Here is a 52,915-nt window from a genome sequence, read left to right on the forward strand (position 1 = left end):
GTTGTTATGTAGAGTAGAGACCTGGAGGCTGCGAATATTATCTGTTACAAGAGAAATAGAATGGCTGGAAGAAACGATGCTGCGGTGGCTGCTGCATTGGAAGCTGTGGCCCAAGCTATAGGACAACAACAGAATGCTGGTGCTGGTGTTAATGCTGATGTAAGAATGTTGGAGGCCTTTCTGAGGAATCATCCTCCTACTTTCAAAGGAAGGTACGACCCTGACGGAGCACAGACATGGCTCAAAGAAGTTGAAAGAGTTTTCAGGGTTATGCAATGTACTGATGACCAGAAGGTGCGTTTTGGTACGCACATGCTAGCTGAGGAAGCTGATGATTGGTGGGTGAGTCTCTTACCTGAATTAGAGCAAGGTGATGCAGTTGTGACTTGGGCTGTGTTTAGGAGGGAGTTCCTAAACAGATATTTCCCTGAGGATGTTCGCGGAAGGAAAGAGATTGAGTTCCTTGAGTTGAAGCAAGGAAACATGTCAGTGACAGAGTATGCAGCCAAGTTTGTGGAGTTGGCTCAGTTCTATCCACACTATACTGGAGACAATGCTGAATTTTCTAAGTGCATAAAGTTTGAGAATGGTTTGCGTGCTGATATTAAGCGAGCCATTGGTTACCAGCAGATCCGTGACTTTTCTGCTTTGGTGAGCAGATGCAGAATCTATGAAGATGATACCAAAGCTCACTACAAGGTGATGAGTGACCGTAGGGGTAAGGGACAGCAGAGTCGTCCGAAGCCTTACAGTGCCCCAGCTGACAAGGGCAAACAGAGGATGCCTGAGGAAAGGAGACCCAAGGGAAGAGATGTTCAAGCTGAGATAGTTTGTTACAAGTGTGGTGAGAAAGGCCACAAGAGTAATGCATGTACTCAACGGGATGAGAAGAAGTGTCATCGTTGTGGCAAGAAAGGGCATATCATGGCTGAGTGCAAGCGTGGTGACATGGTTTGCTTCAATTGTGATGAAGAGGGTCATCTTAGTTCTCAGTGCAAGAAGCCTAAGAAGACTCAGACTAGTGGGAAGGTGTTTGCATTGGCCGGTACACAAACGGCTAATGAAGATCGACTTATCAGAGGTACTTGTTTCTTTAATGGTACTCCTTTAATTGCTATTATTGATACTGGTGCTACACATTGTTTCATTGCTGTTGATTGTGCAAATAAGTTGGGTTTAGTTATGTCAAGTATGCCTGTGGAAATGGTTGTTGAAACTCCAGCTAAGGGTTCAGTAACCACATCGTTTGTTTGTCAGAGTTGCCCTATATCCATGTATGGTAGAGATTTTGAAGTTGATCTTGTATGTTTGCCATTGACGGGTATGGATGTGATCCTTGGTATGAACTGGTTGGAATACAACCATGTGCATATTAATTGTTTTAGAAAGACGGTGTACTTTTCTTCTGCTGAAGAAGAGAGTGGAGCAGAATTTTTATCTACCAAGCAGCTGAAGCGGTTAGAGCATGATGGAAACTTAATGTTTTCCTTGATGGCGTATTTGTCTGTAGAGAGTCAGTCGATAATTGATAGATTGCCCGTGGTGAATGAATTTCCTGAAGTTTTTCCTGATGAGATTCCAGATGTACCACCAGAGAGGGAGGTTGAATTTTTGATCGATCTTGTGCCGGGTACGAAGCCTGTGTCGATGGCTCCTTACCGTATGTCAGCCTCCGAGTTGGCAGAATTGAAGAAGCAGTTGGAAGAATTGCTTGATAAGAAGTTTATAAGACCAAGTGTGTCACCTTGGGGAGCACCTGTGTTGCTAGTTAAGAAGAAGGATGGTAGCATGAGATTGTGCATAGATTACCGTCAGCTGAATAAAGTGACGATAAAGAATAGGTATCCACTTCCGAGAATTGACGACTTGATGGATCAATTAGTGGGTGCTCGCGTGTTTAGTAAAATTGATTTGAGGTCAGGTTACCATCAGATTAAGGTGAAGGATGAAGATATGCAGAAAACGGCCTTTAGGACACGGTATGGACACTATGAATATAAAGTGATGCCTTTCGGTGTTACTAACGCGCCTGGTGTGTTCATGGAGTATATGAACAGAATTTTTCATGCTTTTCTGGATAAGTTTGTTGTTGTATTTATTGATGATATCTTGATTTATTCTAAGACTGAAGAAGAGCATGCAGAACATTTGAAGATTGTGTTGCAGGTGCTGAAAGAAAAGAAATTGTATGCAAAGTTGTCAAAGTGCGAGTTCTGGTTAAGGGAAGTAAGTTTCCTTGGCCATATTATTTCTGGTAGTGGTATTGCAGTGGACCCATCGAAGGTTGAAGCGGTATCACAGTGGGAGGCTCCTAAGTCAGTTACAGAGATTAGAAGTTTTCTTGGTTTGGCTGGTTATTACAGAAGATTTATCGAAGGATTTTCGAAGTTGGCACTTCCATTGACTCAGTTGACCTGTAAAGGTAAAGCTTTTGTGTGGGATGCTCAGTGTGAGAATAATTTCAATGAGTTGAAGCGAAGATTGACAACGGCTCCAATTTTAATTTTACCAGAGCCGGATAAACCTTTTGTGGTATATTGTGATGCGTCCAAGTTGGGCTTAGGTGGTGTGCTTATGCAAGATGGCAAGGTAGTAGCTTATGCTTCGAGACAATTGAGAATACATGAGAAAAATTATCCTACACATGATTTAGAGTTGGCTGCTGTGGTTTTTGTGTTGAAAATTTGGAGGCATTATTTGTACGGTTCTAGATTTGAAGTTTTTAGTGATCATAAGAGTCTGAAATATTTATTTGATCAAAAAGAGTTGAACATGAGGCAGAGAAGGTGGCTAGAGTTGTTGAAAGATTATGATTTTGGCTTAAATTACCATTCGGGTAAAGCTAATGTGGTTGCAGATGCCTTGAGTAGGAAAACGTTGCACATGTCGGCTATGATGGTGAAAGAATTTGAATTGCTGGAACAGTTTAGAGACTTAAGTCTTGTTTGTGAATTGGCACCTCAGAGTGTGCAGTTGGGTATGTTGAAAATTAATAATGATTTCTTGAAGAGTATCAAAGAAGCCCAGGAGGTTGATGTGAAATTTGTAGACTTGATGGCTGCTAGTAATCAGAATGCAGATGGTGATTTTCAGGTTGATGATCAAGGAGTGTTGAGATTCCGAGGTAGGATTTGTATTCCTGATAATAATGAATTGAAAAAGTTGATTTTAGAAGAAAGTCACAGAAGCAACTTGAGTATCCATCCGGGAGCTACAAAGATGCACCACGACTTGAAGAAACTGTTTTGGTGGTCTGGGTTGAAGCGAGATGTCGCACAATTTGTATATGCTTGTTTGACTTGTCAGAAATCGAAAGTTGAACATCAGAAGCCTGCTGGTTTGTTGACACCTTTAGATGTGCCGGAATGGAAATGGGATAGCATCTCCATGGACTTTGTGACGAGTTTACCAAACACTCAAAGAGGGCATGATGCCATTTGGGTTGTTGTCGATAGATTGACGAAGTCGGCACACTTTATTCCAATTAATATCACTTATTCGGTAGCTCAGTTGGCGGAGATCTATATTCATAATATTGTGAAGTTGCATGGTGTCCCGTCGAGTATTGTGTCGGATAGAGATCCGAGGTTCGCTTCGAGATTTTGGAAGAGCTTGCAAGAAGCTTTGGGCTCTCAGCTGAAGTTGAGTTCAGCTTATCATCCGCAAACAGATGGTCAGTCGGAAAGGACGATTCAATCATTAGAAGATTTGTTGAGGGTGTGTGTACTTGAGCAAGGTGGAGCTTGGGACAGTCACCTACCATTGATAGAGTTCACGTACAACAATAGTTACCATTCGAGTATTGGTATGGCACCTTTCGAAGCTTTATATGGTCGAAGGTGTAGAACTCCTTTATGTTGGTTTGAGTCGGGTGAAAGTGTTGTGTTGGGACCTGAAATAGTTCAGCAGACCACGGAGAAGGTCAAGATGATAAGAGAGCATATGAAAGCATCGCAGAGTCGACAGAAGAGTTATCATGACAAGCGTAGGAAGGACCTTGAATTTCAAGAGGGTGACCATGTGTTCTTGAGAGTCAACCCTATGACCGGTGTGGGTCGTGCATTGAAGTCCAAGAAGTTGACTCCAAAGTTTATTGGTCCTTATCAGATATCTGAGAGAATTGGCACGATGGCTTATAGAGTTGGTTTGCCACCACATCTTTCGAACTTGCATGATGTGTTTCATGTGTCGCAACTTCGGAAGTATGTAGCGGATCCTTCACATGTTATTCCTAGAGATGATGTGCAAGTTAGAGACAACCTTACGGTGGAGACTTTACCTTTGAGGATTGATGATCGCAAGGTGAAGACGTTGAGAGGCAAGGAGATACCTCTAGTGAGGGTTGTTTGGGGAGGAGCAACTGGTGAAAATCTTACTTGAGAGTTGGAAAGTAAGATGCAGGAGTCATATCCTGAGTTGTTTGCTTGAGGTAATATTTCGAGGACGAAATTCTATAAGTTGGGGAGAGTTGTAATGCCCCATTTTTATTCTATTATTTTTAGTGGATGTTTGAGTGTTTTATATAATTTTATATGATTTATTTGGTATTTGATGTGTTGTATATTATTTAAATGAATATGGCTTTATTATTTGTGGAAATATTAGGAGAAATAAAAATAGGAGTAAAATATTAATATTTTGGTTAATGGGAGTTAATTAGTAATTATGAGAGTTTAGTGGGAGTTAAATGAAAAGAAAGAAGTTATATTTTTGGGAGAAAAAGAAAGAGAAGCAGAGATAAACAGTTTCACGTACAAACAATAGAAAAACTGGTTTTTGGAGAAAAAAAGGAGAAGAACCAAGAGAAAGCTAGGAGAAGAGCTAGGAAGAGAGAATCCAATCGTTTTTGCTGTAGAATTTGCTGAGATAAGGTAAGGGTGGGATTCCTTTCAATAATCATGGTATGTAATTTGAAAATTGATGAATTTGTTGTTCTTGTTTTTTTTAGGGTTTGAGAAGTTATGTTAGATGATGAATTATGATGAAACTTGTTGTTGAATTGCATGATTATATGTTGTTTTATCCCCTATGTTGTCTAATAAACCTGTAAACATGTTTCTAAAACAATTTGGGTGATTATGGGATCAAATTTGGGGTTTGGGTTGATGAAATTGGGGTTTTTGGGGTGAAAACTGGTCTGTTTCCGTAGAACTGTCCATGTTCCATCGTAGTACGATGCTGGGAAATCGTACTACGATTTTTCCAGCAGCAAACAAGACTTTTTCAGTGTATCCCATCGTAGTACGATGCATTCCATCGTAGTACGATGTAATAGTGACAGCATTCCCCTGTTTCGTGTTCTTGCGTCTTTTTCACCCGTTTCTGTTTTGAACTGGCCTTAGGTGTAAACATGAAAGTTGTAGATAATTAAGTTAGCTTTAAAATGGCCTTGGTTTGGAGTGGAAAAGATTTGTAGATTTTGAGTTATGATAAAAATAGTCCAAGTGGATCTTCAGAAAACTTTAAGAAAACTTAGCATAATTAATCCCAAGTTAGTCCAAAAACATATGGTTGGTTTCCCAACTTCAAACTTAAGTGTTAGGGACTTAGTTGAGGTGTTTTATGGGTATTTGGCTTATGTCCTATTGATCAAAACTTAATTGCTTTTGAAGGATGTTCTAGACTTAGAGATGAATGTAATTGATTTATATATATGCTATGTTGTTTGATTTCCGTTGTTGATGTCGTTGTATCATCTGATGTCGAAGTTGGGGAGTGTGTCATAATTGTTGTAGGCACATATGTTGTTGTTGTAGTCGTTGTTGAAGTTGTATGTTGATATACACAAGTCGAGTCCATATGCATACTCATGTTCTGTTAGGGGCTTATGCCCTGGAATGTTTATCATTCAAATTGTTGGGGGCTTATGCCCTGGAATGTTTATCATTCAAATTGTTGGGGGCTTATGCCCTGGAATGTTTATCATTCACCTGTTGGGGGCTTATGCCCTGGGATGCTTTAACCATCCAAATCGTTGGGGGCTTATGCCCTGGAATGCTTAGCATTCAACGCGCGTAGATTGGTACCACCTGCATGATGCATTAGTTGTTGTTGTCGTAGCATTGTTGGGTTGTTGTTGTCGTTGTAGCATTGTTGAGTTGTTGTCGTTGTCGCATTGTCGAGTTATCGGTGTCGTTGTGGATAACGTTGTTGTTGTTGTTGTTGTTGTACCTTGTTGCTGAAGATAATTATGTCGTTGCCTGTGTTTATTTAAATACATTATTAATGATGCCTGTTGTGATATGCTTTGTTGTTTTCATTAATTTGATGAATTATATATTATTATTATTGGATAAGTTTCTCACCCCTTCTGCGTATATGTTGCCTCGACCGTGGGTAATGTGCAGGTACTGATGACTTGTAGGTTTGGTCGGCTCAAGTGTCTAGGGCTCTGATACATACTAGGATGGGGAAATCGTTGCGAATGTCTTCTCATTTCTTTTATGTATCACATATTTTGGAAAAGACTTGCTATTAGAGTTTATCGTTGTTGAAAATAAAGTTGATTTATGTTGGGGCCTATGTGCCAAGATTTTCATTGATGTTGAATTTTGGTTGAAATTATATTTTTACAGAATTATTCCGCTGCGGTTTATTAAGATTCTTTATGTTGGTCTTAAATAAATAGATATTTTCTATTTATGAATTTTTGAAAAGTAGTGTGACACTCCGTTGTGTGATTACTCTGATTATAATAATTAATATTACGTTGTTGGGAGAACGGGGTGTTACAGTGCTCACCGGAAACTTTTTGCTGGGGCCGGTTGTGTGTGTTGGAGGGGCTGAGGTAGCGGTGTTAAGGGGTGGCGGTTTTGTGGTGGTGTGGAGGAGGTTTTTATGGTGGTGATGGGGTTTTATGAGTTTTGGTGTGGTATTGGATCCATTTGGAGGTTTTAGGTGAGGTGGTGGTGGTGGTTTACGCGGTGGCAGGTGAGGCGTTATCTTTTTCATCTACGATTAATCCTCCTTCAACAAACTCCCGGATCGTTTGTCGTCGTAAGGATCGTGGTGGTTGTGATGCTTCGCGCTAGTGGCCGTTTAGCTTTAGATTTTTCTTGATTTGGTGGCAGACCCCCTCCGAGGTCACTGTTGGTCTGTTGTTAATGTTGTTGGATGGGTGGTCGTGGCTGTTTGGGACTTGGTTTTGGTGTCGGAACGGTTTTGCGGACGGGAGCTATTTAAGGGGGTGGCTGGTGCAGTTTAGGTGAGCAGGAGGGTGTTTGTTGGGGTGATTTCCTTCGGAGGCAGTCTCTGGTACACGGGTCCACGTTTGTCGTCACTAGCTTTTGTTGGTGTTTTTGGGTTGTTTAAGGTGTATACGGAGTTTTGGAGGGTGCTTGTTGGTGTTTTTGGGTTGTTTAAGGTGTTTATGGAGTTTAGGAGGGTGCGAGCCCGTTGAGATAAGCCTCTTCCTTTTGATGTGTTCGTCGTTTGCACCACCGCTTATCATGTCGTTTGTCTTGCTTATTGTGTGTTGGTTTCTGGTGGGCCGGTTACTTTTGCTTCGAGACCGGGAGTCGGTGACTAGCTGCAATCTTGTTTGACTTGATATGGTGTTCTCTGATGTACCAGGGGCGAGGGGTGCCCTGCTGATTTTGTTCTAAAGTCTGGTGGGCCGGTCACTTTTGATTCGAGATCGGGAGTCAGCTCTTTGGCTCAAGTTGGTTTTTGGGCTTTTGTTTTTGTGCTCTTTCGGTGGATCGGAGGTCGAGAGGTGGTGGAAGCTGCATGTTCATTCGGTTAGGAGCTTTTCGATAGTGGCTCAGCTTGGGCGTTGAAGTCTGGCTGTTTTATTTTGAGGGGTGGTCTTTAGGGGTGAGTAGTGACGATGGGTAGTGGTGGATGTTGTGTTTACTGTGTTTGTTTCTGTTAAGGTGTCCGTCTTAGGTGGTGATGTGTTTTGGTGGGTTACCTTCAGGGGCTTGTAGGGTGGTTATGGTGTACCGTCTATATGCGGCCCCATTTGTATCTTGTTTCGCCCATACCTCGCGTCTTGCGGGGATGGCGTTTAATAATATTTGCTGATTCAAAAAAAAAAAAAGAATTCAAACAAAATATAGATTTAATTGGGTCACCGGAACAGATCATATCGCATACCCTGACCTGCATATTTTGTGTGATAGGGTGACTTTTTGCAACTCATCTTTTGTGAGTGGATCCAAAAATGCTGCCATCATAAATTAATTTCAATCTTTCAATGCTTTGGGGGTTTATTTGTTCTTTTTGACCTACGACCACCGTTGGATAAACTCTTATATTTTACATGTATAAAAAAGAAAAATCCAATGAAATAATATTCTTTATCCTTTTGATTAAGTCATTGGTTTACACTTCTTTCATTTTATAATAGGAAAATATTTCATGGACCCCTACATCCAACTAACATCATGTGAGAGAACGAAATAAAGAGAATGATATAGTAAATATTATATGTTGTGATGTGAAGAGTGCGAGAGATAGCAAGAAAGTAATATGTTGAATGAGGATTCACTTCTTTAAAGTAATTGTTATCTTTGGTTTTTACATAAAGATAAAAAAAAATTACAAAATAGATTACATAATGTAGCAATTCTTCAAAATTATTTTTATTGTTTGACGGTTGTTTGTCATCGTCAAAAATATACAGGGGAATACAATGACTCAAAAGTTATGATAACAATATTGATTTACGATTTTACTTATATACACCAATAATAAAAAGAGTTTTGCACAGTGATCAATCAAATATAACGGTCGGATTGTTAGAAATATTGGACTTGCATTTTAACCACATCTAAATTCATCCACGTACCTAATTGTGATGTGCCGACAATGTAAAATATTTTACCCTCACACGGCATGAAAATCAAACTCGCTCTGGTTTAAAAGGAAATAAAAAAGAGTAATGCTAACAACACTCTCTTTTGAACACTCTCTCTAATACTCACTTTTTTATTGGTTTAAATCATTGTGAGTCTACACTTTGAAAATTGAACCTACACAAAATGGTGGGACATACATTGATTTCATCCAATAAAATACTGAGTGCTAGAGAGAGTGTTGAAAAGTGAGTGTTACTAGCATTCCTCAATAAAAAAAATTACATCAACAATGTTTGACCGTGATTTTTTAAAATATCAAGGATAACAATGAAACTAAACACAATATAAAATACTCCCTCCGTTTCAAAATACATGTCCAAGTCAACCACTTCGCATATGCCAATGCACAATTTTGACCGTTAATATCTTTAATTATCTAAAGTAAAAAATTATAAAAATTTAATATTTTGAAAATATTTGTCGAGACAAATCAAACAAGATCTTACATGCTAATATTTGTATTTATACATTAGTTAAAAAATGTGGTCAAAGTAAGTCAAGTAAATAGTGCACATTGCAAAAATTGGACATGTATTTTGAAACGGAGGGAGTAGGAGAATGTTAACCAGTGCCCCCGGGCACTAGTTAAGGCCTTTAAAAGGTAACTTATCATAAATATACGTGTAATCGGTGCATCGGAAATCGAAATGTTTGACCTTTTTATAAAATAATTTCTTCTTTTGGGATCCTTAAAGAGTGCCCCGGGGACACTCGTTAACAAGACCCTATAAAATATTGTCTACAATATCTTGGCCTTTTGCTCTAAAAGATTATTATTCAGGAGAATATATTGAAAAAAAATATTTACAAAAGCATTTGAATAAACGATCCATATATTACTCTTTTTTTTTTCAAGGACGATCCATATATTACATAAAGGAGGACAAACTTGCAAGACACAACTTGCACAATATAATAACATAAAATAATAAAAACTCCAACATCATATCCAACCAAATTCAAAACAGAAAAGAAGGAAAAAGAAAAAGTTACGAATAAAAAGCCACATATTATGGTGATATACTAAAGATTCCAGCTTAATTTGTCCATGCATGCATGACACCTATGCTTCAAAGTCTCACTAATATAAACCCAAACGAAGCTCCAAATCAACTTCTCCATCACCAGCAGAAGCACTAGGCGGAGTCATGGAAGTGCTTGCTTCATAGTTGTTGGTATTCTTGCTGCTGCTAGCTTCTCCATAATATGGAGCAGATGATGAGTTCCTGTTTCTCTTGGAAGCAGAGTTGTTGGGATTTGCAATTAGTTTCCTTTTCCTAAAACCATGCACAAATGTGGCTGGTAGGTACATGAAGAAGCTTAAACCATAGCTTTTAACTTGTTGTGGTGTCTTGCTAGATACATAGTTCTTAGCAATTTTGCTCCATTTCCCTTTTCCATACTCAATCAGCCCCATCAGAAATAAGCTAAAATAAATAAAAAATTAATTCTAATAAAAATCAAGAGTAAAATTTAACGGGAGAAAAATAAAATCAATGCTTGCACATTACTTTATAATCTATGAAAGAGTAATTGGTGTAAAAGTGATTTTAAGAAAATCGATACAAAAATTGAAATCACGACAGATATTAGAGATGAAAAAATAAAATTAGTCATTAAATTTGGCGTCTAAAAATTTAATATAGAATTAGAGACATAAAAATTTCGTATTTTTCTTTCTCCAAATTTTTGTGGCTATTTCAACGTTTTATAATAGTGAAACGAAAGTAAGAAATGCACTATAAGAGAAAGTTGAAATAACTGCGGATTTAGTGAGGTAAAAACGACAGTTAGAAAAACATTGTCAAAAAAATAATAACTGCGGAAATAAGAAGCAAAAAATTATAACAAAAATTAATCACTAAAAATGGTGCCTCTAAATTTTTATCGCAATTTCAACTTTTTCCCAGTAGTAAAGTGAGATCCTTACATACAAACTTAATTAGATTTAAGTTTGAAAGATGTACTTACTCATGCTCTAATTGACTCCAAGGAACCCTGAGCCTCGCTCCATTTGAGAATTGGGATGTCTTTGGTTCAGGTAACGGTTTAAGAACCGTTGCAATATGGCTGTGATACATGCCAGGTTGGGGCCAACCGGTAGCGATTTGTGGGGTCTCAAATCCTGGAGGTGGTGGTACAAACAAGGTAGTTTGGTGTTGGTGGTGATGGATTTGGTGGTGAAGATTAGGGTTGGTAGAAACGGGAACAAAATTAAGGATCGTTGGTACATTAGATAAAGATACAGGTGTTGATGGAGGTGAGTCAGGGAAATTTGTAAGATCAATGATCTCAATAGGCATTTTTTGAGGATCTTAAGGATAGATTACTCTAATTGTGCTTTGGAGTGAGTTGAGAGTTGAACTGCTTGAGTCTGAATTTATAGAACTACTAGGTTATTGCTTTGTTTGAATTTACTAAAATGTCCATGCAATTCTCACTAATTATTTTTTTTGTTTAAATTAACGATCTCACGTCCATAAATATAAATTTATTTACACTTTTGCCATTTGTTTCAATAGATTACATACAACTTTGGAGTCAGTGATATAGTGATGAAAGCATGTGTGTCTGACGCTCCATAACGTAGATTCGATCTTATCGCCTACGCGCATAAGATGGCACAAAAAATGTATCTTTTCATACACACGTGAATGACGTCACTTATATGTGAAGGAGATACTATACTCATGGTTGCATTTAACCTCAAAATCATCTATATATATATATATATATATATATATATATATATAGTTTGTCTTCACAAATTAGTAAATCAGCAATGTTAAATGCTACTAAAATAGAACAATATTACAAGACAATTTGTAAGGCTGTAAAAAAAATTAACTTCTTTACAAAGTGAAAATTAATCTGTGAATCTAATAAAATAAAGATACAATATAAAAAGAAAAAAATGGTCTTTTTTTAAGGTCCAATTCTCTGAAGAAAAAAAAAAGATGTAAAATATTGCATTTGACTTGGCTATTTTCTTGATAAAAAGAAAATTTTAGCTATTTTAGTTACACATAGAAAAAATTATAAGCCACAAAAATGGTTGATTAAGTAGTCTTGCCATTATAATTTTACAAGGCTAAAAGTAGAAGTTCCTTTTATTTTTGATGCATAATAATAGCAATATTAATTGAACCCATAATCTCGTTATGTTTACGACACTACAAGAAAATGGTGTTTTAGAGTCAGCAGAAAAATGGATGCTAAAGGGCAAATTGTGGATGCTAACAACCTTTTAACGTCAGTATAGAGTCCAAAAAATTGACGACAGTAAAATCTTGGATGCTAAACACTATCTTCCTGCTGACGCTAAATTGCATCAACAAAATTGGACGCTAAAACATAAGATAAATGTGTATTTAAAGTGTATATAAATGCAGACTATAACCAAAATGGATGCTAAAACTGACGCTAATTAGCATTCATTAGTTTTGGACGCTAACTCAATGATATCGGTTACATTTTTAACCGACGTAAAAAGTCTAATTTTGTTTTTCAATAATTATTTTTGTTTTCCCTCGCTACATATATACAAGTGATCAAATTAACGATAAAATTTTACTAAAAACCATCACTTAAAATTCCAAACCAATTCAAGTAACAAACCAATCACCTAATAGTTGGACAATACCCAAATCAAATTCTAAAAACCAAACTGAACAAATTGGACTCACATGACATTAGTTTTGAATGGATTTTGGCACTTAAGCCACCCTGGTGGATGTTAATGCCAATTTTGAATGAATGGATTTGGAGTACATAATCCGGAAAGTTTGTACAATTTCCGGATTGTGTAATCCGAAATGTGTAAATCACCCCGTTGAAAGTCAACAAATGGGGTGAGAAATGATGTTTCCGGATTACATAATCCGGAAAGTGTTAAAACTGTCCGGATTATGTAATCTGAACTGCATCAGCACAAAGGCAGAAGCCATCTGCTTTGGTTGAGCCTCTGTTTTGGCGCATTTAGCTTGCTTCTAAACGACATACCATGCCTTTGACCATATGTTCTAACAGAAAATCTAATTCATAACATAACAATTATCAACACAACATAATTTTCAAACATAACATTAATCAAATATAACCATAAAATTATACAAATGTTACATCACTAAAAATTATCTAAGATGTTCAAACATAACATAATTAAAAAGTACAATCATCACTAAAAATCAACCCCTTATAACTACACCCGTACCACCGCCACCACCCATGCCACCACCTCTGCCACCTCTGGCACCCCTGCCACCCTCAATAGCTCCCCGACGACAATAAACCTCCCATCATGCACCTCTTTCAACACATCCTCCAAATGTTGCCATTCCTCAGACCCTCGCGGCACCAGACCACTGGACATCACAACATACACATGGTCTCTAATGCGGCTCATCCTTCCGCTAAACTGTAAGTACCCATGCTCTCCATTCTCCTGAGCAGCAAACACATCAAGAATCTCACGCTCCAGTGGCCTCGGCATCGGTACGGGCATGTCAGTAAGAATCATGCGTGGATGAGAATGGTGATAAAACCACTCGATGTATCCATCTACTACCTCCACACCATGAACTGCACGATGCCCCAATTGCTCAGGTGTCAGCGCATGATCAAGTGCATGCTGAAAGCGGTTTGTGATCTCCTCCAAATTAATCACAGGAGGTGCACTCTCAGCGGGATGTCTCGGTATGGTCTGAACCCCCGCCCCCCCAACTGACGAAGAACCCGCTCCGGCAGATATATCATCACGCGGTCTCCGTATCTGAGCCATCCAGAGTACAGGCTGACCCGCTCAAACGGACGTGCCGCACGGTGCTCTCCATATGGGGCCATGACAACGCTACTCAGATCCAGCCTATCCAGATGGTTTATGTAGTTGACTAGTGTGCCCAAACCAGACAGTGGTATAAAAAGCATCGCGTGTGGATCCCGTTCCCGATAGGATGCCCAAACATCCTTGCTTCCCATACCTTGGAAGTGCTGATACATCCAAGCCTGCAACAATGACAACCACATATAAATATACAAACAATAAACACTTACATTAAAAAAAAAAACAAAACATAATTTTTAATTTATACCTGCAACAAAGTCAGGTATCCTGACACCTGACCGCAATTCCAACGTGCAGCCTTGTTAAGCTCCCTATACAAGTGAGCTAGTGTTGCAGCTCCCCATGAATAATCAGCAACAACATCAAGGTCTCTAAAGTACCTCAGGTAGATAACATCCACATCATTTTGGCTCTTGTCAGTGAAGAGCATGATCCCCACCAAGTATAGCAAATATATGCGGACAGCCTGGTCCCGCATCCTCCGTGTAACACCCCAATTTTTAATATTAGTTTATTAACATTATTATTAGATAACATTATTATTATTGTCATTATTAGTATTGGTTGTTATATAGTATTAATTTAATTATTTGAATTCATTGGGAGAATAGGTAAGGAGAAATTGGATGAGTTGGTTAGGCCGTTAATGAGCGGGAAAAAATAATGTTTAGGAAGAAAGTATAGTTTTTAGAAAGAATAAGAAAGTAGATTTTGAACGGAGGTGCATTAGTAAAATTGAATAGAAAAGACGTAGTTAGTGAGATGAGTAGTGTTTTAATGATTTAAGCTGAAAGAGGTGTGAGTAGCATGGCGGTGAAGTTACAACAAGAATAGTAACCAGAATAGAGGTGCGGATAGTAACCCTGTTAGAAAGATTAAGTGAGAAACAAACTCTTGGTGGTTATAAAAAGAGGAGGAGATTAGAGAATTAGGGTTACAACAAAAAGGAGAAAAAAGATAACGGAGGCTAAAGAAGAAAACTAGGGTTAAAAGGAGAGGAGGCATAAAGAGACGGTCAAGGACAGATTCAAACGTATGAATTCATCAATTTGCAAAACATCGAGGTAAGGGGGAGAATCTTTGCACTTTAGGGTATCTTAATCTATGATGGGAGGGTTGTCTTAAATTTTAATAAGTTGTTGTTGTTATGATGAGAGAATAATGATGAACGAATTGAAAGATGAGAATTGAGGAAAACTAGTTTAAGTTTTTTAATTGAGTTTTACTCTTTAAAAGAGTGGATAATCCGGTAGGTTAACGAAGAATTAGTGTTTGAATGATAGGGTAATCATGAAGTAAAGATTAGAATCGGGTTTGGCGAGTTTAGGGTTGAAAACGGAGTTAGGAAAAGTCTCTCAAGGCTGAATCGCTGATGGGAAATCGCAGATTTCGGTAACCGAAACAAAAATAAAAACTGGGACTTTTCTATTCAGAATTAGGCTTTGGTGTCTTCATTAAAGTTGTAGATATGCATGTTAGCTTTAATAAGCGTTGGTTTGACCTCATTCCAACGTCTATAACTCTAGATATGATCAAAATACTACACAGGGGTCAGCAGGGTCGTGCTATTTTCTGAGGCTTAGGAAAACCAACTTTTCGACTCTTTTATGTTCTGAACAAGGTTTCCATGTAAACATGGAAGTTGTAGATATGAATGTTCGATTTCATGTGTCTTTAGAGTGACTCCAATAGGACGTCAAAAACTTGAGTTATGATCAAAATACTACACAGAGGTCAGCACGGTCGTGCACTCTGCCTAGATTTAGGAAAACTAACATTTTCACCCCTCTCTGCATCGAATTTGATTTAGGTTCCTGAATGAAAGTTGTTTATATGAGTGTTATCTTTCTTTTAGCTTTGATTTGACATCATTCAGACATTCCTAAGTTGAGTTATGATTAAAATGTCACACGTGGATCATGCTGCGTTTTTCATAAAATTTCAGCACAATCCTTCTAGTGGACACTTCAACATCTACAAAAGCAATTGTGAGTTTAAGATAGCCATTAGTGTGTAATGTAAACGTAAGGATCCCTAAACTATATATCTAAATGAGAAAGTGTGTTTAGGCATAAATAGAAGTGATTACCTCAAAGTAAAGGCGAGTCTAAAACATGAACTGGTGATAGTGACGTAAGACAATAAAAGATAGTAATGATGAAACTATATACAAAGATAGAATCTTAAGCTTAACGAGCCTAAAAGAATAGGGGGAAAGGGTAAGGTGTAGAGCCAAAATTAACAAGTAGGTGAAATGGCTTAAGGTAATGAAGATGCTAGGTGAAGGAATAAGACGAACGTAATTGAAAATATAAAGGCGTAAGTTAAAGTAAGGGACGTTGTTAGAAAGAATGATAATGGTGAAGTAACGAACTTAGGTTAAAATGAAATGAGTGTGGTCGATTTAAGAGTGTATATGATGCTGAGAGAATTGATAGGACGAAATAGAATGGGAATAGAAAGTTGTGTGTTAATTAGTGATTAATGTAGGGGTATGGCGTGTTGCCGTTAGAATGAAGTGCGTAGTAAATAAGGGGAGCCAATGTTAAGTGTGAGTTTTAATGACAATGTTGAGAGATGACAATGTTGAGTAATAACAATGTTGAGCAATGAAGAAATTATAATGTTGAATAATGTTGATTAATGATGACGTAAATGATGAGTCTGACATATGAAATTCTGTTGTAGTTATGAGTTATTGATGATGTGCTATATGTAGTATTTAGAGAGTCTCACCTCATGCATCATATCATATTTAGGACCATGTTGAATGACGAATGTTGTATGTATGTTCAGTAACACAACTTTGACATACAAATGTTGATTAGAAACCGATACCGGGATGCATATAGGTCTAGGAACGAAATGCATTTGCATATGTCTCATGTTAGGTGTATATGAAGTATATGTGATATATGTGGTATATGTGATATGTGTCAATGTGATGTATTGTGCGTGATATGTGCATTTTTTTTAATGTGTTAAAACTGAAAAATTATGATAATGATGATGTGTTAATGATGTTGTATAACCTGATGAAGAATTGTGAATATGTTGTAAATGATGATCAAATGATGTTATGCCTATTTATATATTATTCATGTATCACAATATATGTTACAATGAATATTCTCACCCCTTTGTTGTTGTCGTGCATTACGGTGTCTGTACTCTTGGGGTACAGATACTCAGGATGAGGAGCTCTAGTTTGCGGGACGTTTAGAAGGTGGCGACGAAGATATACTTCTGTAGCTATTATTTAATTATTTATGCAGTCGAAGCGCTCTGATCTGTAACACTAGGGTTGGGGTCAAACGTTGAATGTTTAATTTTAGGAATCTTAAGTATTTGAAATCATTATGATATTTTCCAAATGACGATTGAGAATCAGACTCCTTCATTTTATGAAATATTTTTGAAGTATTTTCCGCATTATGAAATATGACGTATTATTTATTATTCGAATGAATGATTGATGAGTATATGTAACATCCTTTTTGTTTAAATTTATTCGCATTATTTATTAAATCAACGTTGGGAATTAGGGTGTTACACTCCGCACCTCCTAAGTCACACCATGCCCAGTCTCCAACGCAACTGCTCCAACATACGCTCCTTGAAAATTCTCCTCAAGTAGCCAAATCGGCAATGTGCACCTTTGGTACGAGTCACCTCAACTAGAGCTTCACCCAGATCAGACCCCAAGTTTGTCACCATCCACTCCACCGCGTCATCTGGTATGATAGTCTCGTGGAACAGAAGCATGCCATCAATGGGAAGATGCAGCAAACATGACACATCATCAAGTGTCACTGTCATCTCCCCAAAAGGAGGGTGGAAACTCGAAGTCTCCTCGTGCCACCTATACACAAAAGCACAAATCAGACCGTGGTCAATCATGTTGTAGCTGGTATCCTGAAGCCAACCAAGACCGGTGCGCTGCAATCTGTCACGCCACCACCGTGCAGCCATGATAGGGGTGGTCTGTTTATAATGCATCGCCTCTATCTTCTTTCCGTTGTTAATGCATTTTAAATTGCCACGCCACTGCAAATAATAAAAAACAATACATAAACATCAGTTTACACTCATGGCTTCACAAATAGAGCAATTCAACAATTTATTAAAATAAAATTAATAAACATCAGTTTCACGAATATAAACATCATTTTCACAAAGATTAACAACATATTAAAGTAAGTTTAACATTAATAAATACCTCGCCCTCAGACGCCTTCCTGATCACGTGCACATGGTACCTCCACAGCAGGTTAGTGTCGTGTGGGCCACCAGGATAGTCATCAAGAGGCTCAGGGTCCACCACACGCTTCTTCCTCGTCTGCCTTCGTTGCGGCTCAATGTCTTCCATATCCTCCTCCATTGCCTCAAGCTCCTCCTGAAGCTCCTCCATTTGCTGCTGCTGCACGTCCATATCATCATACTCTTGCTCATGCTCTGGTTTCGGCTGAGGCTCGACATCAGCACGGCGTCCCCTGGTACCCTGACGCCTCATAGGAACAACACCTTCCTCCTCCATCCGTTGGAGACGCTCTCTCCTACGGGAAGCATGCCCTGCCACCCTTACGCGCTGAGTAGAGGAGGAACCTTCTGTAACATGCACAAAACACAGTACAAAACAGCATATCAAAAACCATTCTGGGTGTTTCCGGATTTTATTTTTCGAATTGCAACAATACTGTCCGGAAAACAAAATCCAGAATGCTTCAGTGCAGAAGAAAAAAAACGGGAAAATTAACTTCCATGCATAGAGAAATCGAACTAACCATCCATTGGATGTTTATCAAGGGTTGAAATGTGATCTTTTTGAGCAAGAAAACACCAATTTTGGTTGGATTTTTGAGGTTCGAAATTTGAGATAAGAGGGAGGGAGGGAGAGAGAGAGAGAGAGAGAGAGAGAGAGAGAGAGAGATAGGTGAAACTTTAAAATTGGGGGTGAACTTCCTTTTATACTTCGAAGCTGTCCGGAATATGTAATCCGAACAAGGTTTTGAGTTTCCGGATTTTGTTTTCCGAAGGCAGGGCGCGTGAGAAGGGCATATGGTGGAAAAAGTAACACTCAATATAGATTTGATTGGGTCACCGGAACAGATCATATCGCATACCCTGACCTGCATATTTTGTGTGATTGGGTGACTTTTTGTAACTCATCTTTTGTGAGTGGATCCAAAAATGCTGCCATCATAAATTAATTTCAATCTTTCAATGCTTGGGGGTTTATTTGTTCTTTTTGACCTACGACCACCGTTGGATAAACTCTTACATTTTACATGTATAAAAAAGAAAAATCCAATGAAATATATTCTTTATCCTTTTGATTAAGTCATTGGTTTATACTTCTTTCATTTTATAATAGGAAAATATTTCATGGACCTGTACTTCCAACTAACATCTAGTGAGAGAACAAAATAAAGAGAAGAGAATGATATAGTAAATATGATATGTTGTGATGTGATGTGATGTGATGTGAAGAGTGTGAGAGATAGCGAGAAGACCATATGTTAGAATGAGGATTCACTGCTCTTTAAAGTAATTGTTTTTTTTTTTAAGAAACTAAATTAGTCCACCTAAATTAGCAAAAAAGAGAATCTAACATGAGACCTTAGAAAGGAGCACATTCTTAGGTCTCAAGTCAATACCATCATGCCAACCCAAGTAGGTTTCTTTAAATTACTCTCTCCGTTTTAAAATACATGTCCAAGTCAACCACTTCACATATGCCAATGCACAATTTTGACCATTAATATCTTTAAGGGAAATGTTAACTTGTGCCCTTGGGGCACAAGTTTAAAAACTAAACATAGAAACTTTTTTTTGGGAATTGTACATTCATTGCATTAAAAGTTTACAATTTTATATTTTCAATGCAAAAGTTATTTTTTAATTCCATTTTTAGTTTCTTAACTTGTGTCCTAAGAGCACAAGTTAACATGACCCTATCTTTAATTATCTAAAGTAAAAAATTATAAAAATTTAATATTTTGAAAATATTTGTCGAGACAAATCAAACAACATCATACATGCTAATATTTGTATTTATACATTAGTAAAAAAGTAAGGTCAAAGTAAGTCAAGTGAATAGTGCACATTGCAAAAATTGAACATGTATTTTGAAACGGAGGGAGTAATTGTGTTATCTTTGGTTTTTTCATAAAGATGAAGAAAAATTACAAAATAGATTACAGAATGTTGCAATTTTTCAAAATTATTTTTATTGTTTAACAGTTGTTTGTCATTGTCAAAAATATATAGTGAAATACAATGACTCAAAAGTTACGATAACAATGTTGATTTACGATTTAACTTATATACACCAATAATAAAAAAGAGTTTTGCACAGTCAATCAAATATAACAGTCGGATTTAGTGCATTGGAAACCACCTCCTGAGGGTTTCATCAAACTCAATGTGTGACACCCTAAATCCCAAAAATAATTATTACTATTATTTAATTAAATATAGAGTTTGATTCGCAGTAGAAGGTGTCAAATAAAAACTTTACTAACATATAAGAATTAATCCACATGATTTAGGATATCACATTCGTCATAATAAACATACTTCAGATTTCACTTCATTGAAAATTAGAATAGTATTAACATCGAATATTTTGTTTTTGAAAATACTTTCTTTTTACATCATAGACAATGGTTTTCTTGTACAAAACTGAATAAAAACATATCCCTTTTTCCGTGTTACTATCAGCGCGGTGCTTTTCCCCAAAATAACTGACGACACAAGACAAGTCTTCGTGGAAGGACTCAAAGACTCATAACCTATAGAACTACGGTTTCGCAACCGCAGGGCCAAGCCAGCAAACACAAACAACGAAGGGGTGAGTTTTGAGAACATGTAATAGTATAAAATAAATGAGAAGAACACGTAAGCAATTAAGTCAAAGATGTATCACATCATAAACATAATATTTAGAACCTTGAAAAATATATTATATCAACTCAATCCATATTAGTAAAAAATTATATCATTACATCATAAGAATCAAAATCTTCACTAACACAATGTCATAATTCAATTCCAAAATAATCACAACACATATAGTCACCAATAATCATCTTCATAAGAACATTAACAGATAATCACATTCATCGTCACACACAATTACACTCATCCACCAAATACAAATCATCATCGATTTTTATGCATATGGACTCAGTCCTAAGACCTATATGAATGTGGTACCACACCTATCATCACCAAATTGTCAGAGATATGTTACTGGACTTTTCATCACCAAATTGCCAGAGATATGTTACTGGACTTTTTCATCACCAATTCATCACCATTTTTCCTAGACTCAATCCCAGTATGCATGCATGGGAACTGACTCATCAAGTAAATACACATCACCAAAGCATCACCTATTAATGCAAGACTCTCCATAATTATGCACAATATCACGACAGAAACAAGAACATTACCGTAGTTAAACATCACCATTTTCATCACCAAGTATAAATATACATCACCATTATCATCACCATAATTTAAATAAACATCACCTTTATCATCACCATAATTAAACGTCGTCATTTTCATCACCAAGTATAAATATACATCACAATTATTGTCACCATAATTTAAATAAACATCACCATCCTCGTCATCCTTATAAAATGGACATCGTCATCTCTCATCGTATTTATTTATATACATTTATATAAAACCAATCATGGTCACTCTTCGTCACTACCATAGGGCTCCTCATCACTACTCTCTATCAAGCTGATTATATCACCACATTATCCCTTCATTAACCCAACCCTTAAGCAAGACTCATTCCTACGTCAACATCTCTATTTTATTTTATTATTCATTTTACGGGAATGCTTCATTCTCTCGTCTATTATAGGCTCTCTAGATATTTTATTTTGATCGCATACCCTATTCCTCATTCTTAGTTTTTAAGATAATTACTTTCCCATCAACATTCTTTATAATGACTCCCCTCTATAAAACTAGGTTTTACCTCACCCTCGTCATTAACTCTTTCATACTTATCATTCTTATTAAAACGACTTTATCTCTTATTGCTTCATCTCACATTCGCCGTCATCTATAACATCGATCATTCTCCTAATCTTAAGGTCACTCTTATTAAAAATCATTACCTAACCTGGTCATTACTTTCGACATCAGCAACTTCCCCCACTAAAACTTCATCTTAATTTAGTCATTTATTCTCTCGGTACCGGTCATTATTATTATCGCCAAACATTATAACTATTACCTCTTTCCTGTTCATCTTGCTCTCTTCTAATCGATTATCGACTTATTCACCACTATTATCATTCTTATTATCTTGAATTTATTAATACACAACTCTCTATCTCTTTTTACATTCCGTCTTAACGACCTTCTCAACGTCTACAATCATCTAATTCGGTTACACTCTATTCTTCTTTCATTTTTACACCTTATATGTTCTCATCTAACATTCATCTTAATTTCTTTAATTACCTTAAATCTTTCACTCTCTAACTTAACAATATTCCTAAGCTCGTTAAAGTTTTAAGGAAATTATGTTTAACTTCATCAGTCTCTCGGAAGGCACCTACTTCATATCCTCGCTTATCATCGTCTTTTTCACTTCTTTATCTCTTTCATATTTTATACTCTCGAAATCGACTTACCACATTAGACTTTTTAAATAACCTAAGGGATTACTCTCGTTATTGTCACTCCGCCATAAACTACCTATGTATATCTCTCTAATCTAATCGTACATTACTAACCTATTTTTTTTGGTACAAATAAACTACCTATGTATATCTCTCTAATCTAATCGTACATTACTAACCTATTTTTTTTTTTTGGTACAAAAGAGGGCCAAAGACCCAATTACTAACTTATTTCTAATTACAACATCATCAACAATATCATCACCACTACCACAACATTCATGATCAAACACCCTTACAGCCACACAATATAAAATCATAAACCCTAGGGATAAAGAAATTCTCCCCCTTACATCTAATCTCTCCCCTCGTTGGCTTAAGATACTCCTTTTCATCTCAAATCAACATCTCATTCATCAAACTATATTCAAATATAATATTTTCAAACACACATAACCATATTCCAATCAATAATTGAATACCAATAGTCATCATATATATATGTGCAATACCAAAAATTTATTTCGACAACATTCAAGTATAGATCACATAACAACACATTTATTCCAATCATTGAATAATTGCGGCAAATCAAGCATGAGCACACACAAAATTTATTGATGACATCAAATACACATTCATATAATTTAAATCAAGCAACACCTTAATAATGTTTCTAAACCCTCTATTAACCTCACACTTCTAAATTTGCACATTAATTTAGTTATTCTCTCAAAGGGCTACAACCGTCGCGGCAAGCCCCGAATGAACTTTGGGAAATACGGCTTTCCCGTTCATCTAAGTTAATTACACTCATGATTCTAGAACTCTTCTCTCTCACCACATACCTTAATTGAAGCTTTCACACAACATCACAAACTCGTTGGCAACAAGGAATCCAAAAGGGTTTAAGAATCCCATGTCTTCTTTCTGTAGGCATGCATCACGACTTGTATCTAACTAGGCTGGTCCAATTATAGGAATTGGAATAAAGACATCTTGGCAGAATAACGGTGACGCGACTATCGAATCCAAAATTCTTCATACTGGTTATTTGAGGTTCACAAAGGTTGGAAGAATATGATAGGATGACGTGGTAGTTTCGTGAATTAACTGGAAGTGGAAAAAGGAATGTGACGATGGCTATTGAAAATAACACATGCGGTCTGTGCAGAATTAGGAGAACAAATAATTAGGGCTAAAGAGTGAATGTATGGTGGCGCATGATGTCTACTAGGTGAAACGAGAGAAATTAGGTCTTACTTTTGTACCTAAAGAGAGCAAGGTAATCACTAGAAAATATAAGTGTTATTGTTTCAATACATGTTTAATTTAAATATAATATACGTAAATTGCTAATTAATAAAATGAAGATAATCCACAACTATTACTTTAGGATATGGACTAAATAATAATAATAATGAAATAATATCGATTATATATATAGTATAAGTTCATCCTTAACTCACAATTTTGTAGCATTAAGAAATCTAAATACACAAATATGTAATTAGTCAAATCATTCATATCAAGATTAACACTTATAATAAAAATAGTGTATAAAAAATATTGGGGTGTTACACAATGTGGATGGCAGTTTTCTTGAAGATGGTTTTCATCTAGTGGTGGAGTTCTTCGTGGCCATGATGGGAACTGGATAGCGGGGTTCACTCATTTTGCAAATGGTGGTGATGCACTCTTGACGGAACTTCGTGCTATTCAACTTGGGATTGCAACTTGTTATGATCTCGGTTATACACATTCATTTGTGAGAGTGATTGTTTGGAAGCGACAGACCTTATTCTCAATGTGACAAATATAAGTTTGCATGTGTATGCATGTGTTACTAGAAATCTCAAATGTCTTGCACCATGGGACTATCAATTTAATTCATATTCCAACGGAGTAAAATATATGTGCTGATTTTATGGCTAAGAAGGGTGCTCATTCCGCTTCTTCAGCTCACTGGGATCATCCTCCAGATAGCTTAGAGTCTCTCCTTTTAAGAGACAAACTAGCTATGTAGTGTTTAATTTTTTCCTTTTTTTTTGTTTCTTTTTGCTTTGTTACTTTGTAACACCAAAAAAAAAAAATATAACGGTCAGATTGTTAGAAATATTGGACTTGCATTTTAACCACATCTAAATTCATCCACATACCTAATTGTGATGTGCCGAGAATGTAAAATATTTTACCGTCACACGGCATGAAAATCACACTCGCTCTGGTTTAAAAGGAAATAAAAAAATTACATCAACAATGTTTGACCGTCATTTTTTAAAATATCAAGGATAACAATATAACTAAACACAATAAAAAAATATTGTCTACAATATCTTGGCCTTTTGCTCCTAAAGATGATTATTCAGGAGAATATATCGAAAAAAATATTTCCAAAAGCATTTGAATAAACGATCCATATATTACATTTTTTTTTAAGGACCATCCATATATTACATAAAGGAGGGCAAACTTGCAAGACACAACATGCGCAATATAATAACATAAAATAATAAAAACTCCAACATCATAACCAACCAAATTCAATACAGAAAAGAAGGAAAAAGAAAAAGTTACGAATAAAAAGCCACATATTATGGTGATATACTAAAGATTCCAGCTTAATTTGTCCATGCATGCATGACACCTATGCTTCAAAGTCTCACTAATATAAACCCAAACGAAGCTCCAAATCAACTTCTCCATCACCAGCGGAAGCACTAGGCGGAGTCATGGAAGTGCTTGCTTCATAGTTGTTTGTATTGTTGCTGCTGCTAGCTTCTTCTCCATAATATGGAGCAGATGATGAGTTCCTTGGAAGCAGAGTTGTTGGGATTTGCAATTTGTTTTCTTTTCCTAAAACCATGCACAAATGTGGCTGGTAGGTACATGAAAAAGCTTAAACCATAGCTTTTAACTTGTTGTGGTGTCTTGCTAGATACATAGTTCTTAGCAATTTTGCTTCATTTCCCTTTTCCATACTCAATCAGCCCCATCAGAAATAAGCTAAAATAAATAAAAAATTAATTCTAATAAAAATCAATAGTAAAATTTAACGGGAGAAAAATAAAATCAATGCTTGCACATTACTTTATAATCTATGAAAGAGTAATTGGTGTAGAAGTGATTTTAAGAAAATCGATACAAAATTTGAAATCACGACAGATATTAGAGACGAAAAAATAAAATTAGTCATTAAATTCGGCGTCTAAAAATTTAATATAGAATTAGAGACATAAAAATTTCGTATTTTTCTTTCTCCAAATTTTTGTGGCTATTTCAACGTTTTATAATAGTGAAACGAAAGTAAGAAATGCACTATAAGAGAAAGTTGAAATAACTGCGGATTTAGTGAGGTAAAAATGACAGTCAGAAAAACATTGTCAAAAAAATAATAACTGCGGAAATAAGAAGCAAAAAATTATAAAAAAATTAATCACTAAAAATGGTGTCTCTAAATTTTTATCGCAATTTCAACTTTTTCCCAGTAGTAAAGTGAGATCATTACATACAAAATTAATTAGATTTAAGTTTGAAAGATGTACTTACTCATGCTCTAATTGACTCCAAGGAACCCTGAGCCTAGCTCCATTTGAGAATTGGGATGTCTTTTGTTCAGGTAACGGTTTAAGAACCGTTGCAATTTGGTTGTGATACATGCTAGGTTGGGGCCAACCAGTAGCGATTTGAGGGGTCTCAAATCCTGGAGGTGGTGGTACAAACAAGGTAGTTTGGTGTTGGTGGTGATGGATTTGGTGGTGAAGATTAGGGTTGGTAGAAACAGGAGCAAAATTAAGGATCGTTGGTACATTAGATAAAGATACCGGTGTTGATGGAAGTGAGTCAGGGAAATTTGTAAGATCAATGATCTCAATAGGCATTTTTTGAGGATCTTAAGGATAGATTACTCTAATTGTGCTTTGGAGTGAGTTGATAGTTGAACTGCTTGAGTCTGAATTTATAGAATTACTAGGTTATTACTTTGTTTGAATTTACTAAAATGTCCATGCAATTCTCACTAATTATTTTTTTTGTTTAAATTAACGATCTCACGTCCATAAATATAAATTTATTTACACTTTTGCCATTTGTTTCAATAGATTACATACATCTTTGGAGTCAGTGATATAGTGATGAAAGCATGTGGGTCAGACGCTCCATAACGTAGATTCGATCTTATCGCCTACGCGCAGAAGATGCCACAAAAAATGTATCTTTTCATACATACATGAATGACGCCACTTATATGTGAAGGAGATACTATACGCATGGTTGCATACTTGCATTTAACCTCAAACTTATAAACATTGTCTAACAATGCACATGAACACAATATAAAACATTGTCTATATTACATAAAGGAGGACAAAGTTGCAAGACAAAACATGCACAGTATAATAACATAAAATAATAACAACTCAACACCATATGAATTCTTGTTTCTGTTGGAAGCGGAGTTACGTTGTTGTTGGGATTTGCAATTAGTTTCCTTTTCCTAAAACCATGCACAGATGTGGCTGGTAGGTACTTGAAGAAGCTAGAAGCATTAGCTTTTAACTTGTTTTGGTGTCTTACTACATATATAGTTCTTCGCAATTTTGCTCCATTTCCATTTTTAATACTCAATCTGCCCCATCAGAAATAAGCTAAAATAATAATAAAAAAATACTTCTAATAAATATCAATAGTAAAGTTTAACGGAAAAAAAAATCAATGCTTGCACATTATTTTATAATCTATGAAAGAGTAATTGGTGTAGAAATGATTTTAAGAAAATCACTAAAAGAATTGAAACAACTACAGATATTAGAGACTAAAAAATAAAATTAGTCATTAAATTTGGCGTCTAAAAGTTTAATACAGAATAAGAGACATATTTCGTATTTTTTTTATCGCTAAATTTCTATGGTTATTTAAACTTTTAATAATAGTGAAATGAAAGTAAGAAAAGCACTATAAGAGAAAGTTGAAATAACTGTGGATTTAGTGGAGTGAAAGTAAGAGTAAGAAAAATATTGTCAGAAAAATAATAACTATGGAAATAAAAGACAAAAAATAAAATATAAAATCAATCATTAAATTTGGTGCCTCAAACTTTTTGTAGTAATTTCAACTTTTTCTAGAAGTAAAACGAGATCATGCCATAAAAAATTAATCCCTTATTCTTTAAAGTTAACACGAACGCAAAATTTTGCCCTAGATTTAACCTAACTACTTTGCTTAATTTTACTATATTAATCCTATTTAATTAACCCTATTTAATTTAATCAAAATGTTAATTGTTATGGAAATCAAAATAAACAAATCGCTCCTAATTTTTCTCCTTAATTTTACTAAACAAATAAACAAATCTCTTCTCTTAATCTTTAAAGTTAACCCGAACGCAAAATTTTGCCCTAGATTTAACCTAACTTCTTTGCTTAATTTTACTATATATATTAACCCTATCTCTTATTCTTTAAAATTAACCCGAACGCAAAATTTTGCCCTAGATTTAACCTAACTTCTTTGCCCTAAATTTTGCCCTAGAATCGTCTCTTTACCTACGGGGTTCACAGGTTGGTTTTGGACGATTTTGGCCAAACTTGTTATCCGACTCAGAATTTATTTGTTACGAATACAAACATAAGTGATTTTGGTGTTTAACTATTTAGAGATTATTTTTAAAATATTTTTTAAAAAAAAAACATAAGCTATTTTGTGTTTGGTTACATTAATAAAAATCACTTTTTTATGAAAGAAAAAAAAAGAGATTTTTGACATGTTTGGATACAACTATGTAAAAATATTTTTTCTAACAAAATTATTGTGAAGGGCACTAATTATAGGAAAATACAGGGATAAAATAGGAATATTGGTTATTTTTTTGAAGTTATCTTTACTCAAAAATATCTCTATCTTATTTTCTGTCTCATCTAAAAAAAAAAAGTTTTTGATAAGCCAGTCATAAGCTCAAAAATATGTCTATCTTATTTTTTGTCCCGTCTAAAAAAAATATATCGTTTTTGAGAAGCTACTCACAAGTCTTAACAACTTATCATTTAAAGTTTTTTTTCATTATGAGAACTTCTAATTTGAAGTTGTTTTTTGATTGACTTATTTTTTTAGATTTTGATTCTTATAAAAAATTATAACGTGTTAAAAGCGATTCTTTAAAAGAAATTATTTTTTTTCTTAAAAAAGACTATAACAAACAATCTCTTAATCAAACTTAAATAGCTAGGTTAGGTTGTGTTCCAGACTAGCCTAAAGCCCAATTCGACTCCCCAGGGGTCCGACCACGGTCCATTAAGAAGGCGACGTCATACGATGAACGCGCTCTAAAATTCACCATATCACAATACGGGCTAAGATGGCTCACGAGGTCTGGGGTTACCCACGCCCACGCAGGTCGAGGATAACTCACCCTAGGCCGAGAGTTGCCCACGTCTGTACATGAAGGTACGATTTTCAGGATAAGGTTTGCTAGCCAAACCCTACCTCACCACTATTTATACCCAGACATTAGCCTTGGGTCAGCCCATTGACTTGGGTGTCGGAGCACCTTCAGGTACACAACCCCACTTCATCTCACCAGGGGCTGGCGAATAACCTCAACGAAGTCATCACTTCACCTCAATAGAACCTGACACACAGCGGATATACCGGTGGCGCAGCCCTAGTAAACGACGGATCAAAGCAGCTCAACCATCCCTTTCGGTCCAACCGAATCATGTTGGATAAAAAAAAACTCATATTTTTTATGTCACACCCGAACCAACCCAATCAAATGATGAACGGGTTGGTTTGAGTTGAGTTAATGAATTATTAGACATAACTTTTTATAAAAAAAAATGAAAAAAGATATATAATTAAATTACATTTTATTTCATAATAACTTTAATATTTAGACTAATATTTACTTTATTGATTAAAAAATTTAACAATTGAATTTATGTAAAACACTTCATGATTAACACTAAAATATTAAACTATGTTTTTAAAAAAAAAATATTTAACGAAGTTTTTCAAACGTGTTGGGTGCGTTGGTTTAAAATCATAAACCCATCACCTGAACCTAGTCACTTCGAATTTAAATAGGTTGGTTAGAGTTGGATCCAAACTTAAATAATTCAAACAAAATATAGATTTAAAATTGGGTCACCGGAACAGATCATATCGCATACCCTGACCTGCATATTTTGTGTGATAGGGTGTCTTTTTGTAACTCATCTTTTGTGAGTGGATCCAAAAATGCTGCCACCATAAATTAATTTCAATCTTTCAATGCTTGGGGGTTTATTTGTTCTTTTTGACCTACACCCACCGTTGGATAAACTCTCATATTTTACATGTATAAAAAAGAAAAATCCAATACCGTTGGATAAACTCTCATATTTTACATGTATAAAAAAGAAAAATCCAATAAAATAATATTCTTTATCCTTTTGATTATTTTTTATTTTTTTTGAAAAATTTATCCTTTTGATTAAGTCATTGGTTTACACTACTTTCATTTTATAATAGGAAAATATTTCATGGACCCGTACATCCAAATGGGAGGGAACTAAATAAAGAGAATGATATGGTAAATATGACATGTTGTGATGTGATATAGTAAATCCGACGGTTTTTTCATAAAGATGTGAATGAAGATTCACTACTCTTTGATTTAACTTATAATGTAGCAATTTTTCAAAATTATTTTTATTGTTTAACGGTTGTTTGTCATTGTCAAAAATATATAGGGAAATAAAATGACTCAAAAGTTATGATAACAATATTGATTTACGATTTAACTTATATACACCAATATTAAAAAGAGTTTTGCACGTTTAATCAAATATAACCGTCGGATTGTTAGAAATATTGGACTTGCATTTTAACCACATCTAAATTGATTTACATAACTAATTGTGATGTGCTCATAATGTAACATTAAAAAAAATGACACTTATTTTAACTCATTCTTTTATATAAAATGACGATTATTTTAAAATGGAGTGAATATAACTTCTATAATACCAATTAAAGATGGGGTAAAATTTCTGGTTTGGTCTTGGAAGAGGTCCAAACCTAAAGATTTTTCATATGATTTCTACCAATGAAATACCCAATCACTAAGATGTTTATGAGTGGTTTTATCTGTATTTTGTTTGTTTCGTTTTCTTCTTTTTTTGTTTGGAGACATCAATGTTTTGGTGGTACTTTTGTAATTGATAACTTTCCATCTATTCGATCATAGTACTCCTTGTGCTTTGATTACTAATTTTTAGATATTATATTTTTTGCTATTTCATGAAGAAGAAAAAATGGGGTAACTAGGGTAATATTCAATAGCATGACATCGTTTTTATGTTTGTTTTATAAGTAACACTACAACACCAAATAATATGCACACCAACAAATTGTGGCAGACTCTTGTGGTTACTTTCTCTCATAGTAAATGCAAAGAGAAAAAAAAAAATAGAAAATAGCATCCACAAAATTGATAAATGGAAATGAAAAATTGCATCAACAAATGTTTGACCGTGATTTTTTTTAATTTCAAAGGATAATAATAGAACTAAACACAATATAAAATATTGTCTACAATATCTTGGCCTTTTGCTCTAAAAGATGATTATTCAAGAGAATATATTGAAAAAAATATTTCCAAAAGCATTAGAATAAATTATCCATATATTACATAAAGGAGGACAAACTTGCAAGACACAACATGCACAATATAATAACATAAAATAATAAAAACTCCAACATCATAACCAACCAAATTCAAAACAGAAAAGAAGGAAAAAGAAAAAATTACGGAAAAAAAGCCACATATTATGGTGATATACTAAAGATACTAGCTTAATTTGTCCATGCATGCATGACACATATGCTTCAAAGTCTCACTGAGATAAACCCAAACGAAGTTCCAAATCAACTCCTCCATCACCAGAAGCACTAGGTAGAGTCATGGAAGTGCTTGCTCCGTTGTTGTTGTTGGTGTTGCTGCTGCTAGCTTCTCCTCCATAATATGGAACAGATGATGAGTTCCTGTTACTCTTGGAAGCAGAGTTGTTGGGATTTTCAATTAGTTTTCTTTTCCTAAAACCATGCACAAAAGTGGCTGGTAGGTACTTGAAGAAGCTTAAACCATAGCTTTTAACTTGTTGTGGTGTCTTGCTACATACATAGTTCTTAGCAATTTGGCTCCATTTCCCTTTTCCATACTTGATCAGCCCCATCAGAAATAAGCTAAAATAAAAAATAAAAAAAATTACTTCTATTAGATATCAATAGTAAAATTTAACGGGAAAAAAATCAACACTTGCACATTATTTTATAATCTATGAAAGGGTAATTGGTGTAGAAGTGATTTTAGGAAAATCACTAAAAAAATTGAAATCACGACAGATATTAGAGACAAAAAAATAAAATTAGTCATTAAATTCGGCGTCTAAAAGTTTAATACAAAATTGGAGACAAATTTCGTATTTTTCTTTCTCCAAATTTTTGTGGTTATTCAACGTTTTATAATAGTGAAACGAAAGTAAGAAAAACACTATAAGAGAAAGTTGAAATAACTGCGAATTTAGTGGGGTAAAAATGAGAGTTAGAAAAACATTATCAAAAAAATAATAACTACATAAATAAGAGAAAGATATATAAAAAAAAGTTATCATTAAATTTGGTGCCTCTCAATTTTTATCGCAATTTCAACTTTTTTCAAGTAGTAAAGTGATATCATTGCATAAAAAATTAATTAGATTTAAGTTTGAAAGATGTAATTACTCATGCTCTAATTGACTCCAAGGAACCCTGAGCCTAGCTCCATTTGAGAATTGGGATGTGTTTGGTTCAGTTGACGGTTTAAGAACCGTTGATATTTGGCTGTGATACATGCCAGATTGGGGCCAACCGGTAGCAATTTGAGGGGACTCAAATCCTGGAGGTGGTGGTACAAACAAGGTAGTTTGGTGTTGGTGGTGATGGATTTGGTGGTGAAGATTAGGGTTGGTAGAAACGGGAGCAAAGTTAAGGATTGTTGGTACATTAGATAAAGATACGGGTGTTGATGGAGGTGAGTCAGGGGAGTTTGTAAGATCAATGATCTCAATAGGCATTTTTGAAGGATCTTAAGGATAGATTACTCTAACTGTGTTTTAGAGTGAGTTGATAGTTGAAACTACTTGAGTTTGAATTTATAGAACTCCCAAGCTATTACTTTGTTTAAATTTACTAAAATGTCCATGCGATTCTCACTAATTATTATTTTTTGTTTAAATTAACGATCTCACCTCCATAAATATAAATTTATTTACACTTTTGCCATTTGTTTCAATAGATTACATACATCTTTGGAGTAAGTGATATAGTGATGAAAGCATGTGGGTCTGACGCTCCATAACGTAGATTCGATCTTATCGCATACGTGCATAAGAAGCCACAAAAAATGTATCTTTTCATACACACGTGAATGACGACGTCACTTATATGTAAATGAGATACTCTCATGGTTGCATTTAACCTCAAACTCATATATATATATATATATATATATATATATATATATATATATATATATATATATATATATATATATATATATATATATATATATATATATATATATATATATGGGTTTTGCTGGAAGGCACATTTTATGAAGGTGTCTTTCAGCAATTTATTCTATGAGCATTTGTTAAAAGACACCAACTAATTTTTATGAAGGCGTCTTTTAGCAAAGTTATAACTAAAAAGTGGAAATCACACCTTGAGGTGTGGATTGCTAAAAGACACCTTCATGGATGGCTTCTAGCAAAACCCTATATATATATATATATATATATATATATATATATATATATATATATATATATATATAGTTTGTCTTCAAAAATTAGTAAATCAACATTGTTAATTTGCTACTGAAACAGAACAATATTACAACACAATTTGTAGAGCTGTAAAAAAAATGTAACTTTTTTACAAAGTGAAAATTAATCTTTGAATCTAATAAAATAAAGATACAACATAAAAAGGAAAAAAATGGTCTTTTTTTATGGTCCAATTCTCTGAAAAAAATATAAAATGATGTAAACTATGGCATTTGACTTAGCTATATTCTTGATAAAAAAGAAATTTTTAGCTATTTTAGTTACACATAAATAAATAAATAAAATTATATGCCACAAAAATGGTTGATTAAGTAGTCTTGCCATTATATTTTTACAAGGTTAAAAGTAGAAGTTCCTTTTATTTTTGATGCATAAGGAGTAATAGCAATATGCAGTGAGTACAATATTAGAAACTGAGGTTTATACTGTTTATGAGATGCCTTGAGAGTGATCCCAAGAGTGGTATTTATAGCCCTTCATGGGTCTGATTCTGCATGACTTAAGCCCAAAGCAAGAGGGGTCTTTGAGTCTTTTAACAGGTTCCTAGAAGCTTCTAAGAAGTTGTTGAGGCGGCGCCCCAGAAGGGACGCTCCTAGGCCTCAAGAGCTCTCACGAGGGTGTTTTAGCCCTTGTGGAGGGCGTATGAGCCCATAAGAAGGGCTTTTGTTCCCTTAGGGAGATATTAACGGTTCACAGCTCCCAAGCAAAGGTCTTGGGACAAGGTGAAGTGATGAATTTCACTGTTTTAGACGCTATATTGTGTGTTATTTTTTTAAATAGTCATCGTCGTGTGATGTACTTGGAAGGGGTTCGTACTTAGCCAGAGGAACCCTTTTATGAAGGGCCCATGTGCTTGAAGGGACGGAATGGTGGTCTACTGCCCCCCAAGCACAAGCGTCAGTATAAAGCAAAGTGATGAGGATTGTTTTCAGATTGAGGGTGGTCTAACTTTCCTTCTGGCGAGCTGGTCCATTTGAGAGACTCTTCGGGCGAGCTCGTTATTTCTTAGTCATGATCTAACTCTTCAGCTGACCTTTCGTTAATGCTGACGTGTTCTAATTATGGCGTTTTGCACATGTGTCTCCAATCATTGCAAAAGTTAATGTGATTCTCGAGTTGGCATTTAACGTTTAGGTTATAAAAAGGTGTCTTGTCCCTTCATTTCTCTTATTTTCTCTCTGTCTTCCTCGTTTCGTTCTCTCTTGCTTCTGCTTTAGGGTTTACTAGCTCTGGTTGTTGCGGGGGCTTGATTATTTGCTTGTGAAGCTTTGATTACTTCTACGCATGTATTTCCCTATTTCTTTCTCTGTTTTTCATTTTCGTTTCATTTCGAGTTCATTCGTTTAGCCGTGGTTTTAATTAGGGAGTGTGATGAGATGGGTAGGGTTATGGTTCCAACTACTAGGGATGAGAAATCTACGTTGTGGAGGGATAGTATGGACCATGCAAAATGGCTGGATGGATCTGTAAATTGGGTGGTTTTCGAACAGGGATATTTTGATTATACCATAATACGGGATCTATCAAGCAGTAGTGGTAGTAACAGTGATAGCTCAGATAGTGATTGTGTTTTCCTGTATTCTACCTCAGGATGGAACAGCAGGAGTGAGGTTTGAAACCGTTCTCCCTACGACCAGCTTACAAAAGAGCGTTTTTGTACCTTATTTCCTCGAGCGAATCAGAAATGGAAAGGTTTTCAGAGGACGTTCTCCGGCCGACTTCCCTTTGTACGGAAGCAAAGCACATTAACTTTCTTCGGAGTAAGCTACCCATTTCGTCTACCATGCGTAAGGATTTTAAGAGTCTTGAAGAGTATTTGCGTGAGTATTTTGCTTATTGGTTTACTTCTTATTTTTACTTGTTTGTCTTGTTAACTTTTCTCTTTTTTGTTCTTTGTTTTGCAGAACCAATGATTCCTTTAACTGGTCTGTAACGCATGCAATATATGGCTGAGCTAAAGGCCAAAAAAGTTGCGGCGGGGTACGCTACCAGTGATCCTTCCGGGCTCCTTCTCAAGAAGACTAAGAAGAATGATGCTTCTTCAAGGTTGGAAATCGCTGGCGGGAGTGCGGATATGGAGGTTGATATGGATGGGAAGATGGCTGATGGCGAGAACTGTCGCAACTTGGTTGTGATACATATCAAGTTGAGGCTAACGGGTAGCGATTTGTGGGGTCTCAAATCCTGGAGGAGTGGAGGTGGTGGTACCAACAAGGTAGTTTGGTGTTGGTTGTGATGGATATGGTAGCAAGGATTACGGTTGGTAGAAACAGGACCAAAATTGACGATCATTGGTACATTAGATAAAGATCGGGTGTTGATGGAGGGGAGTCAGGGGAGTTTGTAAGAACAATGATCTCAATGGAATTTTTGGAGGATATTAAGATAGATAACTCAAATTATGCTTTGGAGTGAGTTGATAGTTGAAACTGCTTCCTGGTCTATTACTTTGGTTGAATTTATCAAATGTCCAAGAAAATTCTCACTAATTAATTTGTATGTGTTTACATCAATGATCTCACCTCCTTAAATATAAATTTATTTACACTTTTACATCTTCGGAGTCAGTGAGATAGTGATGAAAGTGTACGGGTCTGACGCTCCATAACGTAGCTTTGATCTTATCGCCCACGAGCATATGGTGCTACATAAAATGTATATTTTCATAAACACGCAAATGACGTCGCTTATATGTGAAGGAGAGACTAAACTGATGGTTGAATTTAATCTCAAACTCATATATAGTTTGTCTTCACAAATTACTAAATCATTATTTTATTTTAAGAAGAATTGCTAAATCAGCAATGTTGCTATAAAAACAAAACAAGGTCATAACACAATATGTAGGGCTGTAAAAAAATTGTAAATTTTTTACAAAGTGAAAATTAATTTTTTTTACTATAATAAAATAAAATTACGTCATAAAAAGAAAAAATTTATTTATTAAACACCGGTGATAAATATTTCTCCCTTATTTTTCGTATATTATTGATAAGTGAAATGTATATTAATGTTTTTACTTGAGTTTATTTTATTAATTAAATATTGAAACATATTTGATTACCTAAACAATTCAAAGGAAGGTGGTTCTGTATTTTATTTTATTTTAAAAGGGGAAGGTGCGGTTCTATTGCATTAAATAAATCCAGTGAGATTTTTCATTTTTTTGAAAGATCATCCAAGGTGAGATAAAAGCAATTGAACATCATAAAACTTATTTGTAGTAAATGTAAATTAAATATAGGACGTGTTTGTTACATATTACAAAAATGATTTTGTCACTCAATAATTTAAAGATTATTTTTAAGAGATTTATATAATAAAAAAATCATTTCTTTCAAAAAAAAAAATTAAAAATCAATTTTGTGTTTATTTATTTATTGAAATAAAAATACTTCTTTAAAAGAAAAATTACTTTGTTTGGATACAACAATATAAAAGGGTTTTTTGTTACAAAATTATCGCCATCGTGCGATACTTATTTTCTCTCCTCTCTACAAAAAATACTCCCTCCATTCATTTTTAATGTCGTTCGACTACGAATTTATCATTCCTATTTAACTGTTGTTTTGGTATTTTAAGGATATAATTTATTAATTCAGTAGAAGGAAAATAGCCACTGTTGCTTGGCACAGATGTTGTAAACCTATCTCAGAAGGAGGTCTAGGGATAAGATCCATATCAAAGCTTAATAAAGCTTCAAATTTAAAGTTATGTTGGGAATTATTAAAAACTCTGAAGAACAGTGCATGGTCAAGTCTTCTCAGAAGTAGAATTTTAAGAGGTAGCAGGCAAATAAATCACCACAAAATAGTTTGGTTAATTGGTGATGCGAGCAACATAAACTTTTGGAATGATAATTGGTGTGCCCAACCTTTACCTCATTTGCTTCAGATCCCAATTTCTTTGCAGTCCCACCATAAAATCTCAAGTGAAGGCCTTCATAGTTAATCACCAATGGAGCATACCTCACACTTTGCAAGTTGACTTCCCTACTCATCTTTCTTTGGTGCAAAATGTTCATTTACCTACGGAACATTCTGAAGATGAAAGAATTTGGTCTTCCTCAAATTCTGGTAAGCTTACTCTCAAACTAGCTTATTCTCATCAGGAAGCTAGGAATCGAAATATTTTCTGGGGCAAATTAATTTGGAATGCTGCTATACCACCATCTAAATCACTCTTGATTTGGAGACTCTTGCATCAAAAGCTGCCTACATATGAGAACTTGAGCTCCAAATTGGTTTATGCTTTCCCTCTATATGTAACTTGTGCATGAAGCAATCTGAAAATGCTCAACATCTTATCCTCAATACATGAGATTTGGAGCACTTTAAGAAAACATAGGTCTCCTCAGTGCAATGTGGTTGTGCTCTCTTTTATCATCAACTCTACAAATGCAATTTGGTTTGCCATAAACCAAATTAGATTCAATAACTCAAGAATTCATTGGAAATCCCCTATAGCAAAAGATCATGGCTGGAGTCAATCTATCTGGCAATGCAACAAGGAAAGTTTCATCAAATGCTATATCCGACTTTGTAATTCTGAAAGCTTTCAATATTAATCTTCATCCTCAAAATGCTCATGTCATAAAAGAAATCATGTGGCAACCTCCAATATTTGATTGGATCAAATGCAATTTTGATAGTGCTAGTGGAGCAATATTCAGGAACTATCAAGCTAATCATTTAGGAAGCTTTGATTTCAACATCAACAATGGAAATTCCCTTCTTGCAGAACTCACATGTGCAGTGATTGCAATTGAAACTGCCTCGGATAAAAACGGGAGAAAGCTTTGGTTAGTACCTGATTCCAAACCGGTGGTTTTGGGGTTCTCTGCTTCTTCTATTGTGGTGCCTTGGCAACTAAGGAAAAGATGGACAAACTGCCTGAACCTTATTATGTCTATGGAGTTTATGGTCACTCACATATTTAGGGAAGGGAATCACTATGCAGATAAGCTTGCAAACATAGGAGATTATTAGATTTTATTGGATATTGTTTCTGACTCTGTATATTTAGAAATGGAAAGTGAGTTATTATAAGAAAACTTATTTGGAAAGTTAGTTATTATAGAAAAATTTGTTTTACTTGTGAGTAAGTTTGTTTTAATTGACTGAATATGCTTAGTTTGTTTTTTTAAAAGAGAAATAGTAATTTGTTTTGATTGGGAGTAAGTTTGTTTTAATTTAATTTGTTTTAGTTGACAATTTTAAAAAAAGGAAATAATAGGGGTTGAAAAAAAAGACGCAACACGATATAATTTTGATGACATGTTCAATAATTAGAATGGGTAGTAAGATTTTATTTTCGATAGTCGTTCAATTTCACAATTAAAGAATAGATAGATTAGCGCAATATTATGCGACTCGTGCGAAAGCGCAGGTCGCAAGTGAGTAATTAAAGAAGTTATAAAAAAAACATGGAGGTTTAACGGATTCTTTAAAATAAAAAATGAAGGTTTAACTCATCGATCCTGGCAAGCCATGTTTTGCTCCTAATATAGTGCTAATCTCTACCACCTTTGTGTTCAAAAATAGTAAAACATTTGTGGCTTGATCTTACTCATAGAAATTTTCAATGATTTCGTTCTCAAGAAATTTGGGTTGCCATTCTTCTTTTGATCTTCAATTAATCAACTGAATAAAAATCCACTTTAACAACTTCATTGCCAGACAATAGATATGTGACATATGAATTGAATATACATGAAGGAAAAAAAAACTTAGGACACATTAATTTATTCCGGTACAATATGAAACAAGTTAACTAAAATTTGCACATTTTAATCGGAAGGTGTTCTAATTAAGCATGGTATTGGAACACAGTGCAGTAGAGCTAACTAATAGTTCTCAGTGTTTTGTTTGAGAACATATATACAATCATGAGGGAAATTGTTATGATTACAACTGCTGCTACACTTGGGAATTTGTTGGTGGGATGGGATAGTTCAACCATTGCAGGTGTGTGCGCGCTCGTGTGTGTTTTATTATGGCATCTCTTCTATTGCTTATTTGTGTTTATTGTCATTGTTAAGATATGTATTTAATTACTGGACACATAATTGACACGTCGACACCGGTAAAAAATTAATGAGACGAGTAAATTGAATGTATTTACATGTATCAGTGTTGTGTCAATGTCCGAACACGCCTTGTGTCGTGCTAACTTGAGTTGTGTATGACACTACAAAATCACTGCAGGTCGCATGAGATACATCAAACAAGAATTCAACTTAGAAACTGATCCAACGCTTGAAGGACTAATTGTGTCCATTTCATTTCTTACTGGAACATTTGTGACAATATTCTCCGGCACAGTTAGGCGCCCGATGTTAATAACATCCTCAATCATGTTTTTCTTAAGTGGTTTAGTTATGTTATGGGCTCCAAATGTTCCTGTTGTTCTGTTTTCAAGGTTATTGAATGGAATTGCAATTGCATTAGCCATCACTCTAACTCCTCTCTACATATCTGAGATAGCACCACCTGATATAAGAGGCTTGCTCAATACTCTCCCTATGTTTTCATCCTCTTTGGGAATGTTTTTGGCTTGCATCTTTGTTTTCTCTATATCCTTGATGGATTCACCAAGTTGGAGAGGCATGCTTGGTATTGTTTCCATTCATTCTGTTGCTTATTTTTTTCTCGCCGTCTTTTACCTCCCCGAATCTCCTCCTTGGCTTGTAAGTAAAGGATGAATATCTGAGGCTAAGAGAGTTCTGTGCAGAATTCGTGGAGTTGAAGATGTTTCAGGTGAAAATAAATAGCCGGACTATCTGTCTTCGTTTACTCATAAGCACTTATATGATGAATACTTAATTAAGTTGTTCATCAAAACAGGCCTCATTATTGTTTCTGACATTATTTTCATGAAGTTAACATGGATGCTGAATAGTATTTTGCTCTGATCTGTAGGAGAATTGGCTTTGCTAGCTGAGGGAATGAACCCTGGAGGCGAAGCAACCACTATGGAAGAATACATAGTTACCCCCAGCAAGTGAGCTCCTTTCAAACAAGGAAGCTGAGAAGGATTGTATAAAGCTTTATGGACCTAACCAAGGAGGACTTTCAATGATTGCACAACAAGTAACCGGACAAAGTAGCACGATATCAGGAAGCATGTTAACAATGTCGCGCCAAGGAAGCACTACTTCCCATGTTTCTTATAGTATTAAGGACAATATTGTCAATCTCTTTAGTAGCATGCATGAAAATAGTCCCCCTAAAGTGTGGAGTGTGAGTAATATGGGAGATAATGATCAGAGTCCCTTTGGTACAAATGACAACCTGCATACTCCATTACTTCTAGATCAAGGTAGTGTTTTTTATCAATTTAATAATAATAATAATAATTACATACAAGACATGCCCCCGAATACACATATTATAGTTACAATCATACTTCAGGGGAGAAGATAAATAAACATATATATGAGCATACATATAAACAAATTTAGAATCTACAATATATTGACTTATCAAATATAATTGGAATATCTTGATTCATCGATAATAATCTTTTAGCGGCAGTAATCCTGAAACACATCGAAAAATAGGTAACGGACGCATGTTGACTTGTGTTTCTTGCTAAATCGGAACTTTTTTATGCCTCGGACGCTCTTCAAATGAAGAGAAGAGACAATGTGGTATTTCAGGTATATTGGAGACCATAACCTATATAAATGGAGATTGCCAATTAGGGTTTTCATTATTCTGAAATGGGTCATCAATGACATTTGCGCATATTTGAGTCCATATCAATTCACCAATTTTTCGATTAGAAATCTAATTAGTCTTATTAATTAATTTGACCACTAATCAATTAAGACTCACAATTTAATTAAAACATTTCAACAGGTAGTGCAATGGAGAAGGACAAAGGTTCAGGATCAAAGGACAAGTTAACCATGGGGAGCAATAGCAACCTTAGAAGTAATACAGAATTGATTCAAGGTGCTGGTGGAGATATACCAAAGAACACAAACATTGGTGGAGGTTGGCAATTGGTTTATAAGTCAATCGAAGCAACTGAGGGTGGAAAAAAGGAAGCAGGATTTCAAAGGGTTTATCTTCATGCAGATCCTAGTGCAGTGTCACAACAAGGTTCATTTGCTTCAATTTCTGGTTATGACTTGCATGCAGAAGCAGAACATGTTGGTGAATCTTTTCCGGCATCTGCTCTTGTTAGTCGTTCAATTCTTAGTACTAAGGATATGAGGATTAAACCAGAAGTTATTCCAAAACGCGCAAGTTTGGAAGGTTGTTAGATCCTGGTGTAAAGAGAGCATTAGTTGTTGGAATAGGACTTCAAGTTCTTCAGCAGGTACTATCCTAATTAAAATTGAGATTACAATACTTGTGTAGCTTCGACACTTTGAATTGAAGGCGTGTTTGGTGTCTGACATTGAAATGACACTGACAACGTGGTTACATTCAACTTTTGAATGTTCTCAAATTCTTACCGTTGTCGAAGTGTCAGCATCAATGTTGTATTTCTTGTCAATGTTTGTGCCAGTGCTTCATAATCTACATTGCAGGCTGCTGGTATAAATGGATTTATATTCTATGCTCCACAAATACTTGATCAAGCAGGAGTTGGAGCACTTTTGTCAAATCTAGGCATTAGTTCAGCATCTTCTTCTTTACTTGTAAATGTCGTAACAACATTCTGCATGCTTCCTTGTATAGATATTTCCATGAGGTTGATGGATATATCAGGAAGGAGGTATGTTTACACTGAGTCATAGCCTGAATTTCCTTTTAGTACTGTGCCTGTTCTTGCAAGAAAACGTAGCAGCTTGTCCATTGTTTGTGTTTCTCTCTGTGCTTTGTTGGTTACATAACAAACAAACAAACAAACAAACAAAATATTCATGAATAAAGGCCTAAACTGATATTTGAAAAGAAAAGAAAAAAACAAATTACAGGCGTGTTTGTTGTCCAACACATATTAGTGTCGGAAAACGACATGACACCGACACATTTAGTTAAGATATTCAATCACTTTCATTTTCTCAAATTACTGACAATGACCACATGTTAGTGTCATTGTCGTGTTTGGAATCCGTATCATTGTCGGTAGTTCATAGATTGAGACTCAGTTGATCCTAGAGAAATGAAAAGTACGATTTATTCTTAGTCACTTTTAGGAATTTTTAAGGATATTAGTCTGTATCCAAGACTATTTTAAGTGACATGAAATTTTTTAAGATAAAATTGATACTTTTCATTTCTTAGAATTCAAACTAGTCTATATCTCTTGAGGGAGAGCTTTACCACCCTTTATGGTCCTATCCGACTCGAGGGATTAGAATATATGTATAATGACCATGACATTGTATATTTCTTATGGCACAGGTCAATAATGCTCTACACAATTCCAATTCTGATACTTTCTCTCATGATACTTATTTCACCTAAGTTCAATCCTCAATGCAGCAATAATACTCAGAGACTAGGATGTATTTCAATTTGTTCACTTACATATTGGATATGTACCTTGATCATCACTTCTTTATTTCCTTTCTTGCTTCAAATCCTTGGTCTTACTGGTGTGTTTGGATTGTTTGTTGTTGGTTGCATTGTTTCTTGGATTTTTGTTTACTTGAAAGTTCCTGAAACTAAGGGTATGCCTTTGGAAGTTATTATATTGAGTTCTTTGCTTTTGGTTCAAAACCAGCTGAAACTATTGACTGAGCAAAAGGTGAGTATAGCTATGAAGCACGTACACTCTTCAGATTAAGCATGGCCCGTTGTCGGACACGTGTCGTGTCCGACACTGACACATATAATTACACTGAATTATGTGATTTTCTACAATTATTAACGGTGTCGGTGTGTCAGTGTCCATGTTGTATCCAGTGTCTGTGACCGTATCCGTGCTTCATAGATGCATAGTTGTGTCGGTGTGTCAGTGTCCATGTTGTATCCAGTGTCCGTGACCGTATCCGTGCTTCATAGATGCATAGTTGTGTAACACAAGAATTATCATCACAACAAACAGCATACAAAGAAAATAAAGCAGCTTGATTTATGTCTGATTGATTCACTTCAATTGTGAGAAGAAAATTGTTGATGGTGGAAGAGTTGAAAAAATGTATTGCTGTATGAATACACAAGTTTATAGTTTTAGTCATTTGAAGAGGAAAAAAGAAGTGTGATATAAAATGTAGTTGGACACAATGTAATTAGACACACTTTAAGGCTATCCGTTCCTTGGAGATGAATTTTTTACACACTCAATGTATGTTTGGATTAAAAATTGTGAATGTGCTTTTTAATTAAATTTTATTTTTCAATTGTAAATATAATTTTTTCACAATATGATTTATGTTTGGATACTTTCATTTTAAACATATAATTGAAATCATTATAATGGTTATTTTTTATAATGAGAATGGAAATCTTTTATTACATTATATTATGAATACTCCTAACTTTTGGATAATTAGATTTAGAGGCGGCGGAGGAAAATAATAGAGAAGAGGGTATTTGTATAAATATTATTAGGGGTATAAAACCAAATCAAATTCAACCTAAACCAATTAAATTTGGTTTGATTTTTTTCATATTCAAATCCAAACAAAACAAAATTGATCTATTTTGGTTTTGGTTTGAGTATCAGTTTTGCATCATTCAAACCGATCACACAAGACAAAATCAAATTATTATATTTTAAAATTATTTCTTTAATTTTACACTATATTTGTAGTATCATTGTATAAAAAATAAAAAATAGTATATATGTGTTTTTAATTTTTGTAGATTTTTTTCATTGGAGCCTATGTACTTATTAAAAAAATAATAGTATTAAAGATATCTATAATGTTTTTATTAGGGGAAAAATATCTATCTTAGATATTTTAATTTTCTAAAATATGAATTGCACAATTTCCAATAAAATGTTTCTATCTTTAGTTTTCTTAATTTATGTCTTAACGGTACAAATTAGCATTTCTCTTAAAAAATACACCATCCGGTCACTATTATAAGCAAAACTTTGCAATTTACATTCATTCAGTTAATGATGTATATAGTCTTTATTATAGACAACATACATCATTAGTTGAATGAATCTAAAATACAAAGTTTTGCTTATAATAGTGACTAGAGGGTGTATTAACCTAATGAACCCGACAAAACGAATCCAATTTTTTTTAGGGGGAATCCACCTTTTATTGATATGGTTCAAAAATATTGCAAAAATATTATCAAACTAGAACTTTAATCAAATAAAAAAAATTGAAGAAACTAAATTAGCCTACTTAAATTGACACCAGAGATAATCGAACCTGAGACTAACACACTCCCGGGTCTTATGTCAATATCACCAGATCAACATAAGTGGGTTTTTAATCAAATAAACTCAGGTCTCATGTCAGTACCATCAGGGCAACCCAAGTGGGTTTTTAATCAAATAAAAATTGAATTAGATCGAACTAATTAATTATTGATTGATGGGTAGCACGCACACTGTAACTACTGTGCACACTAATCAGAGGAGAACACACACTTGCGGCACGTGCAATGCACCATAGCGAAAACTCGAACACGCCGAGACAGTGAGAAACGTAGAAGAAGAAGAAGAAGAAGAAGACCACAATCTGTGAGAGTAACTGAGCTAGCAGCTACAAATGGATTCTACCGAATCACAAACGGATCCAGTTTCTCTTGAAACCCGACCCGGAATCTTCATCATCGGATCCTCCACCGTTGGCAAACGCACACTCCTATCCCGTAACTACCTCTTTCTCTTTCTCTTTCTCTTTGATTTTTGTTTTTAATCTCTTTTGGAGTTCAATTCCCGGATTATTTATTTTTGTTTGTTTGTTTTATTTTTTAATTTATTATATGTATTGAACATGAAGGAACAATTTAAGATAATGATCTAATTTCATCAGAACTGATTTACGAAGTGGAGCTTATAACGCAAGCACTTGTCATGATAAGTGCTTCTGTGTAAGCTTACATAAGCTATTTTTATTGCAAAAGAAAAATTACTTTAATTTTTCTTTTTTTTTGGATATGCATAAGTTTTTTATAAGCTATATTGGAGAACATATGAAAATAAGTTGAAAAAAGCTTATTGGAATGTATAGAATTAGGATTAGGATGAATTAAGAGAAAAAACCATACCAAGATTCATTTAATTGATTAGCCGCATTGTTGTCAAACCTGTCATGATTGTTGCTATGAACAATCCTACTCTTCACAAAAGCAATCAACTGCTGGTATTGTTGTTGATTCATAGGTGTTGTGCTCTGTGAAGCACAATTGTTTTCTTTAGTCTCAGTAACATTTTTCACAACTCGACCAAATATACCACAGTGAGAACACATTGGTCTCTTTCTTGCCAGAAGTGGAAGTTTTAGAACTAATGGATCCAACAGATCTTGAGTTTCCTAGGGCTAGAACACGATTCATAGAGGGAGTAGGATGTTGAAGTCAAATTTGACCTCAAACATGACTAAAGCTTTCATTCAATCCCCTTAACAAATTAAGAACATACTGATGGTGAAGGTAATTATTGATTAGTGGTTGAACACCACCGCAATTGCAAGTACGAATTGGGTTATACTCACCGAGTTCTTTCTTCCCAAACCCCCTTAATCTTGGGTGAAATAAGTGCTCACAGAGAGAGATCCCTGAGTGCATCCAATGAGTTCACGCCGGAGCTGAAAAATTGAGGTCCATTGCTCCGTTGAAAGCATTCTTCAAGATCTGTCCTTATTTCATGAGCAGTGGAAGCATAAATGACACTTGATGTGGATTTCCTTTGAGATCAAATTCAATGACCACAAAGCTCCGATGCTACTGTTTCCCAACCAGAGATGAAACTGAGCCTTGTCTTCTGGTGGATGTACGATGGTTCCATCAACAAAATCATTCTTCCATTGAGTGGATGCTTGACAAATAAACCAGACCGGGAGAATCGGAGTGATGAATTAAGAAAGGATCAATTAATTGAATTTTTATGGTGATTTTTGCAACATTATAAGAATCAGAGGGAGATGGAAGGTATCAACGGGAGAATTTCAACAGAAAAGCTGAAGAGAAGCAGAAGCTTCTGATACCGTATTTTACATGCAAAGAGCAATTTGAGAAAATGATCTCGTTTCATCAGAAGTGATTTACAAAGTGATGAATGCAAGCTTTTATACAGTACCTGCAATAGATAGATCCTAACTGAATCTATAACTGAATGAAAACTGAAAACTACAATCGTTAAATAATATAATAAATTCCACACGTGGAAATTGAGGGAAATAAGCTAACTAACTTGTAATTGTCATTGTAATAATATGTGGTGAAATTTGAGTTGACATGCTACTTTATTGATGATGTGTCTAGGATTGCTCGCCGTTGATTCTGAAGATGCTTTTGATTCGGCTTCTGAAGTAAATGTGCATGGGTATATTCTCCATGAATCATTTTATTCAAATGATTGTTTATGAATCTTTTCAAAATTCGTCATTGCATATTTGATCATGGAATTATTAACAGGTGGACTATTAACACCAAGTACTATACTGCTGATGTTGCTGTTTGGATGGCTCATCTTCATGATGAATTTTCTGTTGAGAATGTACCCGCGTTTCAACAAATGACTGCATTGGTGATGGTGTTTGACATGAATGATGTTAGTTTCTTGACTTTCATTTCCCTTTAATTTGTTCTGTTTTGGTCTGTTGTTGATTATTTAATCCTCGACGAATGTTTTATGTTTGCCGTTATTGTTCTGATATTCTAGTGCCGAAGAACGGTAGAATTGTTATTGAACTACTCCGTCTGTTCCAGAATAAGGGTTGTTTAAAGATTTTTCACATAGATTAAAAAAGCAATTGGTGAATGAATAAGTATAACAATTTTACAAAATTGTCCATTAAATGCATAGTGAGATGTAATAATGATTTGAAAATGATGTACACATCATTAATTTGGTGGTAGAACTTGAATAAATTAATTACTGTTACATTGAAAAAATAAAGTGACACTTATTTTGGAACAATTCTTATTTACTAAAACGGCACTTATTTTGGAACGTGGGAGTACTTTCTTGTTTTACATGTGGGTTGAGTATGCATGATGTAGTTAAATGTGCATGTAATGTGTATTTGTTTTCATCTCATTTTGTGCAGTTATCTTCCCTAACTGCTCTTCAAGGTTGGGTATCACACACTGATATCCAAAATTTTGAGATATTACTATGTATTGGAAACAAAGTGGACCTGGTTCCAGATCATCCAGTTCATGCTGAATACAGAAGACGATTGCTAAAACTTGAAGACTCTGCTGTTGATCTTTATTCTGAATTCTCTGAGTATGGAATATCTGAAACTGAAGGAACTAGTTTATTGGGTAGTGAAGAACCGTCCTGGGACATCAGAAAGTCGTGTTTGGAATGGTGTGCTGAGCACAATATTGAATTCATTGAGGCTTGTGCTTCCAACGCTGATTTCGATAAATGTAAAACTTCACTTCCTGTTATAGTAAGCTGGTCTATAACTTATTGCACATAACTCTGACTCTTTCTCTTTGAGAAATGCTCAGTTTTACATATAGATGAGTCATAGTTAGAAGTTTATAGTATATCATTAATTCCAATGCCAATTTTGATAACTGTAAAACTTCACTTCCAGTTATAATGAGCTGGTCTATAACTTATTGCACATAACTCTGAAACTTTTTATTCGAGAAATGCTCAGTTTTACATATAGACGAGTCATAATTATTATAATACATTATTAACGAGTGGGGATGGGATTTAGATACAGTGAGTTGTTTGAAAGATGATTAATAAAATATCATTGTAGGAACACCATCATGATCAGACATTTTTCTGCTAATTTACAACATTACGGTTTGAATGAAGCATGTTCGAAATTTAGTTTCAAATGATTCAATTTCATTACATGTATTAACTTATATCGTGATAATCGAAATGTTGTCTACAGGCTTGTCTGTAGACGGTGATTTACAAGGAGTTGAACGTGTCTATGGTGCACTTTCCGCTCATATGTGGCCTGGGATGGTATTGAAATCCGGCGAAAGGATAAGCCAACCATCGTTTCCAGAGATAGAAGGTATTTTTCTTTAGGGTCTGTTTCCTTTGAGAAAACATTTGTTTGTTTTCATTTTTTGAAGTGAGTCATTGTTATGGAGAGTCCTTGATTTTCATTGTGTCTAGAAACGCAAGACAATTGATCATTTCAAGAGTCTCTTTGTTTCTTGATAACAATTAGAATTAACACAAATGTTGAGAAGTGAAAATAGTAAATGTTTTCGCAAAGTAAATGGGGCCTTGTATATTTTTTTTTTTTGCAGCATGCTGATAGCCACTTCAAGTAATTTGGACTTAATGTGCACTAATCTTGGGTTACCCTTTTCCATTTTTTCAGAGATGTCATCGGAAGAATCTGACTATGAACAAGAGTATGAAGTTTTATCAGACGGCTCAGCAGACGCCTGGGATGAAACTGAACAAGGATGGATTTCTGCAACTCCCTTAGATGCAGGGGGGCCATCAGTTACACAAAACAATACCAACACATCTTGTGAGCATGACGATGCAAATAAATCTGATAAAGAGCTCCGGCCCACAAACTCAAGCACAGCATTTCAGGATGAGGGTAACATGGCTGTGGTGCACAACATTGTAGATTCTGAGGGCGATGGGAAGTTAGACGAGAATGAATGTCTTGACTTGGAGAATTTGGAACAGTTGATGTCTGAGATTGGGAATATGCGCTCAGGCTTAAGATTGATGCCCGATTTTCAAAGAAGGGAAATGGCCGCAAAGTTGGCTATGAAAATGGCTTCCTTATTTGGAGGTGAAAGTGATGATGGGGAAATTTAGTTTATATTATTAATTATATGAGATTCAGTTGTAATTGCAAGAATGCATTGAGGAATGTATTCTTAGTACTTTACACCAGTTATCATGTTGAGGGTATGAGAAACAGATCTGTTGCTCAAGGATGATGCTGAACATGATCCAAGTTACTCCTGTTTTGTCATACACTACTGTTCAATAGTCCTATTTTGTGAGCAGAACATTTTGTTTAAAATTTATAAATCTAATATGTTTAGGCAGGTTCATGGTACCGAACTTGGTGGTTGTGGTGTGTACAAAATTGACAGGTTATGATGTGGGTACATACATGTGGCAATTTTTTAGTGTTGAAATTGATGGAAAAGTGTACTTAAAGTCAAAGTGTTTTAACTACGTGGACAAAATGACAGTCACAGTGGATGATTAGTTTTTTCTGTAGGAATAACTAGGCTTAGGTATCTTCACTCTTTTTTTTAGGGAAGGTATCTTTACTTATAGCCCTTCAATTATTATTATTACTATTATAGAATAAAAAGATCAAAGCATATTTGACCCTGAGGTCTTTCCTTTTTTGTTGTAACAATGAGATTCCAGTTGGAATTGGAGGAGAAGAAAAGTTACAATGAAATTCCATGTTGCTCTTGGGATAGGATTTACATACCTTAAACAAGGTCTCAAATTCGAATCTTCCGGATGGAAAACCGTGGTTGGGAGAGAAAACTCCACTAAAGTGGTTTTCGGACGAAGATTTTTTATCAACAAAACCGATAGATATGTCACACCAATGAAATAGTTACAAACAAAATAGTTAAATTTATGTTGGTCCATCACTTTAGATATGAATCGAGTTAAATAAACAATAAAATCCAGTAATTTTCTGAATTTCATCAATTCATGGAAATAGTGTTAAATCTATTGGCAAATTCTTTAATTAAGGACAGGTGTGAATGTGTAGCAAAATGGTGGAATTTAGCATGCACAGGTTAATCACACAAGTGATGATATCAATATCGTATTAGTCAAGTTTGGATGCTTCTAAAGGATAAGGACTATGTAAGATAGTAGTCTAAAATTTGACTCCCCTTTACTTATGGAATCACACACATGAAAAACGTAAGTATCGTGCGAGTGAACAAGTTGCCTGCGGATTTGTCATGTTTTGGTTAGTCAAGGACTTGAAAAGAGCATAGGATAAGTTGGGAAAAAGTAGGCAAAGTAGCAATTTATTAATGAGTCCCCCCAACTCAAGTCTCAAGTTAGTTGAAAAGTGAAAATAAACCAAGTTGGTTGAAAAGTGAAAACAAACAATGCACCAAAATATTGTTAAAAAAATTGCACCAAAATGAAGGTGGGAGAAGAAATAGATGCGCATGTCATATTTGGTAATCATGGTGCTTTCTAATAATGTATCCAAAGGATCTAATGAAAATATCGGTTATTGCTTTTTCGAGTCTCAACTTTCAACTTTGTTAGTGAGTTGTGTTATTAACACTAAAAGCTAGCATGAGAGAAGAATAAAAGATAACCTAGTAAGATAAATGGTGGGTGGGACCACACAACATTATCCTACTTAAAACAAAGGCTAAGAGTAGAAGATGCCATCAATTGTATTTAATTATAAGCATCAACGGTGTGGGAACTCTTATATAGTCCTTCCATTGATAAAGATCTAAAGTATGTGGGAATGGGAATTAGGATAAAGGGACCATGTAGCCAAATAGCATCTCTACCTTTATTTTTAAGACACAATAAAATAAACATTTGCACTACCTTTATGTCTCTCATTTGTCTTATCTTACCTTTAACCTTTATTTCATTTTGTTTTGGCTCCTTCTTTTGGGTATTTCCTTTTGCTAATGAAGATGTAAAGAGAGGATTCACATCACAAGGAGTGGAAATTTAGCTTGTTGCATAAGGTTGTTTGATAAAAACTAATTGTGGTGGTTTAACAATGAGCACTAATAAATGCACCTTATTCTTTCTTGTGATTCCATTTGACTTGAATGATTAAATGTTATTCTCATTCAATTCAATGACTAATTTTGTACAAATATGAGTACTTTGTTGTGATTCTTTTGGTAGAAATGTTACAAACACCCTCTCTTTCACTTATATTTTTGACACTTCATCAATATTCATTATTGGGATCCATGTGCAACTATTTTCCTCAATAATTGATAGCCAATAAAAAAACATAAAACAAAAAGAACAAAAAAAACGAGTAGATACACAACGGAAATTTGAAAACAACTTTATTTTCCTTCTAAAAAATGTGAGAAATATGAAGAAAAAAAAGTTGCAATTACATGTATAAATAAATGCAAAGTGTGTGATAGTTATTACTCCCTCCGTTTCAAAATACATGTCCAATTTTTGCAATGTGCACTATTCACTTGACTTACTTTGACCATACTTTTTAACTAATGTATAAATACAAATATTAGCATGATGTTGTTTGATTTGTCTCGACAAATATTTTCAAAATATTAAATTTTTATAATTTTTTACTTTAGATAATTAAAGATATTAACGGTCAAAATTGTGCATTGGCATGTGTGAAGTGGTTGACTTGGACATGTATTTTGAAACGGAGGGAGTACTTATTAAGCTTGTTGGCTAACATGCATGCCATGGTTTCCATCTTGTTTGTCCTATTATCCAACTTGGTTGATCATTAACTTAATTAGACGTTGATTGCTTTAATGTCTACCACTATGTAACATAATATCTCTTTTTCAATTGTTTAGAAGCATGATATCTCTTGTACTACAACATAATATACAATACTTCATTCATTAAGAAAGAACAGATTTAAAGGTTAAAGCATTATTTTTTTTGCTTTTCATGAAAACTATTTGTCTTGCAAAATATCTTCCTTTTTTGTTTATAAATTCAAAATATCTTTGTAACAAAAAAAAAAGCAAAATATCTTCTCATCTTACAAGATGAAAGACTAATTACCCAACAAAATATCTTTCTTTTTTGTTTATAAATTCAAAATATCTTTGTAACAAAACAGAAAAAAAGTAAAATATCTTCTCATCTTACAAGATGAGAGACTAATTACCCAAGTTAACTAAAGACGTATATCTCTCCCTACATAACTTTTTTCCCAAAGGCAATATGCAACTTTTATATTGTCATTTAACACACATGCGGGCTCGAATTCAGTGCACAACTTACATGGTAAAAGATGGTAAGGACTTTTGATATGTTTAGTGTATTTGAGTTTTGATGATAAACTCAACAAAAAAAACACACATCTTGGCTAAAAAAAAAAAATCTTTCCTTTTGAAATTTATTTGAACTTTTATTATTTTTCATAAGAAGAATTTCATCACAATTCAATGTTGTCATAACTACATTATTAATAAACTAATATCTCAAGTGTTATTGTGAAGACCGATCATTTGGGTCATACAGGATCATGGAAGATAAAATTGTCTGTCAAAAGATTTTAATATTGTTACATTTTCAAAATTCAAATTTGAGACATGTGACTAATTTAAAAGAAATATGTCATTTCAATCACGAATCACATATGAAATTAAAAGAAGTTTGTATCATCTTATATAGCGCTATTAAGTAACTTACTTCATTTGTTCCATAATATAATTGTTACATTTAAAAAAAATGCTTGAAAATAATTGTCATTTTTCAATGAAACATCAATTACTTTTTTCTTAACTATACAATTTATTATTTTCAACTTTACGTTTATAATAATAAAAATTAACAAATAATTCGTGTTCTGGACCGAGCAAAACACTCTAAGGCCCATATTCATAGGCCCAATCCAAAAAGACTTAAATCTCGCGTTTAGGCCACTTACATGCATCACACCCCCTCTAC

General features: G+C 34.8%; 3 protein-coding genes, 1 long non-coding RNA gene and 2 pseudogenes across 5 annotated transcripts; 3 read left to right on the forward strand and 3 right to left on the reverse strand.

The window, feature by feature from the left end:
* The first annotated feature begins 4,784 nt into the window (after positions 1 to 4,784).
* On the forward strand, positions 4,785 to 6,595 carry LOC146900521 (uncharacterized). The gene is made up of 2 exons (XR_015023069.1): positions 4,785 to 4,871; positions 6,348 to 6,595. It is a non-coding gene; the product is annotated as an uncharacterized LOC146900521 (long non-coding RNA).
* Positions 6,596 to 9,705: 3,110 nt separating this feature from the next.
* Positions 9,706 to 11,201, reverse strand: LOC146900522 (uncharacterized). Its single transcript, XM_085735429.1, has 2 exons — positions 10,833 to 11,201; positions 9,706 to 10,288 (listed from the first exon to the last, which is right to left on the reverse strand). The coding sequence occupies exons 1-2, from the start codon at positions 11,162 to 11,164 to the stop codon at positions 9,943 to 9,945; spliced, it is 678 nt and encodes a 225-aa protein (XP_085591555.1). The 5' UTR covers positions 11,165 to 11,201; the 3' UTR covers positions 9,706 to 9,942.
* A 13,672-nt stretch (positions 11,202 to 24,873) lies between these two features.
* Positions 24,874 to 26,242, reverse strand: LOC146900523 (uncharacterized; annotated as a pseudogene).
* Positions 26,243 to 30,864: 4,622 nt separating this feature from the next.
* On the reverse strand, positions 30,865 to 32,479 carry LOC146900524 (uncharacterized). Its single transcript, XM_085735823.1, has 2 exons — positions 32,121 to 32,479; positions 30,865 to 31,583 (listed from the first exon to the last, which is right to left on the reverse strand). Exons 1-2 carry the CDS (start codon positions 32,450 to 32,452, stop codon positions 31,235 to 31,237), a joined length of 681 nt encoding a protein of 226 aa, XP_085591949.1. The 5' UTR covers positions 32,453 to 32,479; the 3' UTR covers positions 30,865 to 31,234.
* A 6,634-nt stretch (positions 32,480 to 39,113) lies between these two features.
* On the forward strand, positions 39,114 to 43,890 carry LOC146900525 (monosaccharide-sensing protein 2-like; annotated as a pseudogene). The gene is made up of 6 exons (XR_015021041.1): positions 39,114 to 39,192; positions 39,433 to 39,984; positions 40,147 to 40,546; positions 41,089 to 41,554; positions 41,769 to 41,956; positions 42,589 to 43,890. The product of XR_015021041.1 is annotated as a monosaccharide-sensing protein 2-like (transcript).
* A 904-nt stretch (positions 43,891 to 44,794) lies between these two features.
* On the forward strand, positions 44,795 to 49,339 carry LOC146900526 (GTP binding protein). The gene is made up of 6 exons (XM_085731291.1): positions 44,795 to 44,967; positions 46,582 to 46,642; positions 46,735 to 46,870; positions 47,370 to 47,697; positions 48,186 to 48,314; positions 48,630 to 49,339. The coding sequence occupies exons 1-6, from the start codon at positions 44,865 to 44,867 to the stop codon at positions 49,085 to 49,087; spliced, it is 1,215 nt and encodes a 404-aa protein (XP_085587417.1). The 5' UTR covers positions 44,795 to 44,864; the 3' UTR covers positions 49,088 to 49,339.
* Positions 49,340 to 52,915: the final 3,576 nt, after the last annotated feature.

The sequence above is a fragment of the Medicago sativa genome, chromosome 8 (genome assembly GCF_051527215.1).
Source record: "Medicago sativa cultivar Bolivia chromosome 8, Bolivia_mono, whole genome shotgun sequence".
Classification (NCBI taxonomy): domain Eukaryota; kingdom Viridiplantae; phylum Streptophyta; class Magnoliopsida; order Fabales; family Fabaceae; genus Medicago; species Medicago sativa.

Excerpts from the sequence above, each read along its gene's own strand:
- LOC146900526 (XM_085731291.1), top strand. The coding sequence starts at position 44,865 with ATGGATTCTACCGAATCACAAACGGATCCAGTTTCTCTTGAAACCCGA. Across the intron at positions 46,643-46,734 it reads TCTGAAGTAAATGTGCATGG|GTGGACTATTAACACCAAGT; the intron begins GTATATTCTCCA and ends AATTATTAACAG. Across the intron at positions 46,871-47,369 it reads TGGTGTTTGACATGAATGAT|TTATCTTCCCTAACTGCTCT; the intron begins GTTAGTTTCTTG and ends CATTTTGTGCAG.
- LOC146900524 (XM_085735823.1), bottom strand. The coding sequence starts at position 32,452 with ATGCCTATTGAGATCATTGATCTTACAAACTCCCCTGACTCACCTCCA. Across the intron at positions 31,584-32,120 it reads TGGAGTCAATTAGAGCATGA|CTTATTTCTGATGGGGCTGA; the intron begins GTAATTACATCT and ends TTTTTATTTTAG.
- LOC146900522 (XM_085735429.1), bottom strand. The coding sequence starts at position 11,164 with ATGCCTATTGAGATCATTGATCTTACAAATTTCCCTGACTCACCTCCA. Across the intron at positions 10,289-10,832 it reads TGGAGTCAATTAGAGCATGA|CTTATTTCTGATGGGGCTGA; the intron begins GTAAGTACATCT and ends TATTTATTTTAG.